The 72089-nt window shown below is 37.0% G+C and overlaps 1 protein-coding gene across 1 annotated transcript; it reads right to left on the bottom strand.

Moving 5' to 3' along the window:
- Positions 1-15335: 15335 nt before the first annotated feature.
- On the bottom strand, positions 15336-49517 carry LOC131053410 (uncharacterized). The gene is made up of 14 exons (XM_057988020.2): positions 49041-49517; positions 46197-46400; positions 45632-45777; positions 45279-45547; positions 19738-19826; positions 19469-19616; positions 18719-19161; positions 17889-18406; positions 17730-17790; positions 17166-17462; positions 16947-17080; positions 16474-16601; positions 16302-16391; positions 15336-16182 (listed from the first exon to the last, which is right to left on the bottom strand). Exons 1-14 carry the CDS (start codon positions 49437-49439, stop codon positions 15656-15658), a joined length of 3453 nt encoding a protein of 1150 aa, XP_057844003.2. The 5' UTR covers positions 49440-49517; the 3' UTR covers positions 15336-15655.
- Positions 49518-72089: the final 22572 nt, after the last annotated feature.

Below are 72089 nucleotides of genomic sequence, written 5' to 3'. Positions count from 1 at the left end.
GATTTCTCAAATTTTTCATCATCGAATTTACAAATGATTAAGTGGATATCTCTAAAATTACCACCATAATCTCACGCGTCTTCTCAGTTTTCTGACCATATAAATTTTTCTATTTTTGGACAACATTAGCATAGTGAAATTTAATTTTCTTTACCAGTGCCTTGACAATCCTCACAAACATATGTCTACCATTTTTTAATAACTTTTGCTATACTTGACCAAATTCTAAATAAATTACATATTATTGTTCTACATTAGATTCTATACACTTTTGAAAAAAATAAGTTTGCATTTTCAATTATTTTGATGCAAGTTATGCCCGGTGCACAAACAAGTACCAAATTTTCAGGATGCAGTCACTTCAAAAAATCATTAAAAAAAAATACTCAACGAAAAATTATAAAAAATACACAACTTCTATATCTCACTCTTACCTATCATCCTATCACAGGGTTTTGCAAAATACTAAATCTAACTATATATTTTGTGCAGCGTACAAAAAAAGCTATGTTATATTTTTCTAAAAAATCAAGAACAGTTTTTTGTGCACGAGAGGTTTGACCCTCTTAATCTTATCCAATTCCAAAAAACTTTAGTAGTTTATAAACTAGGTTAAGAGCACTACAATTCTTATTCTTTTCTCAACTCCTAGTTTTTATTGCATGACCTTCAAATATCTCTTTGAAGTTCAGGTTTACATGTTTTCAAAAAACAAAGTGGCCACTTATACCCCCCTTTTTGTTCACCATCTTGGTGCACTTACCCTATAAATTAGGGATTTTGTGAATTTATGTAATTCAATTAAAAATTAGATCTATGAGTGCAAATTTGAATTCTAAAATGCATAGACAATCAGATCTGAGATAATGAATCAAAATTATGCAATCCACAAGTTCAAATTTAGAATTATAAATTAGGGTTTGTGTGAAATTAACCTCTAAATTTATTTAGTTTACTTTAAAATAAAACTTATGAGTGTAAATTTGAATTTGAAAATGCATAAACAATCAGATCTGAGAACACAAATAAGAAATTAAGGTGCAAGAAGTCGGGTTCACCAAATGTAATGGTGTGAAATTTAGGGTTAGGGTTAAATTAAGATAATAAAACCACTAACAAACCTAATTAGCCATTGCATTAAGGAGGAGTGGAATCTAATAGATCTAGCCTTGATAAACCAAGTTTCTGATTTGATTTCAGCTATATTTGATAGGGCTCTATCCTCCTTAAATTGAATTGATTTTAATTTATTGAAGATTAGCGAAAGATGGTGATTTATTGAAGCAATCTGATGGAAATATTGAGCTATAGATGTCGTACGGAGACACCAACTTGGATATGGGCAGAAGAAGATGTCTGAGATTTGTTCCTAAAATTTTGACCTACTCTTTTGGGACCGTGCTACTCCAATTTGGCCTAGTCCTTTGAGTTTCTCATCGTCAACTGTTGAACCCGTTCGTCCCTACAAATCCTGTCAGTCCTCCTAAACATGACTTTGTCGTCGTTTCCTGCATAAAAAAAGAAGGGGAAAATTGTTGGGAATACGGATTTGCCTTAGGTTAAACCCCAATTTTGGAATTAGCCATGAAATTGAATTGAAAATGTAAATGAAGTACTGCAGTATAATACTTTCCTTTTGAAGGAAAGGTTGAGAATGAATGATACACTAAGGATATACCTTTAATGAAGTTTTGTTTGTCTCCACACGGGAATTGTGTTTTCATGTAGATTGTCTTCATAAAACATAGAACATGAATGTCATCTTCAATGCTTGAATCTTTACTTCACTTCTACTCCAATGCTTGATAGAAGATTGATTGCTTGTTCACTTGAATTCGCTAGAGTGTAATTGCATAATTAAAATGAAAGTTTTATACCTCCTTTTATACTTGTTGGTAGAAAAATAAATTGAATTTTTGACATGAGCCGCCATAGGATCTAGGTCCCCGCCCTAATTAGGTGACCATTATGAGGCCCCAAAATGGCCCCTTTTGAGAGGACCAGGACACTGGCACCATGGTCCTGATTTAGGACCATGGTGTTGGTGCCATAGTCCTGGAAATCAAGGCTCCAAGATCAAGGGGAGATAGTGTAGAAAGTGAAAAAATTTGTTTGATAGTTAGTGTGAGCAAATCCAGTGCTTCAATTAGGCCTTGGAAGCTGGAACACCAAAATGAGGCCTAAGTGAAGGCAAGTATAATTTATGAAGCTACATATGAATGCCATCTTCAATACTTAAACTTGACTTCACTTCTTCTCCAATGCCTGACAAATGACCGATCACTTGCTCACTTGAATTTGCTAGAATGTAGGATGATAAATTGATTGATTACGCTTACAATGAGGGGGTAGACCTTATTTTATACTTGATTGACAAAAATTAAATTAAATTTCTACAATAGGCTGACATGGGATCTAAATTCCTGCTCATTCAAGATGATCATTGAGGGAGTACAATTTGGGGCCCAATTAAGAGTCCCAGGGAGTGGTACACCCTAGTCCTAATTTGGGACTAGAGCATAGTACATCCTAGTCCTACAAATTAAGACTCCAAATTGGGGGTTGAGCTAGAAAACTGATGAAAATGTGGAATAGGTAAGTGGTGTGAGAAGAATCGGCATTGCAATCAGGCCTTGGAAGACAGAATGTCAAGGTGAGGCTTAGGTGAGGACAAAATTGTAGTTGAATACAATTTAAGACATTACAACTATCAACTAATTTTAGAGGACTTATTGGTGCAGGAGCACCTAGTTGTTAATGCATTTTCTATATTTTGATGTGTTAGTTTTTATCTTGGATTAGGTTTGTGAATAATGGACTACTCATAGGTCCACTTGTGTGTTGGATATGCATTTGGAGAATGAATGTCAACTAGATCATGTATTTACTCAAATTTGTCTTATGAGCCCTTGTAAGCCTAAAATGGCATAAACTTACATTTTGGTGTAAAATGTCTTGTAACACCTCATTTGGAATTTAGACATGTCATTTTAGTGTTTTTAAATCATTCTAGGAGGTTTAGGATGAGTGGCAATGCATGAAGTATAAAAATGCACATTTTGGCAAAAGTTGGCATTGTTGCTCGACAACATTTTGCAACTTTTGAGCAACTTTTTCTATATTTTAGCACATCGGTGGTTACGAAACAGATGAAGAGTTGGTTAGGATTTAGATGGAATATAAAATGCTCTGAGAAGGAATGTAAACAGGTTGGAAAATTCTTGAGCACATTTGAATACATTGTGAAGAGATTTTCCAAATTTTACCTTGCATTTTCTTAATTTTTGAACAACAGTCCGTACTTAATGGATTGATTTCACTATTGTTCTTTCATGAGTTCTTTTTACATGTCATTGTAGTGATCAGAAGGTGTTTGTAATAGTTTTTAGTGCAGGTTTGAAGTTTGTTAGTGATTTTGTATTGCTCTCGACCTGAGCAAGGGTTTAAGAGCCCAAATATGGTTCCAGCTTGAAATCCCTTGAGTTTTGCTCAATAACCCTTGGGACTCAAGCCATAAAACCTTTGTACAATGTAAATAAGTTTTTTTTTGTCCTGGAAGTCATTGAAAGGCTATTTGGCATCATTTCTTAGGCGAGCTCGGTCATAGCCCGGTTAGGAAAATGAGTGAAATGTTGCATGTGCTTGCAGGGATGATTAGTTATGAAGATTCCAAGTGTTTGGTATGATTAAATAAGGTGTGACAGAGCAGGGAAGACAATAAACCCTTTGGAGAAGACAACAAAGTCCCAAACCCTTCATAAATGCCATTTTTGGGTTTCGTACCTATACGGATAGACCTGACTATCTCAGCTGATGGATTCAAAATTTCATCCAAAAGGGTATCCAGATCACAAAAGATTTTGCCAGGTTCTTTGATTAGTTTTTGAACAATTCCCCAAAAACCGGTTAGGTAGGGATAATTGGGGTGCTAGGGCTACCAGGCCTAGAAAATAGGAGAAAGAGGGAGCGAAGAAGAAATGAAGGAAATCCAATTGTAAAACCAGTTGATTGGCATGGAAATACCTTAAGAACACCTACTAAAACCCCTGCAAGTATATGTTAGAAGATTGCATAGATTTGAAGTTGGATTTACCCTTGTGAATCTCAACCATGCCTGACCAACTATTGAGCACAATTTGATAGGGAGCACTCCTAGAGAGTTTGAGTGTTTTGGTTTGTTGAAAAACTAGTGCAGAGTGAAAGGAGCCCACTAACATATCACTCAACTGCCTATTGAGCAAGGTGAGACTCTCTTTGAGAACCCCTCCCCATCAAAGTGGTATCAGAGCAACTAAGATTTAGGAAGAAGCCAGTTCATGTCAAACACTGAGTCAGTAGGAAAAAATAGTCTAAGGATGGTGACCAATGCAAAGTTAGCCAAGAAGGTAGAAGATCGAGAGGAAGAGAATAGACTCCTCAGGGTAAGATTACAACAGTTGGAGAGCAAACTAGACGCAGTTGAAGACAAGACTGAGAAAGTGACAATCAAGGTCAATGAAGAGAAGGGTAAGGAAGTAGTAGAAGAGGATAGCACACTTGAACCAGATCCTATTCTACCTGAAGAACCTTTCCTTAGAGCCATCAAAGCCTTAGGAGGAAAATCCTTAGAAGGAGTGCCACTTTTATGTGGAAAAATGGAACCAGAAGTAGTCATGGAATGGATTGAAGGATTGGAGAATCACTTTGAATTTGATTGGATCAGTGAGGCACAAAAGGTGAAGGTAGCCAAATCTAGATTGAGAGGAGCAGCCTTGACTTGGTGGATGTTCATCCAAGAGGAGAGGCAAAAGGAGGGTAAGAACCCAATAGCCACTTGGAAAGGAATGCTAGCCAAGGTGAAAGAAGCATATATCCCTGAAGATTATGAAATCCAATTGCACAAGAGGAGATAAAACTTGAGACAAAGAGACTTAGATGTGAGCAGCTACACTGAGGAATTTCAGAAGTTGTCTGAGATCCAAGGTGGTGGAAGATGAAAGCATTAAGGTAGCCAGATACTTGGATGGCTTGAGATTGAATATTCAAGAAGAGTTGAGTTTGTTATGTCCTAGTACCGTTCATAAGTGCTATCAATTGGAACTCAAGGTGGAAGAGAAGAGAAAAAAGAAACAAGAGCAAAGCAACAGAGGCAGAGGTAGGGAGAGAAATGGCATAGGTCATAGAGGTATCTTTGGTGGAAGAAGTGTACACCAAAGATCCCAAGGGGAATCCAAGTTGGTAGAGCAAAGTGGGGATTCCAATAGCAAGATAAGCTATAGAGGAAGGGGGTCTAGTAACTCTAGTAGAGGGAGGTCTAGTAGATTAGGAAGAGGGTCCTATTTCACCATAATGAAGTGCTACAACCGCCATCAACTTGGACACCCGACCTATAGATGTCTTGAGAAGTCTTCTTCATCCCAACGAGGTGAGAGGAGAGTAAATTATGCTCAATAAGATGCAGCAAACATGAAGGCATCAGAAGTAAGTTTAGATACAAAGGTTGGAGAGAATCTTATGATAAGAAGAGTCTTGATTAAAGGACCGGGTAAGGAGGAACCTAGCCAAATGAGATCCTTGTTCAAGATAAAATGCAAGATTATGGGAAAGGTATGTAGAGTGCTGGTGGATTCAGTGTCCATGGATAACATAGTGTTAGAGGAAGCAGTGAGTAAGCTCAACCTACAAAGAATACCACATAGTGATCCTTATAGGGTTACTTGGCTCAACAAGGGGCAGCATGTTCTTGTGAATGAACAAACATGGGTGGAGTTCACTATAGGAGGCTACAAGGAAAGAATCTTGTGTAACATCTTGCCAATGGATGCTTTCCACCTACTCCTAGGTAGGCCATGGCAGTTTCACAGAAAAGCAATACACCATGGGGAGAAGAATGCCTATACTTTTCAAAAGGATGGAATCACCTATAAAATTCAGTCCATAGGAGACCAAGAAGAGGGAAGCTCAAATGGTTTTAATGTGTTTCTAGTTGGTGAGAAGGATTTCATTAACACACTCAAGGAAGGAGAAGGAGTGGGGTTTGCAATTGTTGTAAAACCAAAGGAAGAAACCAAGGAGAAGAAAGTATGCATACCCAATGAAGTGTAGCAGGTCCTAAATCAGTTTAAGGATATTATCAGTGATGGAACACCAACAACCTTGCCTCCTCAACGTGTCAGAAGTCACCAAATTGACTTCATACCTAGAGCCTCATTGCCTAATAAGGCAGCCTATAAAATGACATCGGATCAGAACAAGGAGGTAGCTAAGCAAATACAAGAACTCTTAAACAATGGTTTGATAAGGAAGAGCATCATCCCATGTGCAGTACCCACCATTTTGGCCCCAAAGAAGGGAGGTACTTGGAGACTTTGCACTGATTCTAGAGCCATAAACCAGATTACAATCAAGTATAGTTTTCCCATTCCAAGGATTGAAGATTTGATGGATTATTTAGGAGGTGCTAAATAATTTACCAAGATAGACCTCAAGAGTGGTTACCACCAAATCAGAGTTAAGGAGGGTGATGAATGGAAGACGGCCTTCAAGACCACAGAAGGACTTTATGAATGGCTTGTTATGCCATTTGGACTCACAAATGCTCCCAGCACATTCATGAGACTCATGAATGAAGTACTCAAAGACTATTGGTAAATTTGTTGTTGTTTATTTAGATGACATCTTAATTTTTAGCAAGTTTAAAAATGAAATCTTAAGCATATAGAGATTGTATTGAGGAAACTATGTGATGAGCAACTAACCATCAATTTGGAGAAATGTGATCTCAAGAGGTGATTTGAAGATGGATACCTCTAAAGTGGAACCTATAATCAATTGGCCTACACCTAAGACAACAAGTGAAGTAAGAAGTTTTCATGGCTTGGCACAATTCTATAGGAAATTCATCAAAGGATTCAGTGAGATATGTGCACCCATGCTTGATACAATCAAATGAGGTATGAAAACCAAGTTTCAATGGACAAAAGAATCACAAAGAGTATTTGATCTCTTGAAGACAAAGGTGGCTACTCAACCAGTACTAATTCTTCCAAGCTTTGACAAGCTCTTCACCATTGAATGTGATGCAAGCAACATAGCGGTTGGAGCAAATTTAAGCCAAGACAATAGATCGGTTGCATTTTCTAGTGAGAAGCTCAATGATGCAAAGAAAAGGTATTCCTATTATGATTTGGAGTTGTATGCACTTGTTCAATCTCTTAGGAAATGGAGGCATTATTTGTTGCCTAAAGAATTTGTGGTTTATACTGATAATCAAGCTCTTATCTTTCTTAATTCACAAGAAAAATTGAATCAAAGGCATATTAAATGGGTAGAGTATTTGCAATCATATACCTTTACCATTAAACACAAGAAGGGACAATGTAATAAAGTATCTAATGCATTAAGTAGAAGGTTTCTAACAATGAAAGAAGTACAGCTCAAGATAATTGGAGTGGAAATTTTCAAGGGTTTATATCAAGATGATGAAGACTTTGTTGCTGCCTGCAAGGTTTGTCAAGAGTTTAAAAACCATTTTCATAGTGAATATAAAGATTACACCTTACAAGATGGTCTTTTGTTTAAGGGAGGACAGCTATGTGTACCTAAAGGATCTATGAGAGAAAATTTGATGCAAGAGAAGCATAATGGATGCCTAAGTGGACATTTTGGCTTGAAGAAGACTTTGGAACTTGTCCAAAGATTCTACTATTGGCCTAAGATGCAAAGAGATATCAGGAAATATGTGGAACAATGTGTGGTTTTCCAAAGAGCTAAGGGTGCCTCTTCTAATGTTGTTCTTTATCAGCCTTTACCTATCCCAGACCGGACATGGGAGTGTGTAAGTATGGATTTTGTTGTTGGTTTGCCTAAAACCAAATCAGGTTTTGATAGCATCTATGTGATGGTAGATAGGTTTAGCAAGATGGCCCATTTTATTCCATGTAAGGTCACTCATGATGCTAGTCGTATTGCTCATTTATTTTTCAAAGAAGTTATTAGGATTCATGGTTTACCTATTAGCATTGTATCAGATAGAGATGCAAAGTTTATTGGTCATTTTTGGAAGACTTTATGGCAGAGATTGGGTACTAACTTGTCTTTCAGTTCGGCCTATCATCCCCAAACAAATGGCCAAATAGAGGTGGTCAATAGAACACTTGGAAACATTCTTAGATGTTTGAAAAAGTAGTATGGACAAGCTTGGGATCAGATCATCCATCAAGATGAGTTTTCCTATAATGACAGTGTGAATAGATCAACCGGTAAAAGCCCTTTTGAGATTTGTGTATGGCCTTCATCTTAGAGGTGTTTTAGAGCTTAGAGATGTTGGAAATATGGGACAAAAGAGTGGACATGCTATGTACATGGCTCAATCCATGCAAGAGATTCATGAGCAGGTTAGGGTAGCCCTACTAGACACATCTCAAAGAATCAAAGAAAAAGTAGATGAGAAAAGAAACGATATACAATTTATTGTTGGGGACTTGTTCATGGTCTATTTGAACAAAGCAAGACTTAAAAAATGTGTCCCTAGTAAAATTCAGATGAGGAGGATTGGTCCTTGTAAAATCTTGGCAAAGTATGGCAACAATGCTTACAAACTAGACCTACTCGAAGATATGGCTTTATCTCCCATCTTCAATGTTGCAGATTTGGTGCAGTATAAGGGAACACTTAAGAAGGAATGTAGTAAAGTCTCAAAGGTCTCTCAAGAACTTTCAAACCTACCCTTACCACCTACAACCATGCCACAAGCCGAGAAAGTGTTAGATTCTAGAGTTCTCAAGAAAACTAGGCATACCGCCTATATGGAGCACTTGATCCAATGGTAGCACCTTTCAGCATCTGAGGCTACTTGGGTACCTGAGGTGGACTTTTCTAAGCTTGGATTTCCCCTTTCTTTGTTGCCTAAAGGAGTCACTAGACTTTTTTCTCATTGGGGGAGTATGGTGCAGGAGCACCTAGTTGTTAATGCATTTTCTAGATTTTGGTGTGTTAATATTTATCTTGGATTAGGTTTGTGAATAATGGACTACTCATAGGTCGACTTGTGTATTGGATATTCATTTGGAGAATGAATGTCAACTAGATCATGTATTTACTCAAATTTGGCTTATGAGCCCTTGTAAGCCTAAAATGGCATAAACTTGCATTTTAGTGTAAAATGTCTTGTAACACCTCATTTGGCATTTAGACGTGTCATTTTAGTGTTTGTAATTCATTCTACATGGTTTAGGATGAGTGGCAATGCATAAAGTATAAAAATGCACATTTTGGCAAAAGTTGTCATTGTCGCTCGACAACATTTTGCAACTTTTGAGCAACTTTTTGCATTTTTTAGCACATCAATGGTTAGGCAACAGATGAAGACTTGGTAAGGATTCAAATGGCATATAAAATTCTCTAAGAAGGAATGTAAACAGGTTGGAAAAAGTCTTGAGCACGTTTGAATACATTGTGAAGAGATTTTCTAAATTTTACCTTACATTTTTTTAATTTTTGAGCAGCAATCCGCACTTAATGGATTGATTTCACTATTGTTCTTTCATGAGTGCTTTTTACTGTCATTGTAGTGATCAGAAGGTGTTTGTAATAGTTTTTAGTGTAGGTTTGAAGTGTGTTAGTGATTTTGTATTGCTCTCGGCCTGAGCAAGGGTTTAAGAGCCCAATTATGGTTCCAGCTTGAAATCCCTTGAGTTTTGCTCAATGACCCTTGGGACTCAAGCCATGGAACCTTTGTACAGTGTAAATAAGTTTTTTTTTGGCCTGGAATTCGTTGAAAGGCTATTTGGCATCATTTCTTAGGCGAGCTCAGCCATAGCCCGGTTAGGAAAATGAGCGAAATGTTGCATGTGCTTGCAGGGATGATTAGTTTTTGAAGATTCCAAGTGTTTGGTATGAGTAAATAAGGTGTGATAAAGCAGGGAATAAAATAAACCCTTTGGAGAAGACAACAAAGTCCCAAAACCCTTCATAAATGTCATTTTTGGGTTTCATACGTGTACGGACAGACCTAACTATCTCATCTAATGGATTCAAAAGTTCATCCAAAAGGGTATCCAGATCACAAAACAGTTTGCTAGGTTCTTTGAGTAGTTTTTGAACAATTCCCAAAAAACCAGTTAGGTGGGGCTAATTGGGGCTCTAAGGCTACTAGGCCTAGAAAATAGGAGAAAGAGGGAGGGAAGAAGAAATGAAGGAAAACCAATTGTAAAACTAGTTGATTGGCATGGAAATTCCTTAAGAACACCTACTACAACCCCTGCAAGTATACGTTAGAAGATTGTATAGCTTTGAGGTTGGATTTACCCTTGTGAATCTCAACCATTCCTGAGCAACTATTGAGCAAAATTTGTTAGGGAGCACTCCTAGAGAGTTTGAGTGTTTTGGTTTGTTGAAAAACCAGTGCAGAGTGAAAGGAGCCCACTAACATATCACTCAACTACCTATTGAGCAAGGTGAGACTCTCTTTAAGAACCCCTCCCCATCACTTATAACCATCAACAAAATGTAAACAATGGCGATAACCAATGTCTATAAAACTAATCTCGAAATGAATGTGTTAGTGAGCCCATAGATAATGTTGTTATGGTGCATGGAGAAGCAATGGGACACACGTTCTCCTTTTCAATAGGAATTGGAATTGCACATGGAATTGCATTTGAAAATTGAGTGCAAGGCACTTGCGATTTTGTGATTGGTGAATAATCAAATGTAGCAAAAAACCCTAGAATATTTACATTTAGCAATTTTTTTTAAAAAGGCATGATTTTTGGGTAAGGGGTTCACTTGAGAGCATAAGCATTTTCGTCACCGTATAGCTTGTTGCACCATCTTCAGCTCTTTTTCTTTGCACATCATTTCCTTGTGTATATTTTGTTGCACCTTCAGTTCTCATGCCACAAGACATGCAGCCTTTTTCTCCTCATTTTGTTGTTTCTTTTGGGATTTGAGTTCCTCTAGTTCTTTCTTTGTTTATTCATTTTCTTTTAACTTTATGATTTCATCCATGTCGTCCACTTATACCACTTATTTTGTCTTGAAACCTCCTCCACCTTCACCATTATCAATATAGTAATGTACAATCTGAGGCACAATAATTGTGGATAGTGATAGTAGAGATGGAAATGAGAAAGATCTCTCTTCTTGTTAGCCATTTAAATCAATACCAAGGTTCATAGCTCCCTCCATCAACCATGACAATTGGCTTTGCTATGAGAGAAGACTGAGACTGTCCACCAAATCCTCTTCCTAAGTGTGTATTGTATCAATGCAATCCCCCTCTTTCAAAGCTTGTGAGAGATTCTCTTGGCCATTTAAATAAATACCAAGGTTCATATCTCCCTCCACCAATCATGATGGTTGTCTTCACTACGAGGGAAGACTGAAATTGTCTTCCAATTCCTCTTACTAACCTTGTATCATGTCAAAATGATCTCCCTCTTCCATTGCTTCAAAGAGTGATACATTTGGATCACTTTCAGTTGTAAGTTACAAATTACCATGTGGAAGAGTGGACAAGAGTGTCTTTGCCACTTCATTTGTTGAAACAGAAACACTAGAAAGTCTAAGGATGTTTTGTACCGCAAACCACTTGGTGAGTGTGGTTGGTGAGATCTTTCATTTTATTACAGTCTATCTTGTTGAGATGTCATAATCTTCTACATCATGAATCACCCATGCCATGTCTCATGGTGACCATCCACATTCTATGTCAGTTGTTCATCTTTGAGTCGAAGGTGCAAAAATCTCTCGAGTGCTCTCAACAATATGTGGAGCTTCCTGATCTGGTAGGAATCTAACTCCTCTCTTGTGAGAAAACAACCTTATAGTTGCCCTTCTTTTCACAAGTCGGGATCTACTTCCATGTGGAATTGTCATCTACAAATAATGACATATAAAGTTATAGGACTTGCACTAAGTACTAAGTTATAATGTCATTCGGGTTTTAAGTTACTGTCATTGTCGTCATTTGTCTCCAACAGATATTAATATGGGGTTCTAAGTTATATTGTCCATGGCTACCTTTTTAATAATGTAAATATTGTTCAAGTGTTGTAACAATAGTGTGGCCATTCAAAAAAAAAAAATCATCCTTTTCTATGCCTACATGTTTATAATTAGTGTTTCCACATCAACATGCACTTACTTTGTCGCGTAGGCAAACTAGGGGATAGGGGTCAAAAGTGGACCATGAACATGAAGTGGGGATAGTTGTGGAGGGTTATGGGATCCACAATCGAGCAATCAAGTTGTCAATACATGACATAAACAAGATCAGAAGTAGTAATTAGATGGACCACACATTGTACACTTAAGGAACTAGTTGCATACCTAAAATAATCATTTTCATCATATGCTTATGCTTGCAACCATCTGTATTTTTCAGAGGTTCTAAGTAATGCTACAACATACTTGTCGAAGGTGGATAAAAAGGATTTTCCAAAGCTTATAACTAGTTTGGCTACTTGGTAGAGTAGATGGATGTCAACTTGTGCATACGTGGCACTCCACGTGGTGGCCCAAACATAGGGTGTCTCACTATTGTATCTTTTTAGTATTATATGTGTCCATCTAAGTACTTTTACTATCTTTTACAGACTAGAACTAAGGTCTTATTTGAAATCTAATTGCCTCTCTAAGTGTCATGTAATGTTCGACCATGTTTGTTACAACTTTCATTGAAGTGCTTTATGTGTTGTTTGTTGTTAGTAACTTTTACAATTCAAGATTCTCAATGTGGTTCTAGGTTATAGTGTTTATGATTCTTAGCTATATTGTTTATGTCTACATGCAATGCTATTTCTAAGTTTTATTGTTTATGCCTATGTGCACTGCTACGATGTTGCGGACTATATTGTTTGTCATTTAATGTTTTACCGTTTCATTGGATTGTATGAATCCGTGTCTATGATGTTTAAAGCCATTATGTTTACAAAACGCTCAAATAAATTTGTTAATGTCTATAATGTTTAAAGCTATAATGTTTACAGTACATTCAAAACACATATGTTACATTGAGAATGTAAGTGTACAATATTGAAACACTGATATAAATATTGGGCTATTTGGCTATTTGCATATTCTTGCCTCTGAGTTGAATTTTTCATAGAACCAGTTTAAGTACTTAACCACCATGAGAATAGAAGCTGATACTTTTTTTCCTTTGTAACTTAAAACCCCAATGATAGTATAACTTAAAACGCCAATGACAGTATAAATAATGATAAACAACACATAAAACCCATCAACAGTATAACTTAAAACCCATGTATTAAACTTGGCACAACATATTTTTTACATTATAAAGAAAAGTGAGCATAACATTACAGCCAGATACCAAACACCATGTATCCAAGGAGGGAACAAAAATGAACAGATACAAAAAAATTGCAAACAAACAATAGAAAGAGGGAGAATACCTATACGAAAATGGTTTTTGCTTCTCCTAATTGTTTGCTCCTCCTCCATGACCTTCTTTGAAGCAGTGTAATGAAATGAATTTGATGTCATGACTATTTGAATTGCTTGCATTAATGATGTATCTTACTGTTTGGATTGTGTTTTTTTATTTTTATGTGATTTCAAATCAACCATAAATGGATGACTTAACTGATTTGGTCAATTGCTTGTAGAATGTGTTGATGTTTAAAATTATGTATTGTCGATTTAATAGGTTCAATGGTGGCCTTACATCTTGTTGTTTGATGCAAGGGGAAGTGGGTGGAAGTGCCCATTACGTGTGCGCTTCAAATATGTTCGATGGGACGCAATGTGTTGGTTTTGGTTTGATAAGTGATGTTAATGTGGATCTGATTGATTAGCATTGGATTTGATTAGTACTTGTGATGGGATGGAATCTCTTGTAAAGTGATGACATGGATTCACTTAGCTAAGGTTCTCTTGTTTGCACAGTTGTACCTTTTTTTGACTTATTAGGGATGTTTATTTCAAAGTTGTTGCCATTTGATTACCATATATGTCGTAGTTTAGACAGTTGTCAATTGAATACGCTCTGACTTGAAAAACTGTACTCGCATAAACTTAATTTTGACAAATATATTTATATTATAAAATAACTTTTCTATGTACAATGTCTAGTCCATCTAATCACTGCCTCTCATATTTTTTACGACATGTGTTGACAACTTGACTACTCGACTGTGGGGCCCATAAACCTCCACACATATCACCACTAGCAGACCTAGCTCCACTTTTGGCCCCTCCCCTATATAGGTATCATAAATAGATTAAAGGTTAGGGCAATGAGCTCAACTTTGCATAAGATAATGATGTTTGTCACTATGTACTTGTATAAAAACATTTCCTTAAAATTGACAAAAAACTAAATGGAGAATGGCATGGCTCTCTAATGTTCACCATTACAATTATAAATATCCATCTTAATGTTATATGATGTGTCAAAAGGAAGCCAATGATTCGAGGTTGTGATAGGATTTGCACCTTAGTTTTTAAGTTATTTTTTAAGGCATCAAATCAATGGCAAAAAAGGTAGTCAAAAGCACAAAGTGGATATTCCATTCACCTTAAAATTCTTTGAGATCACCTTGAAATGATTCAAAACATACAAGAATTAACTCGTGAAATATACATATATATATTTGTGAAAGTTTTCAACACCTAATACTAATTTATGATTGGCCATGCTTGAGTTGATCTTTTCAACGGGTACATTGGTTATAGGGTTACATTCAATTTTCTTTTTCTACTAACAACCATTGTACAATTAAAAAAAGACTAGAGAGGACTTCAGATCAAATTTTAAAAATGATGTTTACTATAATCACAAATTGATAAGAATTGTAACAAAGGTTTTTACAAATAAATAACAAACTGAGATAATAAGTGAATTTAGATAACATGTAGTTTAAACGAGTGACAAATTAAAAATAACTTTTATAATCCATAATAATCCACATCAAATATTTTGGTGCCCTTGCAAAATGTTTGTATATTCTGCCCATCCGGTAATGCCTTAGGTGTACATTGTTAAATATACTTATTTTTCCTTCTAAAAGAGGCCATAAAAATTCATTCAAAGGAATTTAACAAGATAGTTGCCACATACTTAGCAGGTTGTTTCTAATGAAATAATGCATCGGACCGCTAGGGATGTCTTATAGTCGATTTGAGGCGCTATAAGAAAGCACGCATGCATGCCTTGTTCTAATCAAGTCCCTGTAACACCATGATTACATATCCTAATACAAAAATATCATACTTAGCAGACATTTTCTAGTGCAAATGTTCATATGACAATATAACGTTCTAGGAGAGTCAAATGTCTTATAGGCCATCATTTTTCATAAACAGAAACAATCACAGGCCACAAATCAGGACAGGAATAAATTAATAATTCATTCAATGTGTTTAGTTCTTAGTTTATACAGTTGTAAGAATGGACATGACGTCCAACTTTCAATATAACAAATAACAAATACAAGCCTCATAATATTCAAGTGGAAACTAGGGAGATGAATCAACAAATATATTGATTCTCACAAGATAATACAACATTCATTTTCCAACATTTCTCTGGAAGCAACATTCCTTTTGCAACCTTTCTCTGGAAGCCTGCAGATGGTATTCAGAATGGAGCAAGTAAATGTCATCTTTTATCTTCAAAATCAAGAGAAAAGAATACCATTGAGGAATTTCAGATTGCTTTTCTTGCTGATTTCATTGGCTTTTTTCTTGTTGATTTCTGAGGAGTCTTTTTAAACGCCTCATAGTCACTGTCTTCCTTGTACGCTACTAAACCCGATCTGGTAGGCCTTTTCGAAGTTCGCAAAAGAGATGAATTCTCTTCCGAACTAAAATCTTTTCCCTCACAAGTCACATCCTTCGCCGCCTTGCAATCACCATTTTCATTTTGCATTTCATCATCTGAAGGATTCACAGCTTGTGTCGACCGCATTTTTGCAGTTCCTTCAATATCATCCCCCTCAGCTACATAATCAGTATCAGTGGAATCCTGATCTTCATCTGATGAGGTCTTAGAAATGAATTTTAGTTCATCTTCATCAATTTCTTCATCGTTATCGATATCTATTGCTGTCTGGCACTTCATCCTTCCAAGTGCAGCTGTTTTGCTAGACCTCTGTAAACGTGTTGTGCAAGGAGTAACTGGATCCAATTTCACAGGAGAAATGCTTTCTGGTGTTTCTACACGCCTTGCCCGCCCTGCGCAAAAAGTAGCAAATTTGTCAGCTCCTGACAATATGATACCAAAAGAGAAAGTCCTGAAGAAACCAAAGAAGTAAACTGTTTGGAAGGAAATTAGCAAGATTTATGATGCTCACTTCTGTTTGTTGTCTTTTTTGGTACGGGTGTGGAAACTGAATCTTCTACGATGGTTTCAATGTCAATGCCATTATCTAGTCCAAGGTTACCTGCAGAACACTTTCTTAAATTTTATATTTTTTAACACCAGGCACATTTAACGTTCCAGACAAAAAAATGATTTAAACCCACCAAGCAAAAATTTTATTTGCTCATCTGATAGCACTTCAACTGGATTTGCATCTTGAGCCTTCAAGCGTGCAATCATTCCTTCAAGTTCTTTCACCAATTGTTTGTCTGCTGTGACAGATTCTGCCATGCTGCGAAAGTGAACATACCCAACCTCTCTAAAATCAATCAAATGGAGATAACATGCATATAAAAGCATTTAGGAGATTTAGAATAGTAACCATTGTTGAATCATACTAGACCAAACGGTGCACCTAACCAATAGACGAACTAGCATATTATCTCTATAATTCAATCCGAGCCTACTGTCTTCATTCTCCCCAGTATAAATCCACTGTTAACTTTTTCAAACGGAAACTGACTTAGAGAGGTAGAGATTGACAAAATCTATATAAGGCGGCAATTTCAAAAAACACAAGCTATCACTCGCTTTGCAGAGACGTTATCATTGGTGCAATTTTTCCTTAATTACTTACTGATTAAGAAGCTTTCTCATGCACTTGATTGCTTCCTGCTGTGATGAACGAAAATTAAGTAGAACAGCAACTCTACATAAGGCTCCAATATAGGATTTACCAGCAGCAGTTTTTTTCGAAGGAAAACTTGCTACCTGCAGGAAATTTGATAAGACTAATCTCACCAACATGAAATATGTCACCAGAACATTGAATAAAGAACTGATACTCAGAGCATACCTCTACTCCAATGCGAATAGCCAATTCTTCCAAGCCCTCATCAACATCAGCTTCAGGCTGCTTTGATTTAGGTATTTCTTGCCCATCATCTTGTACAGAATTTTGACCAGATTCTATTCCAGCAGAATCAGCCTGTGAATTATAAAGAGGTATCTGCAATAATTGTAGCATAAATCGAGATATTTGTGTCGCGTGTTTCCTTTGGCTTGAAACCACAATGTTACTTCCACTTGGATTGCCGTAGACTCCTGGCCAGACTGAACGCATGACAGGAATGAAAGCTTTTGAAATGCATTTCTGTTAAGAAACAAATATGAAATCAAATCAATCACTTTTCTGCTTCTGCTTTGCACAGGTGCATGCAGAACATGTCGGCCACAGGACAGACTCAATACTAAGCTGATTTTATAAGAAAAAAAAAACATTCAAGTTTTCAACAACAGATAAGTTGCAACCAAATAGCTAGTTCTACATATCTACATTCTAAAATTTCAGTTACGATAGTACTAGCACGAGCTGATTGGAAATGTAGCATTAAATTCTTCAATATGAAACAACACACACCTTATGTTCAGCTGCTAGAGCGGGATACTGATCAAAGAATACAGACAAGCACTGTCTCAACCTGCAGAAAAGCATTCTGTTGTTCATTTACCTTATCTAATGGAAAACAAGCAATCTACTTTCCATTAATAAAGGCATCTAAAACTCACTTCAACTTACCTGTGTAACTCCTTAGTGTCCTCACTGAAGTACATGCATATCAGTTTGGTCAAAATTGTGGGTTGCATGGATGAGAGGTCCGGATACATTTTGCTCTGGAGTAGAAACTTTGCAAATCCCTCTGCAAGAATACCATAAGTCGTTTCTATATCACCCAAGTCTCCATGTTCATCCCAATCATCTCTATCCAGTCCAGATAATAAAAGATTTAGTATAATTAAACCACTATCTCCATCATCTATGACTTCTCCTGCACCATCAGTTTCAACACCATGTGGCTGTGAGACACAACCCAACCCTGGCCCAATGCCTATGGCAATATCTACAACAGTCGGACTGTGCCACATACAAAGATCAAACAATGCCTTGGCAGCCATTACCCGAACAGGCGAAGGACCATTGCAGAATGACAATCGCAACTGCCTTACTACTTGTTCACCTGGTTTCTTCTCACGTATACCATACACTCCCAGACATCTTACAGCAGCCCTGCGTACTTCTACATTGATGTATTTAGCCTGGTATTTCATACAGACAAGAAATAAGATTATGTTGCACTGATAACCTCAGCAAGCACAGAAACAATTACAGTGCAACTATTTCCCTGAAGTTGAGCATTGCTGTTAATTTACATATATTATGATCTTAAATCTAGCTAAAGAAGTGAAGATGGCAGAAGCTTAAAAAGCGGGAGCAAATATTGGAAAGAACTTAACAAAATGGATATTTTGATAATATAACCACCGTAACCACACCGAATGGGTTAAAAAGTAAGAATTTTCAGAAACCAGATACACATCCAATGTGATGCATACTGATTGTCTACTTACCGCTGGCAACAGCAAACCATGTAGTATCTCAGAAGCTTCAATAGCCTTCCCTTGAAGCGCCCGTAGGGATTTGACACTCTCCAAAACAAGTCCTGTCACGGCAAGACAATGCATCCACTGCAAGAAATCTGCACCCCCCTCTCTACATGGCCTTCCTAACTCTGCAACAACAGTTGCAAGTACATCTTCAAATTCACCTGAAGATGCATGTACTTTCTTAGCAAGTTCACTGACTGCTCTGGCCCATTCTTTGTCTCCGCCAAGATTTATACCGTCACCAATGACCACATCTTTGCCATCATCTTCATCAATGACATGTTCAATTGGCTTGTGTAAGAGTTTTTGCAAAAAAGAACTTGCAACCTTACGACTGGCAGCATCAGAAAAATCCAGCATTAAACCCAGTAATAATAACTGTCGTGATGCAAAGCGGTAGTTTGGTCCTGCAAACAAAGCACATAATATTTCTTTACAGCTCATAAGAATATAGCTTATATATACAAAATTCCAGAACATTTTGTGCCTTTTCACCCTTCTGCACATTAATATTAAGAAGTAGATCAGTAACAAGATAGAAATCAAGAACAAGGAAAGCAAAAAAAAAAAATTATAGTAACTATGAGGTCATCAATAATAGACCTAATAGATCTTTAAGTAAATTTTTGCAAGCTAATCAAATGCATTATATAATGTAAGTAATTTTATATATTTTCTGTGCAAGTTCTAATATGTAAGTTTGGATATGTATACCTGCAAGGAGATGTGCTTCCACCAACTCAACATACTCAGTAACTGTTTCAGGAAGAACCCTATCTAGAAGTTCATTTGTATCTGCAGCTGCTGCTGCATACACAACAGCTTCTGCTCCCTGTGTTAACGCCGCATCACTACCTTTCACCTTCATTACAGTTGCAGACAAGATAATGGAAATTTCAATGATATTTTTTTTATGAAATGAAATCATTTAATCAGAAGAAAACCCAGCACAAGCAAAATGAGATTGACGACTTTAAAGCAACCTGTGCTTCCGATTGCAGGTGGCTACATAACATTCTCCAAAAGAAAGATGTTTCTGCATCCATTAATTTCACTCTTTGAAGGCCAGAATCTGAAATATTGTGTAATACAAATGTATTAGAAATGAATCACTATATGTGCAGTTTTCCAGTCAAACATAAGTGAGACAAGGGATTTTTGAAAAGGGATCCAATACATTTAAGTATTATTGAAAATTCCCTAGATGCATATTTAAAGGGGCTGGTAGTTTTGTCTAACAAATCAAACAGGAGTCTGTAAAAACCATAGTTAAACACTTAAAACATAGATAAACAATTTCACAATGCAGATATGTAAGAGAGCATGCCATTTGCACCAAAGTTTCACAGAACTATGGTTACAACCTGTGTAAATGCAAAAGTTGTTATCCAGGCCTGCACATCAGAACCACGTGTGAATACCACATGGTAAATTATGCATATTACAAACCAAATTTTCAACTTTCAAGGACCACAAACTAAATTTTATAGAACAAAAACAAAATTCCACACACCATAAACCAAAACTCTGAATGCCAACATTGGTAGCAAACTGGGTGGTGTAATCAGTGAGCACATTGCAACAAACAGCAATGGTTTGCATATCACAAAATAAATAAATAAACTAACACAACATACCCATGTGCACAGAAGGTGTCCTTCGCCCCTAACAGATTATCCACTGGGTCCAAGTTCAAGTCTCATAACTATTCAAATACTATTATGCTAGCAATAGGAAACAAAAAATAGATTTTCTTTATTGGGTCATATTCTTGAAGATGCCCAATGGCTGATAGAAGACATGACAAACAAGTTTCTGAAAATTCTGAAGATCTACAATTTTATACTGTTGTAAGAGTCAGACAATTGGGAAAACTGGGCAAACATTGGAATGTGTGTGCACGCTCATTTATTGGGAGAGGAAGTTAATAGGTTGTAACTTACATTATGTAAGCTACTTAAATATTTTGTTGGACAAAGTTATTACAATATTATGCGCATTCATATCATTTATATTAAGACCCTATGTCTAGAGTCTAGACATCAACACTACTACAACCTTTGTTTGTCCCCCCCGCCCCCCTCCTGTCATTAATTCCTTAATATTTTGTATAGGAAGTATCAGAATCTTAGAATTACAAATGAGAATTAAAAACAGTAAAGTAGTAAAACTACTAAACTAGTAAAAGTTGTAATTGCAATGATAGCATTGATATTAAACATTTGACCTTTGAAATGAACATTAACAATGATAAATGTTCAAAATAACAAAATGCCTCTAATCATCCACAAACTCCTCATCACTAGAACTACTAGACTCCACATGCTCAAGCTCTTCCAAACCAATACAAACCAGCCCTATCTATTTAGCATCATCATTGACCTACGCTAGCTCCTTTGGCTCACATCCCATCTTGATGCTAGACTCTCCTTGTACATAAGTGTATTGTGGTCAATGAGATCAAAGCATTATGTATAGCCACAAGCTTCTCTACCGTCCTAGAGGTAAGCTCGTTCCTCTTAATGGATTGGATGAAGCTAAATAAATCAATCCATCTCATCAACAGAAGAACAAGAAACTTATAATAGCAAACAAATGGCTAGAGAGGTAGTCAAAAAAAGGTCCATGCATAGTCCACCACAAAATTGGGTCAAATTGTGTCATAGTCTCTCTATCTTGGCCTACTCAAAACAACCCCTCAAAGGCAAATTTTGTTCACTCAATACAAATGATGCTCACATCTAAAGAATCCTTCATCGTTTGGATAGCCTTCATGAACCCTACCTTCACGTCAACATCCCATATGGGTATAATTCTACCACAGCTTTGCACATGCCAATTCAGGTTCACATGCATAGGCAGCCATGTGCAAGCGAGCGTTGAGTTTCTCCCATCTCTAATGAATGATCAGCTGAATAAGTTCATTGTAGAATTGAATGTGAAGTCTTTTGACTACACAACAGCTTTCATTTGGTCAAGCATAGAAGCAATGCACTCATACACCTCTCCAAGACTAGTTGCATTGGCATCCTCATATCTAATCACTTTGAAGGCTGGAGTAATTAGGGAGACAATGTATTCTGCATCACCTCAAAAAACATCACTCTTCACCACATCCTTCACCCCCTTCCCCTACTCTATCTTGTACTTGAGCCACTTATTCCATTCTGTTGGCAAAATTATTAGTTGAAATGCCTCTTGCAACTCAAACATCCTCTCGAACAGAATGAAATGCAATGCATGTCTAGTCTCTACATGTTTCAAGAATTTCTTCTTAGAGAAGGTTTTGGAGAGTGCATATGAAATGTGGTGATTGCAAATAAACATTTGTACATTTCTAGCATCATTAACAAATGTTTTGATCCAACCAATTTGTCCCATGTCCTTGAGTGCATTGTTCATGGCATGCACACGAAGAGTCCAAAAATATGTCTATAAGTTGCCTCAATTAACTTCCCCAACTTTGCACACATGGGCCGCATCTATCACTAATTGGACCACATTTTGTGGCCCGACCTACTCTATAGCATCTTTAATGATATAAAACTGAAAATCGACATCCTTGTAATGCCCTGAACAATCAATAGCCCTAAGAAAATAAGGGCTTTTTGTACATGTAAACATGATATTGATGAATGGACAATACCTAATGTTTGTCCACCCATCCATGAATATTCCACTTGTGACCCAAGATTCCTTCATTTTCTCCATTAAAATATAAATTTTGGAATAGTTATTATCTAAGATTATGGTCCTCAATTCAATATCTCCTAGTGGCACATATGATATCTTTGCTACCGCCTTCTTGTAATAAGGAGAGCAAACCACATGGAATGAAATACCATTAGCAAAGAATAATTTGCCAATGGCATCACCTACATTGTCATGCAATAACGCATTGAATAAGTTTGCTAATGAGTTCCGAGCATCACTAGTCAACTTGTGTTTCACCTTATAGACTTTGCTGCCCCTTAAGGAGAAGAAATTGAAATATGTGCATCCAGCCTTTGCAAAGTAATAGAAGTAGAACCCTATCTCTAATGAACCCTCAAACTTAGTGAAAAAAGGAGCAGATGTAGGTGCATTTTCTTCACTACCACCCCATAACTAACTTATCTCAATCTTGTAGTTGAGTTATCCAACTTCTCACATATATCTACACCTTTGCCTCAAATATGAAGAAGGTAAGCATTAACTCTAATCATGCTGCCTTAAAATTCAAGCTTACAAAAATGACACTTCCACAACCTAGTGTTAATGTTTTGTAGCTTCGGTCAGATAATTCTAATCAATGAAATCAAATGCTTAATTGGCCTATCGACCTTAAGCATTTGATATCATTCCTCTACAAGTATTAATCCATTATTTGCATTATGTATTTAATAAGATTCTTGCTTAAATATTAATCTTGAAATATGATTATGAATTAATCATATGTATATATTTAATAATGTATAACTATACATTATTAAATATACAAATATAATTAATTTGACTATATCAAATAACATTTAATCATATGCTTATCGATATTTACTATCGATCAGATTATGTGCGTTTAGCAAATCATATTAACAATGTAACAAATGCAAATTGGTTACCAATAATTATCGACTACATTACATTACGTATCGGCGTGTTCTTACACGACCGAGAGACATGTCTCTGTCTCTCTCCGTAGAGACATGTCGAGAGACATGTCTCTGTCTCTCTCCATAGAGACATGTCCCTACATGGACAAGATCCACGTAGAGGCATGCCTCTACGAAGGCATGTCTTTCTCCTTATATAAGGAGGGAGACAATCGTATTGTGGATGTACAGAATAATTACACTGCAGAAACAATATCAACTGCCTCCCAGAATATTGCAGGCCATTTGCTGTTGGAAATTTAATATATTAATTGATTCTATTTTCATGTAAAATTGCAATAAGATTAATATCAGTTTTAATTGATCATTGTACAGTAGTTCATGTTAAATTAATTGATATACAAAGGAATCCTTATATTGATAGAAGAAGTGGAAATTGCATTAATAAGATTTAAAAGATCCTATATTCAAATCTGATATAAACATTAACACCTAGTGCCCCTCAGATGCCCTAGTCTTTATTTGTAACTTCGTTGCAAATTGTCTAAGAGGGGACTTAGGATCAAAGGGACCCTTACGTTGTTGAGACATAGACCAGCTAGGACTCGAACCTAGGACCTTCCATACGCTGTTGGAGTGCTCTACCACTGAGGTGCTGGCCCCTCTTGGACCAGTCCATCAGCAGTCCGAGTGTGGCTTATTTCCGACACCAACACCCCCCCTTAAGCCACACCTCTCGTGTGCTTGGGGCTCCTAGCCTGGACCTGGCTCTGATACCATGTTGAGACATGGACCAGCTAGGACTCGAACCTAGGACCTTCCATACACTGCTGGAGTGCTCTACCACTAAGCTACTGGCCCCTCTTGGACCAGTCCATCGTCGGTACGGGTGTGGCTTATTTCCAACACCAACATATGTAATGTCCCTTTTTAACTTGCACAATTGATTATTAACAAGAATTCATGATTTTTAACTTGTTGATTCAATAATTACTATCCAAATTAAATTTATCAAATTGCTTTTGATACTCAGAAATCTGCCCAAACTTATATCAAGTATTATGCTTTGTAGTATTGTCAATTTTCTTCAACTCTACAGTAGTTTAATGCCTTTGGTAAATAATTTCTTATTTTGCTTGAGTCAAGGGTTTTCGTCCACAAACTCAGAAAGAAAAATAAAAGGGTTTACATCTTTCAATTTCTGCCATGAGTGGTTTTGTCCTCAAGTTAAATGAACCACAGTTCCATGCTCCAAACGAATAATAATTAGATAATAAAAGATGCAATCTTCATATGATGATCCTTTCTCCTTGATTGGCTTCCTTTAAATACAACTTTCCCCCAATGGATGCACCTCTTCAAATGTCCCTTTGATTGGAAACAAACGGTTGTTATATTTTTATTTAATATTAATTGCATTGTTTCCTGTGTTGAGGGGCTGCCTTAATAAGGAAATTGCAGCAGTTTATTTCCATAAGCCAATGCAAAATGCTGTCATAATAATTTTATTAGGATTCATTAACACCTAACATGTGTTGCTCCCCATTAACAATTGTATTATTCAAATATCCCTTATTTAGTTATAATCAAGCACACCCAAGACCCATGGGAATGTTATAATGGGCATCTAATTCAACTTCTAAGAAGGGAGCATTACAATCCACCCCTCTCAAGATTGATTGTCCTCAAGCAATGAGATCTCTAAAAAACTCTATATACTCCATGCAAAGACGACATAACATGGATACATGCTTATCGATCTTGGGCATTGCAACAACTAATTTGTCCTTTTTAGCATTAATTCCAATAATCCTCATCACCCTCACTTCCTTATGACCGTATTATCATATGTGTAATAAAGCTTTAGCACTATGAACAGATACCTCTTCAAAATCATTGATATGAAGTTTGCCTAGGAATTCGCATTTGCTGATCATGATACCCCATACTAATCCCTCTTTTGTTATAAAATAAAGGAGTTATATTCCCTCTTTTACAACATATTTTACTTTTCCTTGCTTAGAAATAAAGATTTTTTTCCTAAAAATCTTCTTGCATCATTCCCATGTGCCTCCTAAAGAGTTAAAGGTGGAAGGTGCCTCTCAAAATTCCAACCAGACATGTTAAAATGTTGACTCCTTCCCAAAAGATCTTGTCCAATCAATACTTCATAAGGTCCATTTTGGTGTTCCACCGTAAATCTACTCAAAATAGACCAAACATTATCATAATTGAGTATATTCATTTGGAGGGAGTCCTTGATTATCTCCACATATGGATTGGCTTGGTCTTTCCAAACATACATCTCCATTCTTTGCATTTCAGCCATGCTTGATGCTCCATTTGAAATGCCTTGGACTATCATCTCCTTCCCATCTGTTTTGAACTTGAACTCCATAGTTTGATAGTTTTGAGTAAATTCACCTAGTAGGTGCAGCCATTACACGCCTAAGACTATATGTTTCACCTAATCCCACAACATATAAATTGTACTTGACTTGATATATCCCCAAACATAAGTTGGGTTGTTGTAGTCTCCTCTTGAAAGGAATGATATGGCCATCTCCAAGCATAAAATTAAACCCATCAAACTTTTTTGTATCCAAACCTTTCCTAGAAACCAAATCTGCATCTATAAAATTGCTAGTGGCCCAAAAAGCATTGAACTTGGGTGCCCCAAAAAGAGTAGCAAGAGTGCCTCCTGGAATCTCTTCTTCTTCTTTGCTTTTGTACTATGTCTCATTGGTCATATCCTTAGGCTTAGTTTATTTAGTCTTTGAGTCCGCCTTGGAATGAACCTCTATATAGTTTATCTACCCCTTCCTTAAGCTCCCATGGCTCTCTACAAGAAAAGCATGACTTCTTCCTCTAAAGCTCATTCTTAGATTCTTCATCATTGTTTGGTTTTTGAGGCAATTCTACTGGTTTAAGGGGTATATTTTGGTAAGGTTCTCTCACATCGCTCCATCAATGCACTCTTTAGGTGTTAATTGTTGTTGGTTGTTAAATCTTCCAACTTCAAGCCCTTCTAATAGCATCCTATAGAGATGATGGCTCAAAAGCTCAAACTAACCCTCAAAAAGTGACATTGAAAGCCTTTCAATAAATAGAAGTGTGAGTCTCCTCTCCGTAATATCCGAGACTACAACTAGAATCTTTTGAAATTTTGCTACATAATCTTCTATTGTCACCTGCTGCCCTAACCGTGTCAACTCCAAGTGCATCTCGAGGTCTTTTCTATCAAAACTACCTATGAACCTTTGTGTTAATTCAGTGTATTTCATAATTTGACGATGCCCTTATCTAATTAACCCATGATGCCACCATTCATGAGTTGTTCCTTCTTAGTGAAGAATGGAAAACTTAACGATTTCATCTTTTGTCATGGGGCTTAGAGAAAAATAGGTATCTATTTTTTGGACCCATGCTCATGCAATGACCTTCCCTAAACCATTAAAAGTAGGGAGAATCGGCTTACTTACTCTTTGCTACAAATCCTTCTTGGGTTGTCTTTTTCCTCCATTTGAGATATTCCTTGATCTTGCAATGTGAAATTGTATAAATCAAATTTGTCTTCTAAGATCTAGATAAGTCTTGAGTATGCATCTATGCATTCATCAGAGTCATTTGTTGCCATGTTTGGTTCTTCTTCTTCTTGTGATTGCTCATCTCTATGTATGAATGTGAGTTGTGTTATTCTAAACGGTGATCCAAATGGAGGTCCATTGTTAATTTCTATATGATTTGAGTACCACCATCTCCTCCATTAGTTTGTGTATGCCTAAGGGAATAAAGGATTGAGGAGTTGGGGTTCAGATGAAAGGCATGCAAGTAAGACAAAAGTTGAAACTCCAACAAAATCAAGGGAAACAAGTCGGGGTCGGCGGAAATAGATGACAAAAGGAAAACTTTGAAATTTCAACAAGAAATAGGAATGAAGATAGGAAATGGATGAAAGGTATGTCGAGAGAGAAAAGCTTGACATCTCGATAGGAATAAAGGAAATGGCAAAGTTGGGTAGAAAGGCATACTAGGAAGGGAAACTTCAAAACTCCAACATAAGCACAATCCCTAGAAATTTGAAGATAAAACACCCCACACTTAGAGCTATGTGAAATTTTAGCAACTTCCAACAAATTGGCAAGCACAGGGGGTATGAAGAGGGAGAACAACATGCAACTTTGACCAAGGGAAACCCATTAGGATATATCAACTCGTTTATCTATGATGGGCATTATAAGGCCAAAATGCACAAAGGAGCTAAGACTCGAGCACAAGTAGACATAGTCATATTGGGCAACAACACAAGCCATGTGCTTCGATTAGATAGATCATTTGCATATGCCTTGGAGGTTCTAATGACTCTTGGGTGCAAAGTCAAACTTGAGTGTCCACCTTGAAAAATGCAACTTGGGAGCATTAACTACAACACCTAGTAGGTTTTCTTCTTGTAAGTTTTGTGTATGCACTTGGATGTAGAGCAATGAATACTTGCTTGTTGAGAGATCTTGTAAGGAGCATGGAGTGGAAAGTGTGGATCTCAAATGCAGTTGGATCAATCTCATGAGGAGTGCAAGTAGGTTGTTCGTTTCATGGTATGAATGTAATGAGTTAGATGAATGTGTGACAACGTGTTAAATATTACAAGCCTTTGTAATGTTTTACCTTTCATTTTGTGAGAATTTTTATAGCTTTGAGATGGAGTACTAAGAATTTTGGACTACATAAAGCTCTATCATTGATTTGTGTATGCAAGTCTAGTACCAGGTATGAGTTGCAAGTATCTCTTCTCATCCTTGTTGATTGTGACACTTTTTCCTATGGGATATTCTCATCATGATACCTAACATATTAAGTGAGCAAAATTTGCCACTTGTAAGGGATATTTAAAAGAAGCCATGCTACATAGGCAAACCTTGGCACAAGAGGAGTCAATTCTATGGTGGACTACGCATCGACTTCATTCTTTGACAACCGCATTAACCATCCCTCAATTGTTCTTCCTATTTGCCCCTGTAGTAGGGTGCCATAAGCTATTCTCCCTTATTACAGATTTCCTTCCTTCCCCTTGATGACAAACTATTGCAGTGTTATAACAAATATGTGCAATAAATTCATATATAAAACTAAATAACAATCTCTACATTACCACAGTGGATTGGAATATTAACAAATTATATTCTAATCTGATTATCAAAGCTTCCTGTGTTCTATATTCTTCTCTATTGTTTGATGCCTTTCCTTGATATAAGATTTCTTCCTTTTATTTCTCTATATCCCATTGAAGTGTTGCATCCCTTCTGATGGGTATCTCCTTTCCCAAGGGACATGACTTTTTATCTAACTCAAGCGCTGCTTTAAAGAAAATAATTATTAATTATCTTGTTATCTCTACCTTAATCAATTGTACCTTTCTAATTATCATCGTCCATGACTTAGTTAAGATAGTAACTATTAATATTGTCACTGGCTTCAATAGTGACTATTAATTAATATAGTTGTATAATTTTCAAAGACCAATGCTCTTTACTTAATTCTTATGACCCAATTGATTGTGAAATGAGACTTAACGGTGACGATCATTCTTGAACATCTCCCCTAAATAGCCTGCGATATCCACAACTTGTTGAAGATGGTGACTATAACAATATGTGTGATTTGATGATATTGTGAAGTCTTACTTTGTAAGACAATTTCATTTTCAATTTGTTGTGCATTGTATGTCAAATCAGGGGCATGACAATAGTGTCGAACACTATTCAACGATCACCACTATCCAGGGTTTTTTGCTTCTTCAAAATCCGGTTCTCTTTGTCTCAGTTTGCATTTTTTGGATCTATATTCCTTCTCTACTAACACAAGAGAGGAAAATATGGTGTTGGGTGGACAGGGGTTTGCCTAGGTCAAACCTCAAGTTGGAATTAACCCTGTGATGATGAAAGAAATAGAAAAGAGAGCTTATGCTTGCAACGCAAAGGCTAGATTTGGAAATGAAATGTTGAATCGAAATGTTAAACCTTCCTTAATGAATCTTCTTTGCCTTGAAGTCTTCATAAAAAGGTTGACATTGCTATGTAGTACTCATGTATGTCTACACATGAAATTGATCATGGATGCCATCTTGAATGCTTGAAAATCTAAATAATTGACCTCTCCTTCACTCCCTTAATGATGCTTGATTGTTTGCTCAATTGAAATGCTTGATGTGGAGTAAATTCATTAATGCGAGATGTTTCAAGTGAGGGGATAAGACTTGCTTTTATACCTATCCTCACGAAACATGTTGAAAATTACAAAGAAGGCTGACATAGGATATCATTTCCCACACAACTTTTTCCAACCATTGAAGGATTTAAATTTAGGCCCTTTTGGCTTGGACTACAATGGCTAGCGCTCTAGGACTAGGGCTCTAGTATAGTCCATCTAGGTTGAGACAAGGTCAGGATGTAAGACAAGAAGATAGAGATCATAGATCTAACACTAGTTTGAGCAAAATTAGGCATAATCAAGGCATAGAAGGCAGAAACACTAAAGTGGGGCCCAAGTGAGCATGAAATTGTATGAGGATACAATTTACGACACTATAGAACCAAAACCACTTAATTCTTCCTAAGGTGAGAATAATAATTCCAAGTACTCTAATTCAAATAACTATTGGAAATCATTTCGGCTAAAAGATTTTGGAAATACTATATATATGAATTTGATGATCCTATGATTGAATTATGTGGTTGTGTTCTTCAATTTACTATGTTAATTGTCTAATTTAAAATTCTTGTCAAATTATCACATGTATAGTCTACAATGGTTATTTTACATTAGTTATTCACATCTATATTAATAACATTACATCTTATAAATTAAATTAACTCTAATATTTAATTTAATTTGTAAATTCCACTACCAATATTTAAATAACTCTAGGAGAAAATTGGCATTACAACATCCATCTGCTATCCTAGGTTTCTAGTTCTTTTGTTGCTGAAAAGAATTGATCTACTTATAGCTTCATCCACTTTATTAACAAGAACAAGCTTATCTTTAAGAAGGCAATGAAGCTTGTAGTTGTACATAGCACATTGCATCTCATTGATTGCAATACACTTGCGTACAAAGAGGGTCCAATAGCTTAAAGGGATGTCGAGCCAAAGGAGTCACACCAAAGGTTGATGATGATGCAACACACACAAGGTTAGTTCGTATTGGTTTGGAGGAGCTTGATCTTAAAGAGCTTAGCAACTCTAGCGATGAGGGGTTTGGCACAAACTTTGGATATAATTAAAGGCATTGAGCAATTAGACGATTGTTTTTTAAATTTGAATGTAATCATCATTTTGAATACAATATATTAATATTTGGTAGTTTGCATTTTCTATTGTTATTTTGTATACATCATTTTATAACTAATTTCTAGTAATATCTTATATTTACACTATTGCTACTTCAAGGTCCCTGAATTCCCCACAATACATACATTCTGAAACTCCATGGACCTTATTAAGTGATTATATCAACAATCTACAGTGTGTAGCATGATTATTAAATCAAATATCCTTATTACCATCAACAAGCTACAAAATGTAGTGATGATGAACAACATGTTTGGACATAGCATGATATACCGAGTTCAACAACAAAAATACTCTAATTATTGCAATAGAGTGGAGTTGAAGTGATTGGAGCTAACTTCAAGTCATAGAAATGTCACAATCATACAAACTCACAACCTACACTAATGGTTGTCTTGGGCTTTTATTCAATGGAAGACAAAACAAATGTATGCTAGAGTTTTCTTTTCCATGAGATAGCTTCTAAATTCGTAGCAAAAACATACCCACTAGTGGTTTTTCCTATGTCAAGAAAATTAGGCAAATTTGAATCTATGTAGCATAACCTAAACTCTAAAGATTGTCAATACAAAATGCCACAACCAAGGGTATTGTTGACATGTTTTTTATGACAGCGTCTAACACAGAATAAAATTGCCCAACGGTCACTTTACTCTCTCTTGATCAAAGTCTAATTGTATGCTAAGATTGCGATAAGTTCAAACAATTGAATCCAAGGTTCCGATTATGCAATGGACATGACTCAGTTGGCTTGATGTGATATGTTGGTAATCCAAGGGGACATACATTTGAATCATTCTTTCACTTCTTTGTCGTGGTTGGAACTTCATCATCAAATATAGCAATTCTATGATGCTTCTGCTTCAAACAAACTAAACTGGAATGAACTGAAATTAAAGGAGAAAGGGTTAGAAGGATCTAGATCTTCTCCTAAGGGCAATGATATCAATAGATAATGTTCTAATGGGCGAATTCTAAATAAACCAAATTCTGCTTCGCCAAGATTAACTACAACTCCGCAAGAACCGGTGCAATCTTCTGAGGATGTTTAAGGATTTTCACGTTGAGAAAAGTGCATTTGAATACCCAACACAACGCAATCCAAATGACTATTCACAATCAAACTTAGCACAAATTTAGTGGCTTGGGCTAACTTTACACTGCAACTTCTAATCAACAAGATGCAAAAAGTATGAACCATGGAAATTCATCAAACAACATTACATTCTCCATTGAAATCAAAGCACTACTCTACTTTAAGTGAGGAAGGTGAAACCATGCAAGTTTTCAAAAAATAACTTAAGTGGACACCATCAAAGAACAATGTTTCATTGTTATTATCTCAATAACTTATCGCAACAAGTTGAGGGGATCACCCCTTTATATAGGCTTCGAGCATTGTTTACATGTAAAACTCTAATTAGGGTTTGCCCTAAAAGATTCCCACACAAGATGCAACAAGGTGGGAATATTCATTAAATGCCCACTATCAATAATTTTCTACATGCCAAACATGGTGCCCACTTTGTGCATTAAATGCACCATCATCCATCAAACTTGCCGAATATATCATAAATGCACCAACATGCAATATTGCCCATGATGTCATAAATGTTCCTCCATGCAAAAACCAGCCATGGCTCCATAAATGCGCCATTATCTCTTAAATGCAACAGTTGCATGCAAAAAGATACTCCACCACTTCAACATGCGTTGACTTACCCGCCATCCAGTCAAATATTCCGGAAATAAATATGCCATCATGTTGCCATGCACCCAATAGATTCTCACCATGCAAATGGACTCCATCGTCACAAGAACTTCATTAATACAGAATATTCTCTTTGCACATTGCCAACTCATCCTTTACAAGAATCTTTCAATTCTGGGTTCACAAAAGATACTGGAAGATTTTCATGCCTTGGAAGAAATTTAACAATCTTTACCACTTCTGAAGGATTCTTATACATCTCGAATTCAAGGAGAGAGAAAATCTTTGTAGAGATATTTTGAGTCTTGAAGGAATTTTTATGCATTCTAGTTCACATCTTGTTCTGAAGGAGATTTTCCATCAACTGACCATTTCTTCCATGTTTGGGAAATTTTATCCTGTCTAGAGTTCTTGGAGAGAGAAGATCTTCTTAGCCAATTTTCCTTGTGCCTCATAATTCTTCACCTTGGGCGCATTTCTTCCCTATTGAAGAAATTTCTTCTTACCTTAGCCAAATTTCACGTTTTCCAAGAATTTTGTCCTAAAGGAAGGAATTTACAACACTTAGCCAATTTTTCACTTTCCTGGAATTATGTTCTGAAGGAAGGAATTTCCAACACAGTCAATTTTTCATTTCCTTGGAATTTCTTCATCTTGGGTCTAATTTTCTCCTTGGGAAGAAATTTTAATAATTCTCTCCCTTCAGAGCTTAGGAGAGATATAATTCTCTCCCTTGACCAAATTTGTCATCGCCTTGAAATTTCTTCAACATTTGGGCGAATTTTCATGCCTAAGAAGGATTTTTTTTATTCTCTTTCCTGAGGGGTTTTTCCCTCTGCATTCTTATCCCTAACTTCTTCCTTGCCTTGGAATTCCTTGACTTCTTCCTTGCTCTGAATTCCTTGACTTCTTCCTTGCCTTGGAATCCATCCTTCAATCTTGGGTGCTGGAATGAACCTGTGGAGGAATTTTATTTGGAAGGAAAATTCCTTGACTTCAAATTTCCATGCCTTGGAATTCAACCTCCAATCTTGGGCACTGGAATGACCCTATGGAGGAATTTTCTTTGGAAGGAAAATTCCTTGACTTAAAATTTCCATGCCTTGGAATTCAACCTCAATCCTAGGCACTGGAATGACCCTATGGAGGAATTTTCTTTGGAAGGAAAATTCCTTGACTTCAAATTTCCATGCCTTGGAATTCAACCTTCAATCTTGGGCACTGGAATGACCTTGTGGAGGAATTTTCTTGAATTCTTTGCTTTTCCTTGACCCCCTCACTCCAATGCTCATACCTGACCTTGGGCAAATTCACCATCATGGAGGAATTTTCAAAAATTTTGGTTTTCCTTAACACCTCTCTCCTAGCGCCCTCAACTGGCCTTGGGCGCTAATTCACTGCAGTCAAGGAATTCATGTTTGGAGGAGAAATCCTCCACTACTCCCTTTTAGTGTTTTCCTCCACACTTGGGTGCAAACATACTAGGTGAAGGAATTTTAGGGGTGGAGGAAAATCCCTCCACCACCCCATTTTAGCGCCCAACTCTATGCTAGAGCGCCAAAACCACTATGCCAAGGAAAAATTGCCATGGAGGAAAATTCCTCCATGGCCTCATTTTAGGGGTGGAGGAAAATCCCTCCACCACCCCATTTTAGCGCCCAACTCTATGCTAGAGCGCCAAAACCACTATGCCAAGGAAAAATTGCCATGGAGGAAAATTCCTCCATGGCCTCATTTTAGTGCTCACCCATCTTTGGCAAGATTTCACTGCCTGAGGAATTTCCTTCCTAACTTAGCCATTTTTCAATCATTTTCCAAATTTGAGATGCCACATTTGGAAATGAAGTGACTTTCTTTGCCTAACTTAGAAGATTTTCAATGCTTTCCACTTTTGGAATGATTTTCACACAACCATTTTTCATCAATTAGCCTGCTTTTTTGCACTTTCCAGATTTAGAAATGTTCAAGAATGCTTAGTCTTCTGTTCCAGGAGCCCTGCCTATTGATGAACCTGCCAAGAATAGACTTACTATAAATAGTATTTCAAAATGTTAAGATGATGGCAAAACAGAACAAGACGACACACAAAAAAATAGAAACTGCTAAAAATAGTAAGTTTGATTTTCGATTAAATAAAGACAATTCAAGAGGCAATGAAATCCCTAAAAAATAGGAACTTTCCAAAAATAGAACGTTGCTCAGAATTTCCTCAAATTGGCGGGTTCCTTGAAGGGCTCTGATTCCATTGCAACGTTCAGTTTTTCCAAAACCCTAAAGCAAAGGCCTCAAATCTAAGTCTGAAGGGGCAAACCCTAAAATGGACAAAACAAATTCTAGGCTTAGCCAAAATTTATTCAAACAACTTGAAGACTTGATCAAATTCACCCCAAAACACTTGCAAATCGAGGAGATAGAAGGGATTGCTACGAAAAGACCTAGAGAAATACAACCAAAAGACCAAGAGGACCTAAACAATAAGGGATCCCCATATCCAATGCGGCAATGTGTGAAAACATCACAATAGATACCTTAACATACATTGCAAGACTAATTTTGTTGCTTGTTAGTGGGCTAGTTCTGATTGTAACATGAATCAAAAAAACAAGAAAAACACCAAAACACAAATCAGTTCAAGTCAATGTAGGACCAAACCACACACCAAGTGAATAAATGATAATTAATTAACCAACGATGTATTAGCATAGGCTAAAATTTTAAGCTCCACCTCCATCTACGACTAACAAATCTTTCATTTCCCCCAAAAAAAATTGACATACTTCACTTGAGAGATGAAGTTCAATGATCAAGTCACCAAAACTCTACACCTAAGCAATAATATAGGAGAGCCAAAAGTATCAAGTCAAAAGTTGAGCATAAATCTATTTTTTCTTTCTAAATTGCATTGACCACACTACCAATGATGACTAGACAATCAACATAGATAATAAGATTCATAATATAATCATCATCATCATCATTTTTGATAATGGGTTTTGATTTGAAAGACATCTTTTGATTCCAAAATCTCATGAATGTTGATTGATACATAATGTACTAGGCTTGTGGAGCTTGTTTTAAACAATACAAGGACTTGACCAGCCTACATGTTGTGAGGTATTCACAAATCGCCCCATTGAAAATAGGGACCCCCACTTTTTGCTTTCTAGGGTTAGCTCTTTTAGTTTTATTGTTGGTTGTTTTAGTGTCTTAGCCTTTGCATTGAAGGGATTGAGTTTCTCAAAGGTCATCAAGCCAAGTGGATCTCCTCAAGAGGTCGGGTCAATTGAGTGATTAGGGGCTATTTAGATCATTCCTAGGGTTTTTGTGTACTATCTGGTCACACTTCAAGTTGCTAAATCAAACCTTGGTTGAATGCATAGTGTCCTCCTAAGCCCCGTCCCTTACATCAAGGTCAAAAAAAAATCACCTTAGAAGTCTGGAATGTCATCTTGATCCTAAAATGTCCTGAAAAATTGACTGTCTGGAAATCTGAAGGATCTTCCAAAAACTAGATTTTGCATTATAACTCATGGAGGTCCGAAACCACTCTCAAACATCCTGACAATATATATGGAATATAACTTAAAGTATTTCCTTATATCTTTCTTCTTTCTTATACTTAAATGTTATATTCTGTATATGAACCCTGACAGAGAGACTAACTTGTCAAATAACTTCGGGTTCAAAGGTTTCGGAGCGAAAATTTCCAACTTCAGGAGTTGCAAAAGAGGAGTGAAGTTCTTACTTCGGGAGTTGAGTGAGAGGAGCGAATTTTTTACTCCATGTTTAAGGACTTAGGAGCGAACTTCACCTTTAAGCACTTGGAGCGAACTTCATGTTGAAGGACTTTGGAGCAAACTTCATGTTGGAAGACTTAGGAGTGAACTTCATGTTGAAGGACTTTGGAGCAAACTTTATGTTGGAAGACTTCGGAGCGAACTTCATATTGGAGCACTTAGGAGCGAACTTCATGTTGAAGGACTTTGGAGCGAACTTCATGTTGGAAGACTTAGGAGCGAACTTCATGTTTCACCACTAAGGAGCGAAGTTTCTTTCTTCACAAGTTTGCATTTTGAAGCGAAATTGACAACTTCATGTTTGGGCACTTTGAAGCGAAATTCAAGATTTAGCAAAATGAAGCGATCTTGAGAGTGAAGTTGGATATAAATAGGTGAAATAAATCAACTTCGTGCACTAAAGGAGAAGAGCGAAGTGCTTACTTCATGAATTAAAGGGAGTGAGTGAAGTTCTAACTTCAATAGTTGAGAAATGATTAAAGCAACTTCATGTTTCATTAATTTGGAGCGAAATGGTTACTTCATGAACTCATGATTTGGAGTGAAGTTTTCATTCCATGAACCACCGATTTAGAGCGATCTTGTAACTTCATTTATTAAACAAGGAGAGCGAAGTTATACTTCATGAGTTGAGGTTTGGAGCAAAGTTTACTACTTCGTGCATTGGGGAAAGAGAGTGAATTTCATGTTTTCACCAAGGAGAGTGAATTTCATAAGCATGAGCGAAATTGAATAAGAGAAGGATAATCACCTAAAGAGGACTCAATGCCAAATCAACTTCATGATCTCACCAAGAGGAGCGAAGTAGAGTGATTTTACAACTTCAACTTCAAGGAGATAGAAGCAAACTTCGGGTTTACTTCATGTATCAAAAGAGATGAGCGAAGTTTCTTACTTCATGAATTGGTGTTTTGAAGCGAAGTTGATAGCTTCATGAGTTTGAGTTTATGAGCAAAGTTGATAATTTCAGCAGCTGCAAGCTTCAAGTGAAATTCTTTACTTCATGTTTGACCAAAGAGGAGCGAAATCCTCCACTTCACGAATTGCTAAGGAGGAGGGAAATTGTTACTTCATCCTAGAAGGTTTTAAAACGAAATCATTGCTTCATGAGTTTCGAAGAGTGAGATTCAACATCTTCATGACTTGAGACTTTGGAGCGAAGTAGATAACTTCATGCATTGGGAAATAGGAGCGAAGTCAACAACTTCATGAGTTGAAAGATAGGAGCAAAGTTTGAACCTCATGAATTACCTCTTTGAAGCGAAGTTTGCAACTTCATGTTAAAAGGATTAAGAGCGAACTTCATCTCTACAGGGAATGGAGTGGATTTCACACAAAAATAATAAACGTCATGAGTTCAAGAAGGAGAGTGAATTGCATCTTCATGCTCAAATAAGCGAATATCAACTTCATGAATTAAGCTTCATGAGTGAATTTTAACTTCATGTTTGAGATAAGCGAACTCCATGTAGGGCACTTTAAGGGCGAATTCTCTTTGTATGCTCTTATCAAGCTTACATATTAAGTGTATTTGATACTTGCTTGTTTGTTTTGGAGGAAATGAAGGAGAAAATAAGGAGATCAAGCAAGAAGCATTCACTTGTGTGAAGACATGATCTACAACATCAACAACATGAAAGAAAGTCACAAGAGAAGGGATTCCAAAGGAGAGATGCAAAGATGACATAAAAAGTTCATTCTAAGAACTTCAAGAGCAAGTAGTTTCAAAAGAGTTAATCAAAGTTAAAAGATCATTGCCATCATCGCTGAAGCTAGATAATATTGAGTATCAAGAGATATTCCTTCATGCTGAATCAACTCAAGTATACAAAGTCAAGAGTGAAGTGGCATCCCAGATGCCGTTCCAATCACCATTCCTCCAATCAATGAAGTCCACATCAACACATCCAAGTTCAATGTACCACACTCACCCAAGTGATGGCACAAACTCCGAGGCACCTACCCCTGATATCTATTGGTCCACACTTTCTGAATGTAATTTTCTTATTGGCTAAGAAAAAGTTTGTTGTAACAAACCCTAATTAGGGTTTCATTGTAAAATCCTGGCCATTGATGGAGAATCAATCCTGGCCATTCATTGTAAATGAGCTCTCTATAAAAGCTCAATCTCTTCATTTGTAAAGGTTAATAGTTGATAGCTAATAGTTAGTAATAGGAGAAAATAGAATAGCAATTAGAATAGAAATTAGATTAGGAGAAGGCAAAGATAGTTGCCAAACCTTGTTGTAGAGAACAATTGACTTCATTGAAGTTATGGTGAATTTGATTTGTTGCTTCAACAACTCGCATGGTCTTTACTTCTCAATTTACTTTAATGTAATTAGATTGAGTGGAGGAATTTGTTGAATGTATTCATGTGGAATCCACCTAATCCATACCACTAGCCTCTTGCTGCTTGTAAGTGCACCTTGTGTGGTCAACTGGAATGATATGAGCTTAACTTCGAATCATTCTACACTCATTGCTTATGAATTAACTTGAATGTTGATCAATGTTTGATGGTATTGATTCGAACATCCTTGAAACGTCCTTGAAGATTGCACTGAGCTTGTGTCAAATTGTTCAAGTTGATGGTGAGACCTCGCTCAATAGGATTCCATATAGTCATTTATCCATGTTCTTACATTCTAGGCCTTAGAATAGATTCTCTCAACCCTTTGTCTTTTGCCATTTTTTCAATTCAAGTTAGTTTAGGACAAAGAGCATCGCCCGATTGAAATATCAAATGATCAAGTTCCAACAAATCAAGCATTCAGGCATTCAAATGTAAGTCCCCTTGTGATTCCAGCATAATCACATCAACCAACAGAGCTTATCCACACGTAGTGACCCTACATTCATAAACCTTGGAGTCATCTCGAATGATCCTTAAGCTAATCTTCAGCATTCGAGATATTTTGTTCAAGAGAGGATAAGATACTTATGCTAATTTATTATGTGTTCGCATGTGTGTAAAAAACACATCAACACTACCCACCAAAAGTTTCTTCCTAGCAATTATAACCTATGTAACCCGGGGACGCGTCCCCGGCCTAAAAACCCCCGTCCCAGTCCCGAGGACATTTCGAGGACTTGGGGACGGCCAGGGGACGTTTCCCCCTGTCCCCAAATTGCCAAGATTTTAGAGGGGACGACTGGGGACCGTCTCGAGGACGACGAAGCGTCCCCCACATCTAAGACAATTAAAAATGTCGTATTTTCAATTTATTTTTTTAATTTTCTAATATGGGCCCCTATTAATTCAAATTGTTATTAAAAAAAATTAAAAGGCAACTTATTAAAATTTAATTCATATCAAACGTTTAAAATTAATTCATATTATAAATAGAAAATATTAAATTGTTAAATTAATTGGTTAAAATTTAAAAATTAAAAATTAATAAATAATAAATTATAAATAGGAAATCAAAATAATAAAATATTAATTCATTAGTACTATTTTGATTTTCATATCGTAATTGACAATGAAACTATATGGCAGCAGTGTAGCCTTTGGGCATTTTGACATTTTGTATGTTATTTCTTTAATATATATTATGATATGCATATTGACCATGTGAATGAATTGAAATTCTGAATTATGAATGCATAGTTGCTATCGAGTATTGACAATGTTGTATGTTCAGAATTTACACTCTAAAATGTTTTCGTAGTATCATACACATGCTATATCCATGTTTTCATATGATTATAATGTATATATGCATGCTTTATACATGTTTTCATATGAACATTTAGAACTTTCCTATATATTTTAAATTTTCCCTATATTTTATATAGCCGTCACCTTTGCCATCCCCCACCGTCCCCAAATTTGGCAAAAAAAAATTGTCGTCCCGAAAACACGTCTCGCCGTCCCCAAATTTGTCAAAAATAATTGTCGTCCCGGAAACACGTCCCGCCGTCCCCTGTCATCCCCGTCCCGGAAACTCGAGATAACATAGATTATAACCCCTTTAATTGCACCATATAAAAACTCCATCATCCAATGACCATTCAAGAAAAAGCTCTACAAATCCATTTGATACACTCTCCAGTTAAACTAGGCTACAATGGAGGGTACTAACCAAAACGTAACCACTGACAAAAACAGAAAAGCGTTGTGACATTTTCACACATCGACCCATTGCAAATGGGGACCCTCATTTTATTGCTGGATAGCTTAGTCATCTAGCTTGGCAATAATTCAAGTCCTTAGTCTTTTCTTATGAAAGGGTTTGGTTTTGCTAGTCCAAGGTGGAGCAAGTCTAAGGAGTCTCAGGCAATCTAGCATCAATCCGATATTCCTTGGGGATAGCTTAGAGCTCACTCAGCTTTTGTGCTTAATTGTTTGACAGGAGTAAAGAGCTTCATTGAAAGGCGATTCACAATGTAACCCATAGGCTAGATAATGAGATAAGTATTATGAATGATGAACAACTATCAAGCAAATAGAGCGCCTCAAGAACTGGATGAGGAAGAACGAGTCAATCAAACCTAAGTGGATGAAGAATAGATATCAAAAAATTTACAAGTGTGGATGAAAGTAAAGTTCCATGAGTGCTCAAAATCCATGACCTCAAGGAATCCATGACTTGAGGGTCTTGAGGGCAAGTTTTATCCATGAGCTGCACTATCAATTTTATCCATCAAGATAAGTGAGCGTTGGAATGAGCACATTTATCCATGTCTTCCTGATCAAATGCAAAGATCCAAGACTTGAAGGGAGGAATGAGATTTGTCCTTGAGTGCTCAAAATCGTTGACCTCAAGGAATGCATGACTTTACTAAAACAGTGTGATGATCAATCTTTCAAGGGTTGGGTGAAAGACACAAGATTGGTGACTTAATGCTTGGAATCGCTTCAATACAGAGAAGATCACCTTCAATCAGTCCTACAATGACTTTTTCACTCGACAAAATCAATGAGTTGGAGAGGAAGTGATATTGAGGTAGATGAATGATTTGTCCATGAGTGTTCAAAGTCCTTGACCCCAAGGAATCCACGACTTGAGGGTCTTGAAGGCTATGTGAGATGAGAATTGCCTTAATTGAATTTATCCTTGATCTTCAAAATTTACCAAAAAAATGATTTTAATGATGAAAATAAGTGAGAGTTGATGTGATTAACCTTATTCATGACTTCAATGACAAAAAAAAATGATTTTAATGATGCTTTATACATGTTTTCATATGAACATTTAGAACTTTCCTATATATTTTAAATTTTCCCTGTATTTTATATAGCCGTCACCTTTGTCGTCCCCCGTCGTCCCCAAATTTGGCAAAAACAATTTGTTGTCCCGCCGTCCCCAAATTTGTCAAAAATAATAATTGGGGAAGTTCACCTTTCTACAAGCCCTGTTGTCGAGTCATTTACAACCACCTGTACACTAAGAGTCTAAGTTGTGATTAGTATACACCCCATGAACACAAACAAGATCCTATGAACTAGCAAAAAGGCAAGGTTGAGGGTCATATGCCCCAACAATTAACCCCCTCACCTGAGCAACATTATGCAAGCGCACAACTTGACCTAGGAGGCCATATTGCATTCACACAATCAAGCTATGTGAGGGAAACTAACTACCAAGGATGGTAGTCAAACCCTTCACAAGCCTAACTTCAAGCCAATTCCCGAGATCTTAGTTGTGTTCAAGTAGTGCATACACACCAACTTAAGCTTTTGGTTTAGTGGTGGTCATATGTGACCCAACACCTACAACACGAAACACTTCTCAAAGCATCATGCTATCCCATATTAGGAAATTGAAACTAATGTAGAGTTTGGAATGAAGGTACATTCCCACTATGTGTGGAACCAAGAATTGCCTCCATATCCCTCCCTTGTCATAGTATACTTTATATCCATTTAAACATACCTCCATATCCCTCCCTTGTCATAGTATACTTTATATCCATTTAAACATAAACTCTTCCCCATCATAGAACCTAAGAATTTCAATGTGCCTAGCAATCTAAGTCTCTACCAATGCTTTGAACTCTTGACAAAGTTACTAAAACCATCATACAAATACCCCACGGTTTGAGAAAAATCAACAAAATGAAGAAATGACTTGTTGATGCTATTGTTGATTTCTAGGATGACTCGGACAAATCAACATGCATGAGATCTAGAACCCCTATGAACAACCATACATTTTCAATCAAAAATGTTTCTATTTGTTTTCCAACCAATCACCCTACACTATATGGTAGCTATATGTGAACCATATAAGTTGACTTAAGTGCATAAAGATAGTAAAAGTGTTATCCTCCACTACAAGAAAGTGTGAATTCGCACCATGGCAAGATCAACATGTTTAAATAGGCCCATAATTCCACAAAGTTTTGGGGTGGGGGTATGGATTTCGAGGATGAGGGGGCAAAGGAACTTGATTTGGGGATGGCGATACAACCATAACATAGTACTTTAAAAAATAGTTATAAAAAATGTATAAGAACTAACTATTGAAATTGTAAACTACTTGATTATAAATACAAGGCATTTAAGAATAAAAATGTCAAATATCAATATACTATATTCAAAATGATGATTACATTCAAATTTCAAATACAATTGACTAATCACCCAATGCCTCTAATGATCGCCAAAGTCTATGCCAAACTTCACATTGTTGGAGTTGTTGGACTCCTCTAAGTCAAGCTCCTTTGAACCAATACCGACCAACCCAATCCACACCACATCATCATCAATCTATGTTGATTCATTTTACTTTGCATGCCATCAAGTTGCTAGTCTCTCCTTACACATTACCATGTTGCAATCAATGAGATTCAAGGCACTATGTACAACTACAAATTTGAATAACCTCCTAGGCAAAAGTTTGCTCCTCTTAATAGAGGGGATGATGCTATAAGTAGACTAGCTCCTCTCAACAACAAAAGAACTAGAAACCTAGGACAAAAAACCAATATCCAATGTAATTGTCAAATAATGAGGCCCATGAATTTAGCCTCCTATGCCAAACTGAGCCCTCCTATGCCATAGTTTGCCTATCTAGTTTGGCCTTTATTGGATATCCCTTCAAAGAGGGAAATTTAGTCCACTTAATGCAAATCATAGAGGCATTCTTAGCAATATACATCATTTGAATAGTTGTTGTGAACCCCAACTGCAGCCCAACATCTTGCATAGGGGTCTCTACCACACTTCACACATACCACTTCAAGTTCAATGCATAGAAAGTTATGTACAAAAAGGACCATCAAGCTGACTCTTGATGGTCCTTTCTTAGTGGCCAAAAGACTATATTCTGCACTTGAAATTCAAGTCCTTACTATAGGAATAATTATAATAACAATCAACAGCCAAAACGCGGAATACACACGATCAAACAAATCACACAATTAAATGCTACTTTATAAATCCTAATGCAAATTTTCTTTTTATATTTTTTCAACAAAAACAAAAGGACAATTAGCTTGCATCAAAAAATGGCAAGCACAAACTCAAACCATGGCTGTAAAATATCTAGGGAAACAATTTAATTATCAAATGTTGAACACATAACAGACCTTTAAAGTTTAAACAACAGTCCTAATACAACCTGAATAAAAAAGGGAGGTTAATTATATAGAAACAAAATATTTTATTAGAGTTTTGCAGTAAATGAATTGGCCATGCATCCAAAAGATATTAAGCAACAAATCACTATAGAAAGAATGAATTTTTCAAATCAACAAGTTTTAACACCTGCAATAAACTGATTATTTCTAAAGGAAATGGTATACATCATTAGTGAAATTGTCATCAATTTGCTTGTAATCTACAAGTTGATTGAAAAGATAAAATACAGGCAATTACAAATCAAAAGGTAATTCAAACTATGGAAATGAGAAGGAAATCATCCAAAAAGTAGAAGTTCAAAATATGAAATACAAAAGGAGCACTATGTTAAATAGATACATGTTATCACTGGGAGTTTTCCAAGCATCTCCATATCCAAAACATTTCAGGACATGGTAACTCCACAGAAATGTCCTTGAGACATCCCCTTTCCCTGCAAAATCCCCAGAAACGTGTAGGAAACAGAAATTAAAGACTTTCCTCAACTATCCTAGGGGCAACCAGCCATCAGCTATTGGAAAAGCATTTTTTACTTACCACTTATTTTGTGTATGGAAAATTGTTGATGCAAGGGAATCTTCAATCAAGAAAAGGAAGGCATAAGTAAGAATGATAGATTTTCGTCTAGAGCGTGGCAGTCAACAATCTGTGCCAATACAAGGTGATGGATCAAATACTAGCCTTTTTGGCACTTGTAATTACAGCTGTTGTAGAATGGCCTTGGGTGCTCTCGTCTTTTACTTCAATCACCCCAATGGCTGGAAATTGTGGCTCAACACAAGTATAAGGCCTATTCCATTGATTCTAAAGTCATCCCTATCCGATCCTCCTCCTCAACACAAAGTTGTTGATTTCCACCTCTATAAATTCACCATCTTAGGGCTTTTTATAGTTTTCCAAACCTCACCTTGCTTACTGTTCATAACATGCGTACTTTGTTTCTGCAGCTTATATAAAAAAAGTGAATAGATCTCATGATCTACAAGCCACTCACAGACCATTTAACTCAAAATCAAAAAGTTCTTATCCGAATTCTTGATTCAGCTCTAATATTTCATGATATGGTTAAACAATGGATGGTGTAAATACATTGTCATACAAATATTTGAAATTTCCTATTCCTTTAAATTTCCCTATTTTGTTAATTGTGATCCCCTAAAGAAGGCCCCCCATCCCCTGCTTCCTAGAAATGTGCCCCAAAATTTCTTGTCATCCCTTTCCTAGAAACATTGTGAAAGATAGAGAAATAGTTGAAGTCAACAAATGGATTTCTTGTATTTGTAGCCATGTGAAATGAACGGAATTTCTTGAAAGAAATCACAAATTAGAAAGAAAATCAGCACAGTAATTATGTGACCCAAAATTGCTATCAGCTCATTGATCAGAAAATTTTATGATATGACACAATATACCTGTTAAAAATGTGTAAATGTGAATAGTGACTGTAACAAAAGTGATAACAGATTCATTTTAAAGCCACTCACCTTCATTTGCTTCATTCTCTGAAACCAAAAACTGTCTCAGGCTCTGACCTTCCTTAATGTGGATCATTCCAGCTTTCAAAAGTTCTTGCATCACTGCTTCTCCTACTAATTCATTTGTCTCCACATCAAGATATCTAAGAAGAGCAATAGGATCACCTTCACAGCATTTTAAAAGCCATGCATCTTTCATCATTTTTACACATTCTGCTGTCACAGCTGGTACTCTGTCTGCCAATCCTCTTCGAAGAATCGTAGTGCGAAGCTTGATACTACATGTTTTCAAAGCATATCATCAATAAAAAAATATTGAATCCTTTCATATTAAGACAAGGGAACACAGCAACAAATCATACCTGAGGCTCTGAAGTGGAAACTTATTTGCCAAAACTCGATAAGCAGCCTTTCGCACGGAGTCATTCACATCAAGTGTCCGTTCTATAATATCCAATGCTGTATCATTTGAAGGAGGCAGCGACAACACTAGCATTTTGCGTACCTCCTACATATCACAACTGACATTAACATATTTCTGCATAATCCATCCCCATATAATGATCACATGAAAAACAATCCCAGTTCTGCACTACCAGATATTTTGTATATTAAATCTTGGAATTATGACTAAAAAATTAAACTAAGGAATTGACTTATAACATTATTCAAAAAATGGAACCATGCAAAAATCCTCTTTCATTTGTTTCACATTGAATGAAACAACCAAGCATTAGAGAAGTTTAATGTCTGGAATCTGAGAGATCATTAGATTCAACCACAGAACAAGTTTCCAGTAGAAATCATCAGAGGAAAAAATTTTGAGTAAAAAGCAAGACAACACTAGTCACATCAGTGACTTTGACAGAATACATTATCAGTTCTCCCATCTATAGCTTGCCAAACCAAATTGTTTAAAAAACTCACAGCATTTTGTTCAGAAGATAAAGCTTCCTTGTAAAGATTGACAATGTTTGCATTATCAACATCATTTGCAAAGCGGGCCAGGGCACGAATAGCATAAACTCTGACAATGGGAACCTTGTCCTGCATTCTTCTTTGCATGCAGTCGATGACCTCATCCCAAACTTCATTGCTCACTTCTGCATTATCTGGTAACCGCATAATCACCTGCATAAAACAAACAAAATGAAATGTAAGTAAACATCTGGAAACTACATACATTTCCACTTCGTAAAGAATATTAAGAAAACAACTGAGAACATTGTGCCAAAAACAGTTCCAGAGTTAAATCAGTGACTAGCACGAGTTCACACACTGATATGAAGTAAATTCATTGCAACATTCCATGGAATTTTACATCCAAAGAAGCGGCCTAAGAAAATCAAACTTGAATGACTAGAATTATGAATCATTTAAATTGCAATGTTGTACCAAAAGAAGCATTAACGCTCTACTCAAATGTAATATTCAGAATATTATTGCTACTGATTAAGCATGAAAGATCTGATTAAGAACCTCAAGACAGTGCATTTGGTAGTCTCAAGTTTCAACTAATCACAAGGGCTTTCACATGAATCGGCCAATTGCAGACATTACAACTGTTGCTAGGAGATTAAAAAAAAATGGTATTTAAAATAAGTTTGACTACAACTATTTTTCTGGCTACAAACTCATTACTCCACGAAGGTTCTCCAGGTTGTCTCAGATGAACCCACATAAGACCCCGGGAGCCCAGGCCACACCCCGGGCAAACCCAAGACCATCCAAGCCCCATCTCCAGCTCCAAACTGAACCTAATAAATACGCAGGGTGAAAGAGCCAAAACTAGTAAGCATGATTTTACACCGACTAGTTTTTCTTCTGCGATTATGTGTCATGCTACTTTAGAGTCGAATGCTGATTCAGTTTAATGGCCTCTTGGGTTATTTTAGTGTGGTCTCAAACACTCTAGAATAGTCAAGTGTAAACAGCAACTTATTTATAATGATTTTAGAATAGTCGGGTGAGAAGCAGATTTGCAATCTTGCCTTTCCTTTGGTAATGGTTCTATACAGCTACCCCAAGGAACTCATAACGAAAAAGTGCCAGACCACGCAAGCTGCAACACCATTACTAAAATTTACATGATATCCATAGTAATCCATTTCACAAGATTAAAAAATCAAAAAACTACACACATGAAAATCCTTCTCTGGAACCAATACATTTGACATTTAAATCTTTCAATAGAAATTTAAAAAATTCCGCAAGAGTAGGTAAACACTGAATTTTAAACAAAATCCATTCTTTTTCAAAATGAAACTATCATTGAAACCTTCACTAACTTTCAATAGATACTGAAAACTTTTAAATGAGTTTTAATAGGAAAAGATCTGTAGGTATCAATTAAAAGTTCCAAAAAGATATATGCATAGAATTCCAAGGAGTGGTGGTGTAATTGTAAAGCAGAGCACATGGAAGACTGGCCTCAGTTCAAATTCCCCTTTCATAAGAAAGCAGGCTGTGACAACCGAACCAGTGAGGTCATAACATAACAATCGTGAAGTACTTGAGAGTGTGACTAATAAATACAAACCTTGAATATCTAAACTAAGCTCGCCCTACACTGCCTCACGGTAGCTTATAAACCCACCCAGATTTTACCAAGCAAAGAAAATGATACATAAAAATTACATTACCTCCAGCTTATAAAATTTTACTGCCATAAAAACGATCAGGCAGTGATGTATCAGCATCGTGTGGTTAGTGCACCTGTAGAGTTATTACAAAAAAATGGCTGCAGATGCACTGATCATAGTATTAAGTATTCCCTTTCATCGAAAATAATATATCTAGGTCAAGTGATTAATCATCTATGATCCTCTGTAACGAGTAGACAACAATAACTTGCACTGATGCAATATAAATACTTCCAAATAAATAAAAGAATTTACAGAAACGATGGAAACCTTTCAATAGAAACTAAGATTCTGTCTGAAACAGTGCTACAAATAGGATAATTCTCTGGAACAAAGCTTGAGGTAAACCTCAAACATTTCCACTATCACATGGTTAATATTTTTGCCAGAATATCCAATATGAAGAGATTAAATTGTGAATTTATGGAGTTTTCATAGCACAACGGGTTTAAATACGACGGTGACATGTTAAGCGTTCAAATTGAGTAAATTGTTGCATCTAACTGTGACTGTAGCATACCAAGTACGACTAGCTTAACAGAAAAGATAATCTACAAAAATATTACTACAGATGAAGAATTTATTTTACAAATTGTTTATGGTTAATGATAGATTAAGCAATAAAAAATGCTGCATCTAACTCTGACTATGCCATAGCAGGTACGAATAACTTTGATGGAAAAGATAATCTTCAATAGCCAGAGGTTACCTTGTGACGGAGAATCTACTTCTACCATTCTTTTTTCAAAGTCAGCGAAATTAACAAGAAACCTCAAATTTTGAAACAACTCCAAGAAGGACAGACGACATTTTTGCGCGCTTTCGTCTTAAAGCTGTTTACTAGAAACCATGCATCAGTCGAAATACTGTTCAATTAGATTTTAAAGTAGCTCTAGCAACTACTGAGGAAAATCGTGCCGCTCACTAGACAAGAAATTAGTAGAATGCTGCTCTCTTGAATTGTAAAATTACTCTAGAAAACATTGCGGAGAATCAAGTCGCTTAGTAGAAACCCTCAATAAGTCAACCAATGTTCGCCTAAATTTAAATTCTGAGAAGCGCTCAATTATTTTGTGCATATTCGAAAATTGCAGTAATAACTACCAAGAGAAATCAAAATATTGAATACCTCGGACAGAATCTGGCACGATCTGAACCGTACGGCTTTGTGAGAGGCATCCGCCGAATAGAGCAAAATCCCGAAGAACTCTTCCAAAAATGCATCGCACTCGTCCCCATGCTTTTCATCTCTGTAGGCCGCAAAAGCTGCGACAAATCTAGCGATCCTCTCCACGGCCGGTTCCCTCTTCATGACAAGAAAAAGAGGCCTCAATGTCTTCCACCACTCCTTCGTAAATTCCTCCCCGTTTTCCCTTCTGATTGCCACCAGCTCTTTTATCCTCCGCGGATGTAAGGCGTATGATTGCTGACACTCGTTCAAAACCTTCCCGATGCAGGCAGGAAAGTCGTCCATTCTTTTTCTCTGATGTTGTTGTCTGCTGTTATTCTTCTCTTCCATTTTACCCATCTTGGATTCGAACCTGCGATCCCCGTGTTGCGCCAGCTAAAAATTAAGTCCTGTTTTTTTAGCTTTGCTTTTTGTTTGAATTTGTTCTTGAGCGGGAGAAATTCCCGTCAATTCTAACGGCTATCTGTTAACATATGTTTTCTTGTTATGTTAGATTTGGCGTCAATAGGCTTTGATATATTTAAATTAATATACGTGACATTTTTACTTTAGTGCCGGGCTTGGGAGGAATTATAACCACCGATACATAGTGAAAATCATTTTTATTTTATTTTTATTGATATTTATATTTTGATTAAAAATAATAAAATAGTAAAAGTGATGCAGGAGGCGGCGATTTTCGATCACGAGAATGGGAGAATGGCTTCAGGCAGATGGAAAACAGTCGGCCATGGCGACCACCGCATGCAAACCAGTGGCAGTGGCAAGGCGTGGGACGAAGGAGGAGAGATGGAGTTGTTTTTGGTGAAACCAGATTCCCCTTTGAGCGAGACAAAAACAATTGGGGGCACTCTCGGATTCTGAACTTTTCGAAGTGGAGCAAGAAACAGACGGAGGATAGATTGAGGAAGAAGTCTCTAGCACCAACAGATAACCCTAGCTCTAGCGAGATTTCGGTGACCTCTGATAAGAGAACTATCAGCATTTGTATAGACTCATAGGCTTGGAAGGAATCGGTTCAAGTCTTGCGAGCCAGAGCTTTTTTCATGAAGTGGGGAGGGGATTGGTCGGCCTTTTCTAAGGTTAGGAAATGGATTGACGAGGAGTGGGGGAGCCACTTTGAGTTCAAAACCTTAACAAATGGGTTTTACGTTATCATAGCTGGGTCGGAAGAGGAGAAAAACAAGTTGATGATTAATGGGTCGTTCATGATGATGGGAGTAGGGTTTTACATCAAGGACTGGATCCCTAACTTTGATCCCCGACAAGCCACCATAGAGGAGATACCTGTTTGGGTCAGACTTTACAATCTACCGCATGAATATTGGAAGGAGGAAGTTTTTAAGGTTATTGATGATAAGTTAGGGAGATTCATCAAATCGGATGAAGTTATTGACAAGCTGAATTCATGTATGTATGCCCGTATTTGTATCATGTGAAAACCACACCCGGAGCTCCCTAAGGCAGTTGTGATTCGCTCGCCAGAGGGCTTATGGAGGCAAGAGATTGAAGTGGAAGAAATCATGGTGTGTAAGTCCTACAAAGAATGGGGGCATGAGGAACGTGATTGCAAGGCAGGACAGAAGGGTAAGGGAAGGGCAGACATAACTTTGGAGGACCAGTTGTTAGTAGGGTCGGAGGCTGTAAAGCAACTGTCAGTTCTCACAGAGTCGGATCTGGGCTTCGATCTAGTTGTATCAATGGTTGGGAAGCATCATCTTAGTGTTGTAGACATAGGTGGGGTCGAAGTGCCTTTAGCTCCTTGCCCTGTTCAGGAGGAGTTGTTGGTTAATCAAGTTAAGGTTCGTGTTCCTACTGGAGATGAGATAACTGCAACTGAGAATGGCTCGCTGGGAGATACTTTCGTGGATCGTCATCAGCTTCTGTCAGGATGTGTGGATGGGTCTAGTGTGCGTCAAGCAACTAGTGAGGAATGTGGGGACGTTTGTTTCCAAAAAGATGGTTCGGCAACAGAGGTTGGTCCTAGGTTAATTCTCCGTGACTATGCAGTAGGAGGGGGGATTCCCTCCCAGCACAAAATTTTTTTGGCTTCTGGGTTTGGGCTGGAGGACCTGGTGGATGGTATGAATGGTAGGCCACGGTGAACCAGAGATTAGATGTTGTTGCAGGGTTTGCAGAGGAAAAGGTTAACAGCTTTAAAGACATCCACATGTCCCCGCCCAAGGCGGACTATGGCATCTCAGTGGAGTTGGAATCCGATGAGGAGGATGGGATGAGCGATGATTCCTTGGGGTTGTCTGCAGAGGTATGGGAGACAAAAGTAAGGACCATTAAACAGACTAAAACAAATCCTGCTAAGTTGTCCAAAGGGATTTGAGAGGTAGGAAAAATAGGCAGAAGTTGCTTGAGGAAGCAGGCAACATGAAGGGTTAGACAAGACTACTTAGATCCGGGAGAGACCTGTTCTCTCCTAGGCAGCAATGAAGCTCCTTACTTGGAATGTCAGGGGCTGCAATGCCCCTGACAAGAGATGCCTGATCAAAAGAGGTTTTGATCAGGCAAAGCCGAAAGTTATTTGCATTCAAGAAACCAAATTAGGAAGGGAAGAAGCAGCTAGAGTTCTTGGTGTTAGGTAGAGATGGTCTGGTTTCTTTGTGGATTCAGAGGGGGCTTCTGGTGGGTTAGGCATATTGTGGAATCCCATGGCTATTCAAGTGGATGTTGTCTCAAGTTCTAAACATTGGCAGATGGTAAAGGTGAATTATAAGATTCTAAGCTTTAATTATTTTTTAATCAACGTCTATGGTCCCACTACTGTTGTGGAGAAGTGTCGGTTATGGGAGGATATTTCCAAGCTTTTGGAGGAGGCGAGGTCGGCCTTAACAATTATTGTTGGAGATTTCAACGCCACCCTCCTTTTTGGAAAAACGTGGAGGGGTGAGAAAGATGTGCAGGATTCAATTAGACTTCTAGGCCTTTGTGGACTCCAATGCCCTATTTGAGGTGGCTGCTAAAGGAGGGAGTTTTACTTGGACCAATAAATGGCGGGGCTTTTCTAATATTGTTGAGAAACTTGATAGGTTCTTCCTTGCAGGGGATTGGAACTTGGCACCCCTTGTTTATGAGGCAAAAATTTAGCTATTTCAGGTTCGGACCACTTCCCGGTCTCTTTGGTTGTGCAGAAAGATGGTGTTCCGCTCAGGTGTCCCTTCAAGGTGGAAAAGATGTGGCTGAGGGAGTTGGGCTTTAGAGATCAGGTGTTTTGTTGGTGGAGGGAGGCCCCAATGGTGGAAGGTTTCTTGGCCTTTCAGTTATTTAAAAAGCTAAGTTATGTGAAACAGAAATTGAAATCTTGGAACAAGGGTGTGTTTGGTAATATCTTTGATGAAAAACGTAGGATCAAAGGGGATTTGGGGCTTTGAATTCGAAAGTCTTGGCTGAAGGGATGGATGAAGTGGATCATCTTACGGAGAAAGACCTTCTTAGTAGATATGGTGAAGTTCTACAGAGGGAGGAGATTTACTGGAAACAAAAATCGCGTGAGAATTGGCTAAAAGCTGGAGATAGAAACACAAAATTTTTCCATAGTTCGGTGAAGGATAGGAGAAGCCTCAATAGAATCCTTTCTCTGAGATTGGTGGATGGAACCCGAACGGAGGATCCTGTTCGGATTAGCAAGGAGGCATTGGATTTCTTTGGGAATCTATGGAGGAAGAGTGGGACTGGCCAGGATAGTTTGCAAGCCGAGTTTTTGGAGGTGATTCCTCCCTTAGTCTCTGGGGAGGATAATAGGATGTTAGAGGAACCATTCTCGTTGAAGGAAGTGAAAGCTGTTGTTTTTGGATTGGGTGGGGAGAAAGCATCGGGCTCATATGGTTTTCAGGCTTTCTTTTTTCAATTCTTTTGGGATTTGCTTGGTGGGGAGTTGTTGGAAGTGGTTGAAGAGTCAAGGTCAAGGGGTTTTGTTTTGAAGGAATTTAACTGTACTTTGGTAGTGCTTATACTTAAGAAAGACAAGCCGGAGGGATTTGAGGAGTTTCGTTTGATCTCATTGTGTAACACCATTTACAAAATCATTACAAAGGTTGATGCTAACAGGCTTAAATTGATTTTAGACAAATTGATTTCTTGTGAACAAAGTGGTTTTACCCCAAGGGGGATATATTGCGGATGGGGTTATTGTGGCTCATGAGGCGATCCACATGGCCACGAAGAGCAAACAGAGAAGAATAATTCTGAAGTTAGATATTCAGAAAGCTTATGATAGAGTTGATAGGTCTTTCCTGGTGGTTGTGTTAGCGAAGTTCGGGTTTGGTAAGCCTTGGACTAAGTGGATCTCTAGTATGATTGTGTAGTTTTTAGCTTCGGTTTTAGTTAATGGCAACCCCCAAGGTTTCTTTCCCACCTCGTGGGGCATAGGGCAAGGGGATCCAATATCCCCCTTTCTCTTCATTCTAATGGCAGAAGTTCTTGGACGTTTGATTGCTCGAAAGCATTCCCAAGGGCTGTGGAAAGGCATTGAGATAGCTCGTGGAGTGGATTCTACAACTCATTCTCAATTTGCAGATGATACTTGTCTTTTCGGAGCTACCTCCATGCAAGAAGCATCGCTGATGAAGAAAGTGCTCGACAAATTTAGTTGGGCAAGAAATTAATTGGCAAAAATCAGAGATTTTTTTCTTCCACACTGAAATTGGGTCTCAGAGGTCTATAGCCAGATTATTTGGGATTAGGATTGGTTAGCTCCCTGGGAAATTCCTTGGAATGCCACTCTTTGTTGGAGCTGGAAACACAGAAATTTGGAAAGGGCTGCTAGATGGTTGCAAAGAAAAAATGGAGGGTTGGAAAAGCAAATGGCTCACGTTCGTTGGACGTCTTCTAATGTTGAAGTTAGTAGTCTCAGCTATGCCAATCTTTCCCATGGCTTGTTTTAAACTCCCAGGCTCAATCATTATGAATATGCAGCAAAAGATGAGGAAGTTTTTGTGGAACGACAATCAGGAGCAGGATAAAATCCCGCTAATGGCCTGGGACAGAGTGTGCAAACCCAAAGGGGGAGGGGGTGCGGGGCTTCACGACTGGAAGCTAATCAATGAGGCTATGGGGGCTAAGTTAGAGTGGCAAATGTATAGTAAGTCGGGCAGAGATGGGTCTGAATTCTCCAAGCTAAGTATTTGGATAGTGGTGATAGGGAAAGGATTCTCACAGTTGAAAGCCCTCCAAGAGGCTCCGCTTTGTGGAATTTTCCGATGAATTGCAGGAGTCTGATTATAAACCATCTATCTTGGTGGCTTGGAGATGAGTGTAAGGTGTGTTTTTGGCAGGATTCCTGGGATGGTCGACCATCGCTGGATTCCAAGGTCCCCCAGCGGATTAAGCTAAAGACTGCTCAACTTTGGGGAACCAAGGTGAGTGATTTCATGTCTCATGAGTCGGTCGCGTTGGGCCAACGTTTGAACTGGAAGGATCCCTATGTTTTAAACCTGGGGGAGGAGGATGAAAGGTTGATGAGGAATGTCCTGGACAACAAAGAGGTGTCGTGCTTTAGGGAAGAGGATGAGATAATTTGGTGTGGTACCAAGAATGGTAGTTATTCTGTCAAGCTGGGGTATATTCTGTTGGAGTCAGAAGGTGGGACGAAGGAATGGGAAACTAAGCTTTGCTAGAACAAAGAATGTTTACCAAAGGCAGGTGTCTTCTCCTGGCTGGCAGGTAATAAGCGGATTTTGTTAGGAGATAGACTCAAGAAAATGGGGTTTGTAGGCCCATTCCATTGTGTGCTATGCGAGAAGGAGGAGGAAGATGTGGACCACCTTCTGCTGAAATATGAGTTTGCCCGGGAAGCCTGGCATTTTGGGTTGCAGAGGTTGAACTAGACGGGACCAATGGCAGGGAATTTGTGCGACTGGCTGGAATCTTGGCTAGTGTTGGGTAAGTCTTCAATCTTTGCTACCATTTGGAAGATTATGCCTTCTATTGTTATATGGGAACTCTGGAAAGAAGGGAACCGAAGACTGTTTGAGGATAAAGCAGAAAAAGTGGATCGCTTTCTAATCAAATTGGAAAAGGCAATCTCGGAATTAGTCACTAACGTTGCTTCCTAGGTTAACTTGGCTAAGTCTCCTTTCACTCAGTTTGATGCTGGAGTCTTGGTGAGATGGCCTTTGATTAAATTTAGGCCTGCTAATGGGATTTTGAGGGCTAATCCTCAGAGAAAGGATGATATAAGACAGGAGTGAGATCCACCAGATAAGGGGTGGACTAAGGTCAATTTTGATGGCACCTCAAGGGGAAATCCCGGGGCCTCTAGAGTTGGGGTCATAGCTCGGGACGAATGTGGCAACACTATAGCCATTGGGGCTAAAAGGTTGGTGGATGGTTCAAACATTGAAGCCGAGTGCCAAGCGGTTATAGAAGCCATTCTTATGGCTAAGAAACTTGGAGTGGAGAAACTCCGCCTGGAAGGGGACTCTCAGATTGTGGTGAATGGGATAGCTAGAGGTCGCATGGAGGCATGGCATCTAGACAAACACATTATAAGAATGAAACTTCTTCTTTGTGCGTTCAAAGATTTTAAGGTGTCACATGTTCTCAGGGAAGCAAATGTAGAGGTTGACAAGCTTTCCAATGTGGGAGCAAATGGTTCTTTGGATAGCAACTTTAGTTTTTTTGAGGACCTTCTAAACGTATGGCCTCAAGACTTAGGTTGATTTGCTTAAAATGTGGGAAGAGAACCCGAGTTGTGTTTCAGAGCCTGTGTGGTTTGATTTTGTCACTGGATTTGTGGGAAGTGATGTCCCTCGTGGAGTGTGATCTACGATCATGTAGCAAGTTGCATTGGTGGCGTCGGAGTAATGATGGAGGCAATTGGCGATCTGTTCTGGTGATGATGCCTGGTTTGAGGTGCTACGTGTGGAGTAGTTATGTCTTGTGGTGGCGCTGGCTATTTTAGGGCCTTGGTTTTTGGTTTCCTGGCACTTCGCAATTGTTGGTCTTGGCTTTGATTGTGTGCGCAGGTTTTTGGACGAGGGTGAGAGGCAGGATGGAGGCCAATTTTTCTCTGTCGACTTACGGTTGGATGCCATCATTTCGCAACACAATTTTGTGCAATAGGTTGTTGAATGTTTTCAGGGTTGATGGGGAGGTGTTTTGAAGGGCAGCGTAGTTGATGGTTGGGGAGGAATTTCTGGTGTCTGATTATCATCCTCGAACTAATCTGGACATCTCGTTGTTGTTCGTTGCATTGGCCTTAACGGTGGGTGGGTCGACAGAGGAGGTGCAGCGGGTAGCGTCCTTGGTGCTACGACCTAAATGGTCGAGCGGGTTGGAAGATGTGGTGGCTCATGCAGTAGTTGGCATTGGTTTGAAGATATTGAAAGAACCATGGCAAAGGATTGGTGTGGAAATGGGGGGGCTGCAACCATTTGTGATTTGGTCGGCTTCTCAACCTGTGGAAATCCAGCTTGAGGATGCAAGAAAGGGGTGGAGGGATGTTGTGCATTTTGTGTGAGAATTGGGCCCGATGGAACGAGCAAAAATTTGGGGGAAGAAAATCCCAATCAGGTCGGAAGCGCCATTGGACGATGATGGGCGGCCACCGATCCGCCATCAAATCCCTCAGAAGCAAGCGAAGGTGGTGGAGCGTAGTTCGCTTCATGGTGGCAAGTCGGGATCCATGCCAGGTGGTGGGAGGGAGACTCATGTGGCAGGACCCAGCTAGGGAATTCCGAATTTCTCAAGGGAAGAGGCCCTGGGATGGTTTTGTTAGGCAAGTCCCTTGGGTTTGTCAGGTTTTGGTTGGGGAAGTGTGGTTGTATGGTTAGTTTTTTGAAGTGGTAGGACTTGTAGGTCCAGTGTCTATATCGGGTTCTGATGGTTTTGTAGGGGCGAGACCCCATGTAGTGGTAGGCTATTTAACATCTTTATGGATGTAATCTTTCCTTTTTAAGCAATTTTTTATCCTGGTTATCAATATAAATAAATAAAAATAATAAAACAGTATCTACATTGAATGTTATTAGTTAAAAGAAATAGGGATTTTTCTAAATATACAATTGATTTACAATAGTGTTTTAGCATTAATTTCATTAATGTGATTATGTTAAATCAAAAGTGTACTTCAAATAACTTATCTTAAAGTTTTATTAAATTCAAGTATAAAGAAACCTAAACCATATTACAAAAGCATTTAATTTAATAAACTTTGATCAATAGATAGTTGCTACATATAGACACATATCATCGTACATTAGACATTATATTGTTATGCATTTGTTGATGATATAAGGATGGAATGGCAAAATAACACAACAAAAACTTTTGTTGTATTTAGCTTTACATGATCAGCCACAAGTTATTATTCATTGAATACACAAGGTTTCAATATTGCTAGCTAATATCATAAAAATGATAATGTAGCATGGTGCAACTTAGTAGAATATCTACAAAAATGTATTATTAGAATAAAAGAGATTCTACTGTAACTCAATTATATTGATTGTGAGAGAGAGAAAGCATGAAAGTGCAATTAGTCTTGTTTATGTTTGAGCACTTGTTTTTTTGTTTTTTTAGTAAATTGTACTATTTTGGTTGATATTGCCTTCTTGTTGTTCTCATGTAATTTATTTCTTTGTATTGTTTCAATAAATAAAAAAGAATGCAAGTGCAACATAGATCATATAGTAATGAGTCAATAAAGTTGCCATGAACACATGGAAATATTTAGTGTGACAATTTTTTATGGTATGTGTGGACATTTTAAGTATAATAGAGGAGGCTGACCTTTGAGACAAGTGTCGACACAAGGTTAAAATAGGTTTATTAAACTTTTCACAACTGCTCTTGTGCAATGTAGGCCCTATTATTAAACATTAGAAGATTTGGTCATATCATTGAACACTCACTCATATACTTGAACCCAAATACCATTACAATTCATATAAAGTATAAAGCTTTAGTATTTGTGACTTTAGGAGAATTGTAGGGGTTTCTTAATAAAATATAGGGCTTCTATGCTTTTTGTAGTCCTTTTCAGTCATCATAGAGTTATAAAAAGGATCATTAAAAACATAAAAGGTTGAAAGCTCAAATTTGTGTTTCATTTTATGTAAATTTATCAATACAAATGAAATTAAGTATTTTCAATTAGAAGTCAATTTTGTATAAACATATGTACTAGTTGAATTCATTACAAGTAAATTAAATTTGAATCAAATCCTTTTCAATTATAAGCATCCATTAAAGACACGTGTAGGATCACTTAGAGGGCCAATTTACCAAATTTAAATATTTATATTAATGTTTATATATATAAACACAAATTAAAAGTAGGTGATTGGGCCCAAAATATAAGGTTGGATATATTTTCAATTAAAAATTTGAAGAAAAAAGTAAACTTTTTATGTAAAAAGTGTCATCCCAATTAACCTTAATTTTCAACATTTTATCAACAGGTAAATTATAAACAAATTACATTTGTAGTTGAAGGATGTGTATCATTGTCACATAAATATATTTTGATATGAATTTATAACATTTTATATACTATACTTAAATCTCATAAATACAAATTAATTTTTAATTATAGAAATGAATTAAATTAATGCAAACATCGTGCATTTCATAGTGTAACATCAAAGGGCGTTACAACATCGACCTTCCCCCAAACAAGTTATACAATTGTGCATTTGTATCAAAGGTTAAAAAAATATAGTACGTGAAAATCATATAATACTTTATATTCAAAATAATGTTTTGATATTTTAAAATTCATCTTTTTGTTGAATAGGTGGGCATAACATCGCCATCTAGCATGCATGTTGATACAAATGGTTGTAACATTAGATTTACTCAAGGACACTATAACATATTTATATTCTTTCTGTAAATTTAAAATTTATTTTTATGTGTATTTGTGTTTTTGAGTTTAATCTATTATTGTTTATTTAGTTGATGAATTCAATTGTCACACCTCCTAATATACGAGAAAATTTGGATGTTGGTGATAGTGTTGCAATTTCATTATCAATGTCTTTAACACAAGTACATGGGTATGAAACATGTATGTTAATAATGATTATTTAATCTCAATTGATAACAATAAGTATTGTCAAATAGTTTATTTAAATAGGTATTTTCTATGTCATAGATTGATGTAAACACTCTTGTGCAAAGACAAATCTCTCTTGATGATGTCGTGATAATGTCTAGTGTCATAGGCAAGAAGAAGTAGATTACATGTGTACCATGTGGACTTGGGGTGCATACTTGGTGAGATTTTTTTTTATCGGTAAACATACTTTGTGAGATATTGTTTGTATTGTCGTGTTGCATCTAGTTAGATACATATACAAATTTTTAAGGTAACAATCACCACAATTGATGCAAGTGTGCAAGTAGACAAATTTTAAAGATATCAAAGGATTTAGAGCTCGAGCAAATCAAGGAAAATGTGGATATGAGAATAGGTATATGTACAAATTAATGGATATGACCTATGTGATAATTGGCCAAGTCTAGTTGTAGCAATCAATTTCTTTTGTGACACTTAAAATTCTCCTTTCTTTGAGCTAAAAATGAACATTAATCTAAGGATTGAAGTGGTGTTCCTTTTCAAAATTGAATTGCGACATGATCTTAAAGCTTAATTTTAGTAGAGGTAGGTGTTTAAGTGTATATTGTGCTATGTGCATGTAAATCATAGTTGCATATACATGGAAATCAAATATTTTTGCATTCTTTAGCTACAAGTAGAACAAATAACAAGTGGTTCCAAAAGGAAGGAGATAAATATTGCTCCAACTTTTAGGTCCTCATACATACACCACTAAGAGCCAAGTAAATTATGGGAACATTTTAAACTATATACACATGGAATCCAAATACACGTGTTACCCATAATAAGGATGGTCAACATTATCTTCACTACCACTAGTGAGTCATGGGGACCACTTCAAAGTCTCTAAGATTTTCTTTTTATATAGATAGAGTCTCAACCTCTCTTATTGAGACCCATATTCTACTTAACTACTCTTTAATGCCTTAAAAATACCTCTAGAATACATATAGGACATGGTTGGAATGACTTTAAAGTGAAATATGTCTTTTTGTGACATTAGATAACACTCATGATCCATCAAAACATCTTCAAAAATCTTTTCATGACTTAAAACAAATCACCTTATTTTTCTCCTACTATGCTAGATCTAAATGGTCTGATACTATGACTATCCCTTGATGTTATTCTATGCCTATAGCTACCTATTATATCTTTCAACATCATTGACTCAAATAACCTCTACAGATCATTTCCCTATATTATCATATCATTGGCTCTCTATCACCGTCTCCTCTCACATTCAACACCATTGTCATGACATGCCTTGAAGTATGTCTTACCCATAGCTGGACTAGAGAGTACATGTCATTGAGTTTCATTTACTATGATAAACCTATGATTTTTGTGTTTCTTTGTTGTCATATATCATGTGATTACTCTACTTTGTGACCATGTCCCCTGACTACCCTATTTGTTGTTTATATAACTTTGTTGATAGTCCCTTGAAAGGATCTTTCAAATCTTATCAAGTTTTTCTGTTCTTATATTTTTTGCGGATTGTGTTTGATGGTGTCACTTTCAACATTGTCATGTTGATTTGCTTCTCAAAATTTCCTTCTCATGACTTTGCATTTCGTAAGTCATTATTCTTACATGTTGTCCTTCTCACTAAGAATGAACCATGATGAACTTGTCATTCATACCACCATGAATTTTCACCCATTGAAAGTCTTTTTGAGGGATTTCAAACCTCTTCACAGATGTTGACCTTAGGTTTAAAGGCCTTGAATGGTCCATAATAGTTTATTTCAATTTTTCCCTCTAAAAGTTTGAGAGATGTCTTCATTATTACAGAGTTATTAAGCCCTTAAACTATCAAGTAAGTTCTTCAAAACATGATTGTATATGTCTTTAATCTTCCTTTTGATTTATCAACCATCATTTGAAACTAGGGGTCATGTCGACTTGAATACTAATGTCATTTGTGTCATGATTCGTATCACCATGGTCACAAAGGATCAAACAACAAATGCACTCTTGCACAAAGTGCTAGTTGAGTGTAGTATAAATACGGAAATAAGCATATTTTGTGTTTACTAGGTCATGAGGTAAAATCGATTGTTCCAACGTATCCATGTGGGTGGGTGAATGCTACAAAAGGCCTCTATTAATTCCCCAAGTCCCCCAATTGTTCTTCCTTATGGTAGTTTAATGCAGTCTCTTGAGAGCATAAAATGTTGAAGGCAAGCATAATTTCAGTAGAGATGGTGACCTTTTATGAATTCTTGACACATAACTCAAACCAGGTCACAATGAACTTAGGAAAGCCTCATAAGTGATATTAATGAATCAAGAAGAAGGATTAGACTCTTGGATAAAAAATTGAGATTGCTTCATGGAAGCGAGTCAATACTCAAACCAACTCCCTCAACATTAAAGAAGGTTTTACATACTTGGTGTGGTCACAGTTAGGAGGGACCTCAATGAGATATATATGTACCATGCAACAAGAGTTAAAATTAACGAAATCAAGACAAAATGATGGACACAATGCAGAACTGATTGATTATATCATAAAATTATTTACAATCTGTCGGCAACATGTTGGCTACAAGATTCGTCTCATTGGCATGCTACAAACATACTCAACTACAATCTCGGTCAACACCAGATCACTTATCCTCAAGTGATATCTTCCCCGGTTTTAAAAATTGATTACTACAAGCTAAATTACATTGATTTATATGGTCTAGAGGGATCTGCGTCAGCCCAAGAAGAATTAAACAATGATAAATATGATGAAACGTGTAAAACCACCAAGTTGGCCTCCGTTAAAGAGAATCCTCCGAAAAACCCATAGGATGAAGTGCGGATCAAAAGGAAGGTCGATCACATGCCAAGGAACATTGGAACAATGTGCTAAGGCTCCACAAGCAATGAAATGAATCTGCAAGGTTCGCCAATAGCAGGATAGGTTCAAGTGGTTCTAGAGTTCTAAGCCAAACAACTGTCTCAGAATCCGGAATCGATAACTTGCCGGAATAAGATCCAAATGTTCCACAAATTTGGGAAAAGGAAGATAATCATGTTCACAATCAAAATCCAGCTCCACAAGATTCGATGTGCAAATGCAAGAAAATGCAAAAAGAAATGCTGAAATTGCAAAACAAAAAACAAACTGAAAGAAATGTTTTTGGTTGATGTAAGATTGCCAAGAACCAAGTGAGCCTCAACCTTAAAGAAGGTTTTACATACTACAAGGATTAAATTATTTCTTGATTTTTAAATGCAATTTTAATGGTATTCTCCTTGGGTTTGTTGAAAAATGAGAGGCTAAAAGAATTATACACGAGTTTGCACTATGGGATGTCAAGAGGGGAATTTTTAGCTAAAACCAAAATGATAAATAATATGTGTGATAGTTTTTATTAGTTGAATCTCTTCTTAGATTGCCATAACATCATGTGAAAGTTATGCAGTGTTGTAAATTGTAACCGATACAATTCACACCTTATGTTTGTCCTCCTACTTTAACATGTCCCATTTCCATTCCCCTAGGTCCATTTTGGCCCTCCTTATTACAACTTTTGATGTCACATGTTGACACCATTGGGTGGACCCAATCCTAGAGATTGTCTTCTCTTGTTTCATGTTTGACTAGTGATGTTTTTGGAGGAACAAGGCACCCCAAAATGCCTTGGTCCCCCTTAAACAAGTCTCAATTTGAAATGGGGAAAGCCCTTTCCCTCCTTGATGGAATTTGGTCCCTTTGGCTACACTTAATCATTGGAGGTTATCCTAATCCATAATTTACCTAGAGAACCCTATCTAAAGGCATCTTATCAATTTATTTTCATATGCCCCATCACTTGTACATTCGTGAAGCATTTGTTATGTTATCAACTATCTTTAGAGATTCAACGCAACATTTCATCCTTCAAGTTATGAAGCAAAATTACATTAATCTTCATGTAAGCATGCATGTTTGATTAGGGTTTTCATGTTCATGTGTTTGTCATGCTATTACATTCAACATTTGTGACTACATTCAAAGAGCATTGCATAATCAATCCTTCCATCAACAATTGCAAATATGAGGTATATCTCCCAATATTTACTTCAATATTTACTTTATTCAATTCAAGGTTAATTCCTAAATTGGGTTTTAACCTAAAGAAAGGTTCCCCTATCCACAACACTTTCTTCTCTCTTTTTGTGTGCAAGGAATAGGCTCAGGAGCTATACTTAGGGATTTTAATAGAGTTGATGACAACGAATAGGTTCAACTTTCGACAAAGGACCAGGGCTAATATGTACTCCTTGGTCCCAAAAAATCAAGCCAAACTTTTGGGAATAGGTTCTAAACATCTTATTTTGCCCAGATCTCAATTTGCGGCTTTGTGGGATATTTGTAACAGTGTACTTTTGACAAGTTACTTCAATTATTCATTGTTCTACCCTAATTTCACAATTTTCCAATTTCAACTAAGAAAGAGGGTAACAAACATATAACTAATGAATCTAATCAAAATTTTATCCCTTTCCATATTTGGATTGTCGCTAGATCTATTAGGTTCACCCCTCTTTCAATGTAGTGGTGCATAAAGTAAAATTAGTGGTATTACTATCCTAATTTGTTTACCTCACCATTACATTTTGGTGAACCCGACTCCTTTCGTGGTTATTTATGATTCATGGTCTCAAATCTGATTTGTAGCCATTTAAACACTGAATTTTGCACTCATAAATCACATTTGCAATTAAATTACATAAATTTATTGGTTAATTTCATAAAAAAAACCTAATTTATTATTTTAAAAATTGACTTGTGGGTTTGCATAATTTTTACTTGTGTCTTTAGATTTGATTTGCATGTCTAATAATGAAATTTACTAAATCTGATTGGTTTTCTATTTCACATAGGATTACATTGTTTCTTAGTTACATGTATCAAAATCATGTGTTGGATAATGGTTTATTTCACTTTACATTACTTCTTTTCATCCACACTAATCTTGCATGTTGCATCTTTACAATTTCAAAGATAGTTCTTGTACTTGCAAATCATCTCTCAAAGCTTTTACCAATATTGTATGTTGTTTTATGATGATATTTTTAAGAAAATGCATTACATATGTAGATCACATAAAATCTTTCATAGACAATGATAATCCTAGAGATGGCATTAAAAACATTAACACTTGTACCTCTCCTAAGGTATCTAATGTGAATGAGGAAATAGTCAATACTCCTATCAATGATTTCTCTAATGGAGAGAAAGAATTGAAGAGCAACATGGCAACATCTTCTTCTCATATGCATACTCTAGTGCAAGGGGGGCAAGATCAACATGTTGGTATACCGATCTCTCCAGATCCTCCTTATTCTCCTAGAGCTTATCTAAATCATCAACACATTTGTAGGGAAGATGATGATATGCATTATATTGATAACCTATCTCCTCACATAACATTAACTAAAGATGAAGCTTTAGATGATGAGGACCCTCCTTCCCAACCTATCAAAGAGGACATGAATGATAATAGAAAGGAGAAATTCCCCACAAAGGATATCCCTTCTTCATCTAATCATCCTTTTGATCCCTCCATGTTCCCTCGTGCTATAAATTTTAAAGAAATTCATGATGATAGTCCTTCTTCTTCACAATTGAAACATTCTTATAGGAGTGGTTATAATATAATCTCAAAACAAGGTTATAGTGGATGAGGACTTGGAAAATATGAACAAGGAATCAAAGTCCCTATAAACCCTCCTTCTCAAGCTAGTATAGAAGGTCTAGGACATCCTTATTATCCACCTATGGATGATCTCCTTGAAATTCAAAGGTTTAAGGATTACTTGGAAAGACTTAGAATTTATTGTCCATCTAAAGGTTTTTCTTCCTCAAATAATCCTTTATGCACATATCATCAAACTAATGATCATCATATAAATGAAAGTCTTGATTTTCAAAAGGAAATACAAGGACTCATTCATAATGGAACTCTCAAAAAGAGCATAAAAAAATCCTTCTTTTTCTACACCTTGTCCTACATCTCAAGAGACAAGACCTATCCCTCTTGACAATCAATAAAAAATAGCTACAAGATTTTTTTCAAGATTGAAGTATGATACGAATGTTGTTTTTCCTTTCATAGATATAACAATAAGAATAAAGAAGGTGGTGAACATTTGTTTTTCATCATTGTTATTCTCATTCTCTTGGAAATTGTAAATATTTTAAAATATTTTTCAAGATCAATATGATCGAGCTTGCATTGCTCTTACAAGTGATCCTACACTTTTTTTTGGTGAAGAGGTGGTGCTTTAGCACTCCACTCACCTTATTATGTTGCTCCTCACCCTATGGCACTAGTAGTTTAATTTTATTAGGGGATCTTTGTCATGAGTGGTGATGCATATTCATTTTCAAATAATACTTGTGCAACAACATAATTCATTCTTGTCTCCTCGATTGGGGGACAAGGATGGTATATTCAATCCTTTCTCCTTTTGAAGATTGCCTCTTTTTTTGAGTTGTATTTTGCATATCTTGATGTCTTTTCTCGTATTGAATCTTCCTTCATGTGAGTACACATGTGTTCCTTAGTTAGGACCTTTTCTTTTCTTGAAGTACTACAAATTTTATGTATAATCTCTCTTTGGAGGTTGTGTAATGCTTCTCTTTGTTCCTATGTTTGGGGGGCATTGATTTTTCCTATCCTTTATGAGGATCCACTTTTCATTTGTTGAGTGGTGTTTGTTTATGATACAATATCATTCCTTGTGTGAAGTGGATTGTTGGCTCAAGGATTCTCTCTTATGCAAGAGGTGTGTATCCTTGTGTACAACCTCTTCTTCACTTGGTAATGTATATCTATCATAAACAAACCCTTCACTTTGGGTCAAAAGTGTGTTATCCTTCATCAAGAGTTTCTTTTTCCTAGCAATAGGAGGAAGGTACAAATTCTTGTTCTCCTTCCTTTTGGTCAATGATGTTATTTTTGTTCAAAATCTCCTCTTGGAGGTAGAATTCTTTGAGAAAAGATCTCTTCCTCCTTCTCCTCCAAAGAATACCTCTTACACTTGTTGTAAAATATCTCTTTTACAACTATATTGTCCTTGCTTCTAAGAGTCCTATCTCTTTAGCCTGGATTTACGTACATTGTTGCCTAAAGGATATCTCAGTGTTGAAGGTTTGTATCCTTGTTTCTATCTTCTTTAAGACATCAACATACCTTTATGTTGACATCTTAAAGGGGGGAATGCATAACGCTCTCTTTGTACAATATTTTTGCATGTCTTATATGGGGTGTACATTCTTGAAGACAAACCAACAAGTCTTATACGAGATGCTTCGTGCCCAAAACTAGACACAACCTTTTTATATGTCTTATAGGTTGGGGTGTTCAATCTTGAAACCAAACCAACAAGTCTTATACAAGATGCTTCGTACCTAAAACCAAACATATTTGTTTTTATTACATGTCTTATATTGGTTGTTGCATGCTCAAAACCATACCAACAAAGTCTTAGACAATATGCTTAACTCCTGAAACTAGGCATCAACATTTGTAGCAAGGTGAGTTGACTAGTAGATTACAACTTGCTAGACCATTCAACTCTTCCGTTTTCAAAGAGTGGAACTAGCTTAACGCAACTTGCTAGACTATTCTGATTCTCTCCTTCTTTACATGAATCACACAACATAACACAACTTGTTGCCCCACGAGTATTCATGTTCTCGTGGGTCACCTAGAATAACACAACTTGCTAGCTTGTTGATTTCATGACCTCTCTCTTCTTCTCATAGATCACCTAGCATAACATAGCTTGCTAGCCTATGGCATCCATGTTCTCCCCCTTTCTCTTCCCCATGAGCTCAGAGCTTTGCTATTTGTGAATCATGGTTCATCATTTGACGTATTCTCTTGCTCTTTTTATGTGATCACGTGTGTTCTTGTGATAGCACTCCAAGGATGATATTAGTGGCCGAGACATTTGATTATCGAGGTGTTTTCAACTAGTTGACTTGGAGCCTTATTGTTTTTAGTACTAACCCCTTGTGTTGTGTGTCTTTTGTCTTTGTTTGGATTTTTTGTATTTGTCTTGTTTTGTGTGTCCTTGCATGTGATTGTGTGAGTTAAGATCCTAAGATTGGGGGCTTGTTTCCTTAAAATTAGCGATGTGTTATCCTTTTGTGTTTCACTCCTAGTTGCTCCTTTCTATCATCTTCTTAATTTACCATGAGTATCTACATAGGCTCGTACTCCCCTTAAAGTGGGGGCTAAATGCAACATCATAAAATTGTAATCGGTATGATTTACACCTCATGTGATCCTACTTTAGCGTGTCCCATTTCTATCTCCCTAGGTTCATTTTGGCCCTCTTTATTCCAACTTTTAATGTCACTTTTTGACACCTCTGGGTGGGCCCCATCCTAGAGGTTGTCATCTCCTATTTCATGTTTTCAATTGGTCTTGTTTATAGAGGACCAAGGCGCCCCAAAGCACCCGATAGATTTTGGTCCCCATGGCTACACTTGACCCTTGGAGGTTGGCCTAATCGATAATTTACCCAAGAAAACCTATATAAAGGCCCATCATATCAATGTATTTCGATATAAGTTTCAACACCCCATCATTTGTGCATCCATGAAACATTCATTATCAAACATTTTCAAAGATTCAAGGCAATATTTCATCCTTTGAGCATTATGGAGCAAAGTTACATCGATATTCATGTAAGAATGTGTGCTTGATTAGGGTTTTCATGTTCATGTGTTTGTCATGTTATTACATTCAACATTTGTGATTACATTCAAAGAGCATTGCATCATCAGTCCTTTCATCAACAATTGCAGATCTGAGGTATATCTCCCATCATTTACTTCAATATTTACATTATTCAATTCAAGATTAATTTCTAAACCAGGGTTTGACCTAAGGCAAACCCTTATCCACAACACTTTCTTCTCTCTTTTTGTGCGTAGGGAACAAGCTCAGGATCCGTACTTAGGAATTTCAACAGAGTTGACGACGACGAACATGTTCAACTTTCGACGAAGGAAAATTCAGAGGACCAAGGTGAATTTGTACTACTTGGTCCCAAAAAATCAGGTTGAACTTCTGGGAATAGGTTCTAAACATATTCTTTTGCCTAGATCTCAGTTTGTGGCTCCATGGGACATTTGTAGCAGTCTGTTTTCAACAAGTTACTTCAATCACTAATACATTTGACCTAAAATTTCGACGGAGGTTTCCGATGGAGAAGGTATATTGTGATCAAATTTTATTTTTTTTTGAAAAAATGTCTGATTTCATTGGAATTCCAATGACAATGCAACATTTGGTTTCAATAGAGAAAGAATTGGCAATGACATTTTGATTTTTTAGAAAAAGTGCCCACATTCGTCGAAATTCCGACGACCGCGTGCATTACTTAAAAAAGAAAAAGAAAAGACCAAGTCATTTCATAAATCTCGTGTCTTCGTTCGTCGACCTCTGCCATTAATTCCTCCCGCCTCTTCCTCCCACCTCTGTAGGGAACCAGTCATGGAATGAAGTGGTGCTGTAGGAGCAGCTATACCAGAATACCAGGCGACGGGAAACTTTCCTGCAACTTCATGGTAGGAATTTTGTTATGTTTTTTTATTTGTTTTTGTGTTTTGTTAGGAATTTTGTTATGTTTTTGTTTTTGTGTTTTGTTAGGGTTCCCTAAGATCCTCCCTCCATTCAACTGAACTGTCCAGAACCTAACTTGCTCAACCAGGGGTGAACTACCTCCATCCTTTGGATCGACTTCAATCCCTCTTTCCCGGGATGGAGCATAACAACTGTGGATTGATCCTCCGACCGGAAAAAAATCAGATGGAATAGATCTTCTTCCACCATAGAATAGTAGGGGCATACAATAGTAGGGGCCCTGGCATAACCCCTCTCTCCATTTATCATTGTTCTCGCAAACATGACTGTAGAAGCGACCAATGTCCATTTAGCTAATAAACCATCGATCAATTGATCATTTTTCTCGCAAACATGACTAGTGAAGTGACCAAAATCAATGACCCTAACCTACACCGCACATTGAGTGAAGGTTATCCCGAAATTTGAAGCAGTGAAGGTGAGCCTCCATCTGGAATGGGGAACCCCTGCAAGGAGAGGTGTTAGTTGTTCCTCACTGCTTCCCTTCGTCCGACAAAGGCAACAAAGAAAGCAGCCTCGATGATAGATCCATCTCATGATCCTGTGGGAAACTACTACTATAGTTGTCCTTCACTGCTCTATGCTCTGATATCTGCTACTACTCAAATTGATGTGATATCCCTACTGCAGAACCGTGAGAGCACTGTGTAGTGATCGAGTGCTATTTTTTGTCAGTGTTTTGGAAGGGAGCATAAGTGTACTGTTAGGAAGGTGGTATAAAATGGTGAAAGATGATAAGATAGGGAGGTAAGATAGGGAGGTAAGTGATGAAGGATGTAATGGTGAAAGAGTAAGTTAGGATATGTTAGGGGTTTGGAAGGTAGGAAAGTGAATGGGGGGAGATAAATTAAGGATGTGAGGATGGAATGGGGTTAGGTAGGCGAAGTAAAAGTAAGTGTGTATGAGGTTAAGGTTTAGGATAGGATGTAGGAAAGTGGAGGAGGTTAAGATAGGGGATATGAAAGGTAGATGGAAGGTAATAATGCTAGGAAGTGAGGTAAAGGTTATGAGGCGTGGGTTAGAAAATAGGGTGTAGGAAATGGAAGGAAGGGTCATATCACTTTGAGATTTTTCACCAAGATGAGTAGCCCAAGTATGGACCTCAAATCTTACAAGCCATGAGGATCCACTTGTAGTAGAGGAGAATATACTTGCATCTTGGGAGCTTATTAGGAGTTCACCTTGAATTTGGGAAATACACATAGAGGAGATATAATATTGATGAATACACATTACCTTAGAGCCTCATCATGCATAAATACAAGAGGTATAGACTATAGCAAGCACATATCATGAGCCAAAGGATCATATTCGAGAGTTGCTTCATCTCCAATCCTCTACATTTTTAAGATCCACAAATGGGGTTGAGGTTAAGTCTTGGTTACTTAGCTTGGACTTATGCTTTGGGTTGCATCTATATGTGAGCAACTTAAAGGCATAATTTTCAATGCAATTTTTGAGAGGAATTGATTCCACCTTGTGGTATTGGGAGGATAAAATGCACCAACTCACATTGGAAACCCTCTCCAGATACCATTTTGGAGTTCTTCACAATTTACATAATAAGGTTTCATAGTGGCTCAACACGAGAGTTGGTTTTTGGAGTTCTTGTAGTTTGTATATTACATTCAAGACAAGTTACTTGTCAATTATTTCATTAGGGGTGGAAAGCCCAAAATTTCAGTTTTCCTACACATGGCCAATCCAAATGACTTTAGGGTTGCTATGACAAAGTCCCTTATGGAAAAGGAGGTACATGGGAGGACACAAGAGGCATGAGAGAAGTTTGTAACCAGCTATGGCAAAGTCTCTCATTTTAGGTATGAGAGACTATAGGGCTATCAAGCTAGGCCTTCTATGACTCAACAACCTTTTAGGGGAGAATCTAGTATTTTTAGTAATTAGGATCTTCTAATTATGGTGGGGCCTAGCCAACATAGGGTTATATGAGAAGCACATGTTATGTATATGTTAGTATCAGACATAGAGTGCCCACAAGGTTTTAGAGTAGGTGGACACCATCCTAGGATGTCAAAGTATATAGTTGATATGTGGGTCTTTACCCTCCCAACCACTCAACATATACCACCATGGGTCTTTACCCTCCCAAACACACAAAGGTCAAAGGAAGATTCACTGCTGCAACACTCACTTTTTGTGACAGTCTCAAGCACTTAGCTAGGACAGTCACTCCTTTCGTGGCCATTCTTCTTCACACAACACTCTCTAACATTAATTATGATGATAGTGTACCTCCTTAAACCTTCCACCAACACCTAACTCAATACCAAACTCTTTCCCAATCTCGCTAATGGACTAATTAACTCAACTCACTGTGAAATTGTGATGGTCAATGCAACGTTTAGGATAGTAGTAATTAGGATCTTATAATTATTGTGGGGCCTAGCCAACATAGGGTTATATGAGATAGGGGTAAGTTCAATAGTGATTTCTCCTTCAATTCTTGATGAATTCTTGATTGCTTGTTCACTTGGAATTGAATTGATTTTATAATTAAGAAATGAACTGTTTGGTTAGATGCCTCAAAGAAATGTGGTCTAATGAAATGCTATGATTGTAGGATATGCACAAACAATGTTTGTTGAAATGGATTTACAAAATTCCAACGAAATCTGATCGGTGGGTATAAAGTTAGACCCTACAATGGCCAACAGCCTTTCCCCTCTACAACCTTTGCCAGCATTCTTCTAGTCTGTGCGAAAATGAGAGCTTGACAACATTCTTTCACTTTTAGCTAGCTAAATTTTTCAAGAATTTTATCTCTAGATTTAATATTTCTTTTCTTGCATGAATCTATTAATTTTGAGATAACAAATCTTGCCTTCATGAATTGATCCTAGTTTATCCCTTTAACCTTGATTAATTTATTTAGAGTGTTTAGTTCCATTTTAATCCTTTCTTTTACAATTAAATATTATTAAAAAATTGTATTATTGTTCCAAATTTTGTGGATATTTAGGAGACACAAATAAAATATAAATGTAATCATTCCATATTTTTGTAGGAGATATTGGAATGAGACTAATAGGAAGAGTAGTAAACATGAGTCACAATGAGCACTTTAGAGTAAATCTAAACATTATAGGGAAGATTAGCTTGGAAAAATAGAAGCGTAACTTATTTTTCAATATGCAAGATTATTACTTGGGAAAGAATCTTGAAAGAGGATCCAAAACAATTAATGAATGGTGAGACAAGTAGAGGCATCTATAAATTTTGTTTTGAATAAAATAAAGAAAAAATGGG

This window comes from Cryptomeria japonica, chromosome 10 (genome assembly GCF_030272615.1).
Source record: "Cryptomeria japonica chromosome 10, Sugi_1.0, whole genome shotgun sequence".
In the NCBI taxonomy this organism is placed as follows: domain Eukaryota; kingdom Viridiplantae; phylum Streptophyta; class Pinopsida; order Cupressales; family Cupressaceae; genus Cryptomeria; species Cryptomeria japonica.
Note: the sequence above shows the minus strand (reverse complement) of the source record. Positions and strands in the feature narration are given on the sequence as shown.

Excerpts from the sequence above, each read along its gene's own strand:
- LOC131053410 (XM_057988020.2), bottom strand. The coding sequence starts at position 49,439 with ATGGGTAAAATGGAAGAGAAGAATAACAGCAGACAACAACATCAGAGA. Across the intron at positions 45,778-46,196 it reads TATCTTCTGAACAAAATGCT|GAGGTACGCAAAATGCTAGT; the intron begins GTGAGTTTTTTA and ends TGTGATATGTAG. Across the intron at positions 16,602-16,946 it reads ATGAGAAAGCTTCTTAATCA|CATGGCAGAATCTGTCACAG; the intron begins GTAAGTAATTAA and ends TCACTTTCGCAG.